The sequence below is a fragment of the Brienomyrus brachyistius genome, chromosome 22 (genome assembly GCF_023856365.1).
Source record: "Brienomyrus brachyistius isolate T26 chromosome 22, BBRACH_0.4, whole genome shotgun sequence".
Classification (NCBI taxonomy): Eukaryota; Metazoa; Chordata; class Actinopteri; order Osteoglossiformes; family Mormyridae; genus Brienomyrus; species Brienomyrus brachyistius.
In genome coordinates this window covers 6,785,498-6,856,243 of record NC_064554.1, presented here as the reverse complement: position 1 = coordinate 6,856,243, position 70,746 = coordinate 6,785,498, and the positions used below count along the sequence as shown (strand labels likewise).

At 43.1% G+C, this 70,746-nt stretch overlaps 5 protein-coding genes across 10 annotated transcripts in view; 2 read left to right on the top strand and 3 right to left on the bottom strand.

The window, feature by feature from the left end:
* galr2b (galanin receptor 2b) overlaps window positions 1–621 on the top strand; it is a 9,637-nt gene extending 9,016 nt beyond the window's left edge. For both annotated transcript variants that reach the window (XM_048990290.1, XM_048990289.1), the window contains one exon: window positions 1–621. This exon is cut by the window's left edge and continues 764 nt beyond it. The gene's annotated coding sequence lies outside the window, so the exon portion shown is untranslated.
* Window positions 622–24,688: 24,067 nt separating this feature from the next.
* smim22 (small integral membrane protein 22) lies at window positions 24,689–29,681 on the top strand. The gene is made up of 5 exons (XM_048992286.1): window positions 24,689–24,736; window positions 25,929–25,934; window positions 26,578–26,716; window positions 28,237–28,310; window positions 28,633–29,681. Exons 1-5 carry the CDS (start codon window positions 24,689–24,691, stop codon window positions 28,678–28,680), a joined length of 315 nt encoding a protein of 104 aa, XP_048848243.1. The 3' UTR covers window positions 28,681–29,681.
* Window positions 29,682–30,721: 1,040 nt separating this feature from the next.
* Window positions 30,722–42,490, bottom strand: rogdi (rogdi atypical leucine zipper). 2 transcript variants are annotated; one of them, XM_048990295.1, is made up of 11 exons: window positions 41,755–42,490; window positions 40,915–40,986; window positions 40,432–40,514; window positions 39,376–39,430; window positions 39,203–39,283; window positions 38,851–38,946; window positions 35,834–35,932; window positions 35,632–35,745; window positions 32,287–32,336; window positions 31,948–32,074; window positions 30,722–31,550 (listed from the first exon to the last, which is right to left on the bottom strand). In XM_048990295.1, exons 1-11 carry the CDS (start codon window positions 41,836–41,838, stop codon window positions 31,380–31,382), a joined length of 1,032 nt encoding a protein of 343 aa, XP_048846252.1. In that variant the 5' UTR covers window positions 41,839–42,490; the 3' UTR covers window positions 30,722–31,379. The 2 variants fall into 2 exon arrangements, with proteins under 2 accessions (XP_048846252.1, XP_048846253.1); XM_048990296.1 differs by having other exon boundaries at window positions 31,382–31,567.
* Window positions 42,491–42,625: 135 nt separating this feature from the next.
* Window positions 42,626–53,300, bottom strand: glyr1 (glyoxylate reductase 1 homolog (Arabidopsis)). Of its 4 annotated transcripts, XM_048990280.1 has the most exons (17): window positions 53,208–53,300; window positions 52,674–52,856; window positions 51,837–51,873; window positions 51,628–51,707; window positions 51,406–51,544; window positions 51,118–51,270; window positions 50,717–50,797; window positions 50,309–50,362; window positions 49,612–49,662; window positions 48,668–48,741; window positions 47,703–47,802; window positions 47,385–47,495; window positions 46,802–46,903; window positions 45,001–45,163; window positions 44,731–44,910; window positions 44,519–44,643; window positions 42,626–44,426 (listed from the first exon to the last, which is right to left on the bottom strand). In XM_048990280.1, the coding sequence occupies exons 2-17, from the start codon at window positions 52,709–52,711 to the stop codon at window positions 44,352–44,354; spliced, it is 1,563 nt and encodes a 520-aa protein (XP_048846237.1). In that variant the 5' UTR covers window positions 52,712–52,856; window positions 53,208–53,300; the 3' UTR covers window positions 42,626–44,351. The 4 variants fall into 4 exon arrangements, with proteins under 4 accessions (XP_048846237.1, XP_048846239.1, XP_048846238.1 ...); XM_048990282.1 differs by lacking the exon at window positions 50,309–50,362 and having other exon boundaries at window positions 53,208–53,299; XM_048990281.1 differs by lacking the exon at window positions 53,208–53,300 and having other exon boundaries at window positions 52,674–53,075.
* Window positions 53,301–55,310: 2,010 nt separating this feature from the next.
* Window positions 55,311–70,323, bottom strand: ppl (periplakin). The gene is made up of 22 exons (XM_048990259.1): window positions 70,117–70,323; window positions 66,322–66,421; window positions 66,069–66,223; window positions 65,242–65,362; window positions 65,009–65,134; window positions 64,813–64,854; window positions 64,385–64,546; window positions 64,188–64,295; window positions 64,016–64,111; window positions 63,070–63,192; window positions 62,838–62,984; window positions 62,496–62,647; window positions 62,298–62,401; window positions 61,360–61,517; window positions 60,502–60,680; window positions 60,278–60,416; window positions 60,002–60,195; window positions 59,374–59,524; window positions 59,200–59,283; window positions 58,922–59,038; window positions 58,574–58,666; window positions 55,311–58,481 (listed from the first exon to the last, which is right to left on the bottom strand). Exons 1-22 carry the CDS (start codon window positions 70,164–70,166, stop codon window positions 55,815–55,817), a joined length of 5,268 nt encoding a protein of 1,755 aa, XP_048846216.1. The 5' UTR covers window positions 70,167–70,323; the 3' UTR covers window positions 55,311–55,814.
* Window positions 70,324–70,746: the final 423 nt, after the last annotated feature.

Genomic DNA, 70,746 nt, shown 5'->3' with positions numbered 1-70,746 from the left:
TAAACCAAACAAGTGAGCCCTCTCAGAACATCCCATTCAGACTCTGAAAAGCCGTCCTTATTACTAAACCCACGGCAGAGACTTTAAGATCTCTGGAAGGGCTTTGAAAACATTCTAATAAAAAAATCAATTAAGTTACACAAAAACGTATCTCTCTCTCTCTCTCTCTCTCTCTCTGCAGGGATATGATTTAATTTATCAGGCAGACTGGGGACAGTTTCACTTGCTGAAACAAGTTCATAGCAGAGTAACGAAAAAAATATTCCTGGAATTAAAGGGCTGCCTTCAATGAATAGTTCTGCCTTTTTGGTTTTTGGCAAAGCTAAGGATGGATTATTACAATTCAAGCGTCGACAAACAAAAGCAGAAAGCTGTTTCATTTCACCCTTAAGTTTCCATTTGAGTCTGTGCTCTCCTCTGTCATTCAGTTTGCCTTTTATCTGTGTGAATTTCGCTTTCTGTAATTAAAATAGGCGAACTTGTTGGATTCCAACTAAAGACACATCAGCCAACACTAAAGCAGGTGAATGTACTGGTTCTCTGTCCTTGTATTAGACATCTGCGAAGGTCTCTCTGTAATCGGTGTGGCTTAGTGTTCCTTAGCAGTTTTGACCAACCAAATTTCTGTCTAGTTATGTAAAAAATGACTAAGTCTAATTATTTATTAAATAAAAAGTAAGTTTATTGCTTATTTTCTTAATGTTGTATGTTTATACACCGTATATAATGTCTCATTTACTGGACATGATTAAAGGTTTTTACAACATGACCTTCAAAACATCCATAAATTGTCCTGTGACCCTAACTAGAAGTTGGAGGGTGTATGTATGTATGCATGTATGGATGTATGGATGTATGGATGGGTGGATTTTGTGTGTTTCATAGAATTTAGAAAGAGCAATATAAGTTCAATAAAGTTTTTTTTTCTGTTGAAAGGGCCAACAAAACATATTAATACAAAGATTATTAGGAATTGTATTATTTACAGATTTTAAAAATGCTTCCCAAGATATTCCAAATTAATATCATTTACCTCGGGAGAATAAACATCTTAACACAAGGTTCATGTATAGTAAACAAAACAAATGGTTTAAGACATATTTAGCCCAATTCATTATGACGTCCATGCTGAGTCACCTAGCAACTATCCTATACAAGGAACAATTTAGTTAAAAGCGTATGAGCAGAGGCGGAAGAGATTATGAGGAAACTGAATTTGAATTTAGTCCCATTTTTTGTGGGTTATTGTATTAATATCTGTGATTGGCATGCTTTTCAAATAATATTGTCTAGTAAGTTGACTTTCGTGGTCTCAGCATGGACTATAATCATCCGACTGTTTCCTTCGCTTTGGGGACCCTGGAGCCTGTTCCGTAGAGCATAGGGTTAGGGGCACACTGATGCATAGGCACAACGATGCACTATGGGCAATTTAGAGACGACTAACTGCATGTCTTAGGACTACAGGAGTGACCTGGAGTACAGTATGCAGAGGCTGCAGACACACGAAGTGAGGCTGGGATTTGAAGCTCCACTCTGAATATGTGTCTCATGAGGCAGAAACCGTTTCACTAGTTACCAGCCACAGGTGTGTCATCTTCCACGGCCACGCCCACCCATGGCTTCATAGTTATCCATAGTGTTTCAGTTTCGTGTCGAGAATTTACCGCCCACGGTCTTTGGGAGGGTACAGAAAGTACTCAAATTTTGTGAAATTCTATTAGGCCATATAAAGAGCTCAGGCAGTGGGTTTACAGGACTGTCAGCACAAAAACAGCCCAGAACTCAAGCCCAGAAGAGGTGAGAGGTCACAACTCCACCCCCTGAGTCACCATGATACAATTCATGTCCCAGCAAACCTTCTGACAAATGTCCAACCGCAGGTTCCGAATATCATTGTGATGAATTTGTTTACTGTTCAATCACTGCAATATATATGTTTGTTCTTCAATCATTTTGTTTCTGAAACATGTGGAAAATATTTTCACATATTACAACGTTTCTGACGCAAAGTCACTGTCTCCAGGCCAGGACTATAGTTTTCCTATTTTGATTTTATTCACATGTCACATGGTGGGTAATTTAAATCTCAGCTAGAGGCATATATTCTCTCGACAGTGCTGAAATTCTGACGTTTGTTTCGGCTCTTTGTCACGAGCCGGGGAGAATGCAGAGGCAGAATTAAGGGGGAAGGTAGGGACTTTGATTTCAATAAAGGAATCAGGGCAAGAAACGAAAGGGTTCACCTGGGATCAAAAAGGTAAAAATTGCAGAACAGGTCCGACCATACACAAAGAAGGGAGCGACATCAATGACAGAACAGGGGAGGACAAGCCCGGCAGGCACTTATAAACTTAGTTAACGAGGGGATGAACAGGAGGCAGCTGGAGTAAGTTAACAAAGAGGCTGGAACGAGAAGAGAGACAAACACAGAACAGGTGCGGCTCGTTAGAGCCCTGCTAGGGAGAACGGGGAGGGGCGGGTAAGCAGGATGTGACACTCTTTTTAGGTTTCAGATGTTATGGTTCTAGGTTAAGGTTCTAGATGTTTTCAGCATTATTTTCACAGCTGTAACGTAAACCACACAGCCGGATTACTCGTATAGTTTTCAAATACATCACAATAATTACCAAGACTGTAGCCTAGGTTTGCTTGAGCGGCGCAATTGGTTATTTCAGTCACGTATTATGCAGAAACGGTAGCCTCTTTTGTCATCCTCCACAAAAGCAGCACGCGGTCAAGGTTTGAGTAGCTCGCAGCTTTGGAGACTCTCACTCAACGCCCAGCACACATGAATAGCATGAGGCCAAACAGGAACCTGTAAAGCAAACACATTACGGCACATAGACACATTTACGCTAATTAGCCTAATTAGTCTGTATTTGCACTGTGGCAGAAAAACAGAGAACATGGAGGGAAACACACAAACTCCATGCGGAGAGCATACTGTAGGCAGGACTTGAACCGTCATGCCTGGCTATTTGAGGTAGCAACGTTAGACACTGAGATACCTAAGAGTCGAATCTGAAGATGCTTAGTATTCAACGGGAGTGTAATGCAACGACGCAACTAACCGATGCCGACGTCTCCTAATCGATTAGATACATATCTTCTCTTTAATATGTTCGCCCCCAAACTAAATAAATCAATGGCTGCTAACTCCTTACTTTTCAAAAAACCCTTAATTATGCTGCAGTTACTTTGGAGGATCTGAGGTGCTGTGAGTTCAAAGAATAAAGGAGAGAAGATGGATTTCATCGTCTCGCAGGTACAACACGATCTGTAACTTGGTGGCTTTCAGACTGACCTGAAACTCTCTGTGCGAGTACATGTGGCTGTACTCCCTATAGTTTTGTCAGTACGTGTTGCTACCTGTGTAATACTTGTGTTTATTAATTTGTCAATGGAATCAATAACTGCTTGTTCAATGTTTGCTCTTCCGTTTGACTTTAGATCTTCATTCCTTGCTATTTCAATCCTTGAACCTATTTTCTCTCTATTTAAGTTACACTCTAATGTAACAGCTGCCATAAATGTAACCCATTTTTAGGAAAATCGAAAGTGGTACTCACGTACAACATAATCATAATTATATTTACTTTAACCCTACAATTAATTTTTTTGTACTTCTGTTATAAAATTTATAATGTATCCATATGTTGTACAAGTTTATGTACAGTGTGAGGGCTGAGGTGAGTCAGCTCACAATTGAAGGGAAATCCTAACCATTTGAGATTAAGATTACGATTGACCTTATTGATCATTTGGGGTTGTAGCTGGATGTAGCTATTCAGGAAACGCAACCCCACCCCCCTTGAAAAGAGCACCGAGTTGTGCCATTCCACATCATTTAAGCTTCCTTTCGTTAGTATAATTGGCTCCACTCCCTGTTCGCCCCGAACTCGACGCTCCTGCTCCAGTAGCCGAGGCTGCCTGCGACCCCCCCCCCCCCCCATGTTGAGCAGGGAACCAGCCCCAATCGGTCCCTGGCCCCAAACAGAACTCATGCCGAGAGCTTTCACAGTAACGTCATTTGCCTAGTGAATGACTCGCTTTAATTGAGAGGGTAAAATGAACCGTGTAAGAGATAAGATGAAAGGGCAGACTTTACGGTTTCAGCAGAATAGGAAAGCAGTGAGAAAACAAGACTGGTCTGAGTGTATGACCTCGGGGGGGAGGGGGGGGGCGTATAACAGATGCCTTTTGGGTAATTATGCAAAGGTGACTGCATAGCCTTGTCATGGGGCTTCGTCCTTCACAGAATGTCCACCCGCCGCCCCCATATTACACCTAAAAGCAGCTCTGTGCTAGAAGCCGACCTCCTCTCTTACACCTGAAGATACAGACACAGAAATCTATGCTTTAAATGACAGAAATGGCCCGGTCAGTGCTTACCTTTCAAAATTCCCGATGGAGGAAAAAAGGCACATTTGATGCCTTATATATGCTGGCATAAACAACTTTATTTTTGTCACACCCCCAGGATTACTCAAGGGCATGCTGCAATCCATTATGCATCCACAAAGGAGAAACTATTCCGAGATATGTTTTTTGCGTTATCGTACAAAGAATCTGTATCTTAAGTCATACAGATATATCTATATTGTTCTTGCTGGGTACATATGCTAGTCTTTATAGCTATATAATTTCAGCAGACATTAATCGCACAGAACAGAAGGGAGACGTTTGTTTAGTCTGACCCTTTTTTGACATTCCCGTCATTTACTTGAACATGACGTCGTGTTTTTCCATACTCCAAAAAGACACTTAGCTTAACGCCTCTCGTAATTCAGTCGTTCGGCTTGATAAGGTCTATGAAAACGCACTGTTAACCCGATGAAAGAGCACATTCTAAGCTAATGATCATGTTTCACTACAGCGTGTCACCACTAATGGACTCAGTTGCATAACAATGTGAATAAAAAATTTAAAAGCAGTACTTAATTTCGACATTTGAATTTGTGTGATGAGCAGAAAAGCTCATCTTCAGATATTCAGCATGGACAAATAGTAGTAGGGAAACGTAGGATACCGGCAATGTTTCCAGGTAAAATAGCTAATTCATAATCTCATGACACACATACGGTCATTGAACAGGAGTGTTGATTTAATTTGATCCGCCAGTGAGCCGCGCACTGTGAGTGTGTCCCTGGGCCGATGATGTCCAGGCTGGGTGAGTAGGCCGGGGGTGGCTCTTCGGCTCTCACTGTTCTTTTCAACGTTATTAAAGACCCCAATATAGCAGCAGCAGCCTCATTGCCAGGACCCCCCCCCCCCCCCCCCCCAGAAAGCAACTCTGCCCTTTGTTTTTGTCTTAATTGCGAGGTTCCGCTCCACTCAGCCGCCTCACTGCAGGAAAGCAGTTAAGGAAACTCCTTTAGCAGATATATGAGCATGAGTGGATATTACATCCTCTTCTGTCCTCTTTTCCGAAAAAGCTACTCTCATTCCTGGGAAGTAGGATCAGGTAATCTTTGAAATGTGCCCGTCTAATTTACAAATGGACTTTGGAGACTCACCATAGACAGGGTTAAATCACTGCTGACATTTTACCCTTTCATATTTCAGACGTAGCTATTAAATATAATTAGAATTGGCATGTCCTGCTGCTGGTAAGGGGTCTCATTTAATGCCAGAGCTCCAAAGGATGGGACTGTACGTCTGCATTAAAGAGCCTGTGTGTGTGTGTGTGCTAATGCATGATGCATGAATGTGTGAAGTAACCAGAATCTGATCATACTTTACCTTTAAACTAAAATTTTTCATAAATTCTGCCCGAACAGACGTCCACCCTTTTCTGAAGCCTAGACACCAGACAGCCAGGCATGATTTAAAGAGATGGCTGAAAGGAGCAGGAGTACTACATCGGTCTGCAGGGTACTGTCTCGGAGGGAAGACACTGGAAGGCTTGCTCAAGGCAACAGTAGCAAACAGAACCACGAGGGATGCGGATGGAAAGGGGGAATAAGCACGTTATTTAGCAGTGGGAGTGGAGAACTCAGTCCTAAATAAGCTCAGGTTCGGGAGCGTCGGCGCACCCACCACATGATGAAACATCAGCAATCCGCAAGGCCGACACGTCCAGTCTCGACCCTCGAGAAGTGCCCATTTATCTGCTGCAGCCAGGTGTTGTTTGGGCGTCCCCTTTGCCTGGTCCAGCTTCTCAGGTCCTCAGCAATGAGGATCCTGCGAGCCGGATCACGCTCAGGGAAACGTGTCACATGGCCGTAGTGCCGTAACTGACGCTACCTCACAATACAGGTAATGTGCCTCATTTGGGACTCCTCTAGGAACCCCTCATTGGACACAAATTCTCCGAAGAGACACAGCACCGAAGGAGTCCAGTCTTCGTCTCAGGTCACTGAATAGCGTCCACATCCATACAACAAGACAGGGAGCACCAGGATTCTAAAGACCTGGACCTTCGTCCTCTTGCAAAGATATCGGGAATCTTCAATAATGAGAGGTACTAAGGCACAGGTGATGACGATGACAACCATTGTCACCTGACTTGTCCCATCTATTCACCCTCTTTACATACGTGTGTAAGTACAGTAAAGAAGAGAAGCTGTTGCCATTGGCTGTGGCTTCCTGTCTGACCCTCCACTGCTCTTCCTATTGATCTGATGTGTTGATCCACAGGTCAGGACTCTATGCCTGTGATCGAAAGGTTATGGTTCAAATCCCAGTGTCAGCAAAATAGTCACATTGCTCTTGGACCTGTGGGAACAGCCCTTAAACCCCCAAAATGCTCCAGGGGCACCAGATAAATGGCTGCATTCGGACCCAAAACTTCACTCTCACCTGTATATATGTGTGTATGTCACATAGGAAAGCAAGATGGAATATGTGAAAAATGACTAAGTCCTATGTACTTGTACAAATGGCAAATAAAGGTTAATTTCCATAAGAATACCATTGTGTGGGCAGGTTCCATTAATGTAACTCTGATTAAAAGACATTTTCCTTGCACCAACTCATGAATTCACAAGGCAACATGCGCTAAAATATACCCTTACTAAAAGATGTACACAGCAGGGAATCAACGGCATGTAACTTCTTTTAAAGAGAGATTCTAAGAAAAATGAATAATATTTTAAAACATGGAATAAAAATCCATCCATCCATTCTCCACCGCCCATTTTGGTTCCAGGGCACAAGGACAACAGTCTAAGCCGGGATGTCCAGATCTCTTACCAGCCACATCCTCCAGCTCCACTGGGGGAATCCCAAGGCCTTCCCAGGCTAGCTGAGGGACATAAATCTGTTCAGAGATTCCTGGGTCTATCCCAGAGCCTGCCCCCAGTTGAACATGCCTGAAACACCTCCCCAGCGAGCCATCTAGGAGGCCTCCTACATAGATGCATGACCCGCCTCAACTGGCGTCATCTTGTGTGGGTGAAGAGCTGATCCAGTGTTTGTGAACAGGACAGAATCGGCATTGCTCCAAAGTTCAACCAACAGACAGACCTTCCTCTCTAGTACCCTCCCAAGAGAGTTTGTGGAGTGTGATCCCCCTGAAGGTGGAATACATCATCTGGTCCCCTTTCTTAAAGATTGGGACCACCGCCCTAAGTCTGCCAATCCAAAGGCACTGCCCTGATCTCCACCCAACATGCCAACACTCTGACAGTCCAACAACATCCAGAGGTGAAGTCTCATCCACTCCCGGAGTCATACCACTCAAGAGTATTTCTAACTATTTCAGTAACCTCAGCCCTAGTGATGGGCAAGTTCTCCTCCAAGTCCTCTGAAGGAGTTCAGGAGATCCTCAAAGTGCTCCTTCCAGCGTTCAACTATATTCCCAGTTGAGGTTAGCTTGGTTAGCTTGTGGGAGGCAGCTGACGGGTTCCGCCAGACCAAATGGAGTGTTGCATTGGCAGGTGCAACTCAAGTGTGGGAGGAATTCAGTGAGGTCATGGAAAGTGACTTTCGGACAGCCTCAAAGAGATTCTGGCAAAGTGTCAGGCAACTCAGGAGAAGAAAGCAAGGCCTTGCCCATACTGTTTACAGCGGGGATGGAGTGCTAGTGTTGAAGCAAATTAAACAGGACAAAATTAATGAATTTGTTGTGCCGTGGGACAGGGAATAAGAGAGCATCTCACACTGAGTCAGTTACCCTGTCAGAAGTGTTTATTGTGCGGTTAATTAAAATGTGGTGGAAAGTCCCAGAATAAGCGGTGGGGGGGGGAGGGTCTGGTGCTGAGTCCAGGAGGGAGCAGGTGGAGCTCTTTAGAGCCAGGTCCTTGCTTTGGCAGAGTGATGCTCATGGATAGGGTTGGGGCCAAATCTTCTCCTCAGTTTCTGAGTCTAGAAAACAAGCTCTTGGGTATGAGTCAGTCTCCTCTCTCTCCTTTCCTCTGAACCAGGCCATCATTTAAACATGGTCTCTGTGCCCCCTGGGAGCGGCTGGGAGAGTCTGACAAGCCTCCGGTGATGGCTCATTGGTGAGTCTCACATGGTCGATTGTTCTCCTTAATTGTACAGCAGCAGTCGTTGTCCTGCCACGTGGCACTGAGCCTCTCCAGAGTGTCGGCGCCTCGAGCCGTGACCAGTGGTCTGTCACGAAGTCTAAAAGCCCTTAACTTATGCGGGACGCGATTAACACCGTCCATGATTAATATGCATATTAAATTAAGTGGATATTTAATGTGCCTTTGGTAGTCTTGATTTTTCGCAGTGACTTGCGAAAATATTCTTCCGCTTCGCAAATTTTCCACTACTGCATTTGAGCATATAAAGAGAAAGAAAACAGCGATTTATTAAAAGGCCGGTGAGCAGAGAAGAGGACCGGAAGGGCAGCAGAGTTCAGTGAGGGTGTCCTCGTGCGGCAGAGACGTACCAGACATGGACTGTAAGTGCACTTACTGGTTCGCCAACCTGCCCCTTGCTGACAGTTGGCTTTATGTGACTGCTGACCCTTTCCTGCATGGCACGCCCTGCCTTCATCACTGCATGGTTAAGGGTGGAGCCTATCGGTGGGACCGGTGCTGAATTCTGACAGGGGGCTGCTGTTTCTGGTTTAGGGCCACTTGTCAAACGGGCAAAGTGACAACCAAGCAGGTGTCCCAGAGGTGTGTCACTAGCTAAGTCTACAGTGAATTTAGTAGGTACAACTTTTCACTTAGTTCACACAGTACAACTTCAAGCATGAGAAATATATTTATCATATAAGAGCACTTATATAAGAGCAGTGTAATTTAATTTAATTTAATTTAAACAAAAATGATAACTTGAAATATTACGATATTGTGATGTTTTTACCTTGGCAATTAACAGCAAATAAGGGCTTGAAGTACCGATTCTTTGTAGCGGTACTCAAAATTGTAATTCCTACAGAGTTTTTGGTACTACCATGAGAGAAAGAGAAACCTAGAGTGGTATGATTGTGAAGTATGATCACCCTAAGCAGTTATCGGGCTTCTCTGTCTGTAATCGTCTTTGTAGATGTGGCTTCTGATTGTGATTGTTAGACGTTGAGCCTTAATGGACCACAATCAAGGCCCCAGTGATTGAGCTATTGCAGTAACCTATAGGAGCAGCTGGTAGAGACCTGGGCTGATGAGAGCTGTCAAGCGGAGGAAGGAGAACGTCAGAGCAATGCTTGCACTGAGACCTCCTGGGACAGCTGACTGGCACCGACAAGCAAGAGGGGCTGCAGTGAAGAAAGTCACTGAGGCCAATGGTATTTACGGGAGGACTTTAAAGAGACTAAACGTTTAAAGTGGAAAAATGAGATTCCAGCACTCTTGGATCTTCAAAGGTGCTGAATTCTATTTGACGCCACACTAAACAATCACCCAGCAGTGCTCACTCTGCCCCAGAGCTACTCTGCTCTCCTGCACGTGTCTAGTTGCTACTTTTCAACACTCATCTTGAAACCCGAGGGAAGCATTACAATTCAGGACCTGTGCAGATATGACCTGATTTTACGCATAAGCCTGCGATGAATCACATTCATACTGTTTGTAAGCACAGTAACACGAGATTTTTTTTTTAAAAAAAGCTGTACGTTATATGAAATACTGTATATTTTATGAAATGACTCAATATTGGGATTTTTACCTTTATTCCAAATATGTATTATTACAAATTTACTAGACACAAATATAATTCAACAAAAAACATGCATCAGCATGCAAACATGTAATTTAAAACATAATTAAATTTATGTTAAAACATTTATGGCGAACAATAAAAGGAGCGAATTCTTGAAACTAACACCAAATGTGTAACATGCAGGAAAAATAGGATAGTTTGTACATTTTTTCACTCTGCTGTAATGTGAGCCAATCCACCCATTCCCTGCAGCCCACACAACTGCTGATCGAGTACGAGGTCACGGCAAATCTGGAGCCAATCCCAGGAAGCAGGGAGTACAAGCTAGGGGCTGCTTCAGCTGGTAAGCTGGATCAGCTAGTACGATTCTACATGATAATTTTACTGAGGTTCCTAAGCTATCTGTGAGCCCAATGACTCTTATATAACACGGATGTTTAGCACTCACACCACTGGATAATTATATGCAGCACAGAGGCGAACTTCCAAAATGGGTGAGAGATATCTTTCATGTAGTGAAAGGTGCAGCCATTATTGAATTGTGATAAACAATGTTGCCGGAAGACAGACAGATTTCTGCAGAGACTTTCCAGATATCGTATACCAAAAACCAAATAACTTCATTTCATTTCAAACAATGTGAGCAATAATGAAAGTCTACGTGATCGAGAGACCAGGGCGATGCACTGCGTCTCATCTGGGTCACCAAACACATTTATCACAGGTGTAAAGTACCTGTGGAGCCATTGTTAAGTAAGAAACGGAATGCATTATGCTGAAGTTGCTATGGTGATTTTTAAGGAAAACACTGAGTGAATTCCAGGAGTAATTCACGTAATATAGCTTTGAGCAATTGGCAACGGTCAATAAAATCTATTTCTGGTTAGCTATTATTTTACAAACATTATTTACAAACACCACTGTGACACTAATTCACACAATAAAAAAACCCTCATATTCCTATGATACTCAATTCTGAAACGTGGTCACAGATGTAATTTGATTTTACTGAACATTTAAATTGATATTATTACAGACATATCTACGCATTTTTTGGCATTTTCAGACAGCTATTTCGCCTATAAACACGTTTCATCTTCGGCAATTGAATGAGCGGCTGGACACAGGCCTTCTCAGTCTGTAGGGTGTGCATGTGATTCTTGCATCAAAGCCTCACATCTAAGACCAGAGATCTCAGACATGAGAGGTTCTCGTTTTCACGAATGCGGTTTTAAGCCGGAACGAGATGCTTTTTAAGAGAGAGAGAGGGAGGGGGGTGGCGGTGAGTTAAGCCAAACTACAGCACCCGCTCTGGCACCAAAAGGAATCCGGAGGTGGGTTTTTTCATTTCTGATTTGGAACAAATTGCAGTAAAATCCAAGGAATGTAGTTTAGAGGGGGAAAAAACTTTTTAAATTTATCAATAAAATGACCAGAACAGCACAGTGCTGCAGACCCCCAGGGTCTGAGGTTCAAGTCCCTCCCCTATTTTTTTTATTTTTTTTTTATGTGGATTGACATTATCTTACTATGGTCACGTCCTGCAGTCCACAGACATGCAGTAAGGCTAACTGGCGGATGTTTGTGTGAGTGCAGGTATATACAATTTGTGCCCTCTGATGGACTGAAACTCATGTCCTGTACTTTCTGGGATGGGGTCCAAGCCCCCCACAACCCTGCACTAGATTAGCATTTGGAGGGTAGATAGTTGACTAAATTTAAATTAAAACTATATAAATGCAAAGTAGGTCATTGTACTAGAATCTCCTTTGACAAACATGCTTCTGGTGATCCTTGTGCTCAGAAACGGTGTTTGATCAGCCAAGCCTAGAAAAAAACAGTCCATCACAAAAAAAGGTGAAATAACTGAAAACATGTTTTATATTCTAGTTTCTTCAAAATAGCCACCCTTTGCCAAGAGAGTGCAAAGCATTAATCAGAGCAAAGGGTGGCTATTTTGAAGAAACTAGAATATAAAACATGTTTTCAGTTATTTCACCTTTTTTTGTTAAGTACATAACTCCACATGTGTTCATTCATAGTTTTGATGCCTTCAGTGAGAATCTACCAATGGTCATGAAAATAAAGAAAACACATTGAATGAGAACGTGTGTCCAAACTTTTGGCCTGTACTGTATATATATAGTAATAAATGTTGTAAAATCATAAAATACCGCACTTGAATCCTTGCTGGACAAAACAGCTCAATAGAAACACTGGGAATTCAAAATGGACTTTTTTTGTGTTCACAGTCAGTACCGAAGGACATGTTCAATTTTCATTTCAATACCAAAAAGTCTCTGGATTTTTCAGTGTTGCAAACCCAGGGTCAAAGACATTCTTCATATTAGTATGACAGTCACCGGGAAACACAAACACACACAAACTGGAGCCAAAAGGAGAATCCCATCCTTATCCTGAGCCTGTGAAACTAACCACCACGCATAAGCTCTTGTATGTCAATTATACATCCCCATTTCATTCAAAGCTCTGCATAATTTAAACAGAACTTTGTCATATACAAGCTTCTATACTGTGGGGTTTGCCTCACACAGAAAAGGTCCCTGGTTCGGAAGTGGCTGGGAATCGTGTTGTAACCCTCGAGTTATTCCCATGGCTTCTGGGAGCGACTCGGGGCTTTGGTAGCCCTGTACAGGAGGAGCAGTCTACAAAAGCAGCCCAAACTATTCTGACGCCGACCGGGGGAAGGTCCCTTGATATAATTTGTCGCCGATCCTATAATTTGTATACCGACTCTTGGTATATTGTTCTGATATAAGCCAGTGCTGGTGAAGACAAATGACCTCTCAGGAGACCGGATGGCCGGGACAATCGCTGCCTGCGCCTGGGCAGATATGGAAGAAGGGTGGATAATTCTGCCATAAGATATATTTCTTTGTGAGCGTGGATCTCTTAGGGTTAAATATCTTGGCTACTTCACATTTGTACTGGATTTACTAGCAACCAGAACACTTTGTGTTCTCACAAAGTACAAATTTGGACCAAACACAGAGACATAAAAAAATTGGCAAACTGACTCCTGTGAGTGACACTTTCTCACAATCTAACCCTGCAAAATACCGAAAAGTTATACGAATAGAAACCCTCTGGCTTTAAATGTAAAGGTCGTACATCTGGGTTAAGAGTCTCCCTCCCGATGCCGTGAATGACATTTTATTATGAGTTAAATTCTATCTAGATTGTTATGTCCTTCCTGTCATGTCCGCCTGACCCTCCTGTCCCCCCCCCCCCCCAACTTGGCCCTGATGAGTCACACCTGTTGCTTATTACCCCTCGTTAGTCTTCGTATTTAAGTATCTGTTTGTCTCGTCAGCCCCAGTCTGGCCAGTGGCATCGCTCCTCCTGTCTGCCCGTGTCCTTCCCTGTACCACTGCCCCCCATTTTTGACCCCACACGTCCTTGTATGTTTTCCAGCCCCTGTTCAGTTCTGTTCAGTTTTGGTTTCAATAAATCCCCCTTTGTTTGCCTGCCCCTCCCTCCTTTATCCCACGTGTCTGGACAAAGACGTGTACAGTAAGCTTACTGGTATGTCTGCAGCAGTCTTTCCACCTTTTGCGTACACAATAAACTGGAGTAAAAATTACAAACATTTTATGTGTGCAATAAATTGTGCGTCAATGTGAGAGCCAAGAAAAAAGGAACATTTTCTATGCCAATATCTCCATGGCAACATGAACACAAATCAGCTATTATGGATTTTTTCATTTGTTTTTTTTTCCACACACAGATGCTGTAATTTCAATTTATGATTAGTATTTTTACATTCCCTAAAATTTTTTTTGCATGCTTGCAGCAATGTTAGACAACCTTCAAAATAAGTGTTATTTTAACAGTCATCTGTATTTCTATAGTTCAGATCAGTGCATTTATGTCAAATGGGAAAGCCAATATGTGTGTAATATACGCTCCACGGATTAATTGTTCTGTGTCTATCTCTTAGCGCACTGTACGTATGCAGTATAAGGCCTTGCAGAGTTCAAGGGTAAACAGACCTCAGGTGTGAGGAAACACTTATTTGAAATTCTGAAGCGTATCCTATGTTGTCTGCCACCAATCACAATACTTTACGATAGATGCAAATAAAACAATGGCGTTGCCTGACAATATTACTGCAGAAGCATGACTTGGCACAGGACTGACCATGTTGCCAGTTACGCAGTTTAGAGGACACTTCAGCTGAATGAGTACATACTTATTGGCCAAGTAGGGATTACTGCGTATCATTGGTCACCATCCCTGAATGGTGTGGGGAGGGATTTGGCGAAGAGCACAATCAGCAGACAAGTAGGGAATGAAACACTCAGCTTGTATTACACAGCTAACCTTGCATCCTTTCCACAAATGTGCTGTTGGAGTTATGGGTAGGTAGGTATAAAAACAAGTCAAAATATTCATAGGAGAAAAGTCAAACGAATCATACAAACAAACTCAAACAAAACAAACCCTCAGATAAGCAGACGGTCGACCTACATGTATCACCTTCTGTCTCGCTCTGTTCAGCCTCTGCCACACAGGCAAACTATTCACCTCCCCAGTGATAACTGAGTTTCATTCTCTCCGGTCCTGCTTAACGACGGCAGTAAGACAGCTGCGTCTTGTTGCGACAGCTCCGAGTCCCATCTGCCGAACTCAGACAGGACAGTCGCCGCTTTACCTTTCCATCTGGCTCAAACTAGCCCGCCGCACATCACCCCAGTTTCAGGGTGACCTTCATTTTAATGTGTTGCTTTCGCATTACGTTGTCTTTGTCTCCACGCTGTAGCTCTTCTTCTGCTTCGCACTGACAGGCATAGAGTCACAAACCACAGCCTCAGGTGACCCTACCCCACGTTACCGAGCAGGCATGTGATGACGGCTATCATGCCAGGCAGTGTTTTCATTTTATAATTGGCCAACAACAGCACAGCTTGTCAAGTATATGAGCGCTTGTTACTTTACAGAGGGCTGAGTCTTTCGCTAAATGCTTCTACATGTCTTGTCCCTGTCATTGTAGCCTTTTGTACTTCTGGCCTGCATAACACAAAAATGTGCTCCTCATTTTTGGCTGCCTTGAATCTATGAACACCTCTTGGAGTATCATGTATATAGTATATTTGCATATTAGTATAATTGCAGTAAAGTGGCTGTAATTACAGTGAAGACAGAGCAGCCATAATTCCAGTGAAGACAGTGATCATAATTACAGTGAAGACAGAGCAGCCATAATTGCAGTGAAGACAGACGGCCATATTTCCAGTGAAAACCAAGCGTCCGTAATTGAGGTGAAGAGAGAGTAGCCATAATTGCAGTGAGTATATGCTCCTGGGACAGCTGAATGGCACCGACAAGCAAGAGGGGCTGCAGTGAAGAAAGTCACTGAGGCCAATGGCTTTTATGGAAGGAAGGAGGTACGAGTGCCATTTGGTAGATGGTCAGTATCCACCACTGTCATGCATGCATAGATTTCTGTTATCACTCCATGTCATATCATTTTGAAATCCAGTTAAAATATTTGCTTTTCAGCGTGGAGTGCAAACAGCCCATCATTGCAATGATGACAGAGTGCTCATAACTACAGTGAAGACAGAGTAGTGATAATTACAATAAAGACAGAACAGCCATAATTCCAGTGAGGACACTGGAAGCCATAATTCCAGCAAAGACCAAGCCACCTTAATTACAGTAAAGGCGAAGCAGGGCATAATTCCAGTGAAGACAGAGCAGCCATAATACTAGTGAATACAGAGTGGCCCCTCACATAAAACATAAAACACAGTACTGACACAAAGGATTACGGTACGCGGAGGGGCACCATGCGACCGGGCACGGACACAGAACCGACACAAAGGATTACAGTGCGCGGAGGGGCACCATGTGGCCAGACACGGACACAGTACTGACACAAAGGATTACGGTACGCGGAGGGGCACCATGCGACCGGGCACGGACACAGAACCGACACAAAGGATTACAGTGCGCGGAGGGGCACCATGTGGCCAGACACGGACACAGTACTGACACAAAGGATTACGGTATGCGGAGGGGCGCCATGCGGTCGGGCACGGACACAGTACGGACACAAAGGATTACGGTACGCGGAGGGGCGCCATGCAGCTGGGCACGGACACAGTACCGACACAAAGGATTACGGTACGCGGAGGGGCGCCATGCGGCCGGGCACGGACACAGTACCGACACAAAGGATTACAGTGCGCGGAGGGGCACCATGTGGCCGGACACGGACACAGTACTGACACAAAGGATTACGGTACGCGGAGGGGCACCATGCGGCCGGGCACGGACACAGAACCGACACAAAGGATTACAGTGCGCGGAGGGGCACCATGTGGCCAGACACGGACACAGTACCGACACAAAGGATTACGGTATGCGGAGGGGCGCCATGCGGTCGGGCACGGACACAGTACGGACACAAAGGATTACGGTACGCGGAGGGGCGCCATGCAGCTGGGCACGGACACAGTACCGACACAAAGGATTGCAGTACACGGAGGGGCACCATGCAGCCGGGCACGGACACAGTACCAAGACAAAGGATTACGGTACGCGGAGGGGCAGCATGCGGCCGGGCACGGACACAGTACCGACACAAAGGATTTCTGTACGCGGAGGGGCAGCATGCGGCCGGGCACGGACACAGTACCGACACAAAGGATTTCTGTACGCGGAGGGGCAGCATGCGGCCGGGCACGGACACAGTACAAAGGATTACGGTACGCGGAGGGGCACCATGCGGCCAGGCACGGACACAGTACCGACACAAAGGATTTCTGTACGCGGAGGGGCACCATGCGGCCGGGCACGGACACAGTACCGACACAAAGGATTTCTGTACGCGGAGGGGCAGCATGCGGCCGGGCACGGACACAGTACAAAGGATTACGGTACGCGGAGGGGCACCATGCAGCCGGGCACGGACACAGTACAAAGGATTACGGTACGCGGAGGGGCACCATGCGGCCGGGCACGGACACAGTACAAAGGATTACGGTACGCGGAGGGGCAGCATGCGGCCGGGCACGGACACAGTACAAAGGATTACGGTACGCGGAGGGGCAGCATGCGGCCGGGCACGGACACAGTACAAAGGATTACGGTACCTAGATTAATTTTAATATGTAATATTTCTAGTCCTGAACCTATAAAGCTTTTTTTATATACAAGTCACAGTCACAGGTGGGAATTTATTCTCTCAGTCCATGTTGAACATGTTGACAGGGTGTCATTTTGCTCTCTGACATTCATATACAAAAAGCAGTCGTGGTTCATCACTCAGCCTGGATAGCCAGCTGCGGTAAAAACTCACCATCTGACAGAAAATCCTGCAAGCAGACAGAGAACATAAAAGCTCCGAAGATAGAGAACTGGGATTTAAGTCAAATCAGGGCATTTAATCCTCCGATATTTAAATTAAAGACGTTTTTTTCTCTACTAATAATCATATTTCAGTCCCCGAAACAAAACCTTCTGTTTTGTTCAAAAACACTTAATAATACAGGCTAGGTTATACAGGTTAATTTACTCACTGTGTCATCAGTGTCAGTAAGATATCAGAGGATGGAAAAAGTTAACTAAACTGATAAATCTTAATGTTCTATGTTTGTGGTCAAAATGACTTTTTTTCTGACAAACTGTAAAGTCAGGTTAATCTCATGCTTTGTGACCCTACAGGTCACATGCATCCTTACATCTACGGTGACACTGATAAAAGTTTATTTTATGCGGTCAAAATACGACAAAGGACTGAACCTGGTTTTATGCAATCGTTCACTAACATTTCAGGCACCATAGACTCAAAAATCCCACTACTTAACTTTGATATGCCTACTATTTTCATTTATATGTGTTTCTCAGACTACACACTGTGCTTTGGGAGACGGGCATTTTTATAATTCATGAATCATATAAATAATTCAGCACCTCAAGACATTCCTGCTCTTATTCTTTGCATCACGGTAGTCCTTCTGACCTCCAATCAGCTTACACCTCAAAATGTCTCAATAATGTACAAATGCAGAGGATCAAACAGCCCACATGCATTACTGTGCCGCTCTATATCCCTTTAAGAAGCGGCCAACTGCTACCTGCATGCTAATCACACTGAGAATGAACAATGCGCTAATTATCCACTGTCCAGAAGATTAAACACAACAACCACAAATATATCAAGCCAGCACGTATTACCATGAGCAGAGGCTCAGAAGAAATTTCCGTTCCCTCAGAGCAAAAATATATATTCAGATACTCGTGGGGATCTTATAAGGTGATTAAATTTACAACAGCAATTGACGGTGAACATCACCTCTTATAAATACTGCAGGTCCCGTATTCACACTCCATGATAAATCAATAGCGCTCATTTTGCTGTGTGAAAAGTGCTTACAAAGCATGATTTTCACTCTTCCTTTGCATATCCTGGGACACGTGACCTTGGTACTGGTGTCAAAACCTGAACTCCCCGTACAGGATACCAGGTGCATTCAACTGGGATTCATCTATGGTGTATTTCTTGGCATGCTAGCAATACATTAGCATAGCAAATGATTCACATGGTCTCCTCTATATAAAATATAAGATCGATACCATACAGTCTCCAGAGCTGCTGACCTTTATAAAATCAGCCATAGCCAAATCAGATCAGCTGTGGGGGGGTGAGAGGGAGGGTTCTCCTACAATTGCACAAAGACAGGCATGCTTATCTGCCTATTAGCTACACTTGTTATGACTTGCCACACAGACAAACACAGTGATGTTAATCATTGCCTCTAAGGAAGGTGGCAGACAAGGAGCGCATATGCTTCCTTATTGGTTTGTCTTGTCCGAACATTTCTGGCATTTTCCCTGTGTCCGAGTCCTGGTTTGCATCCTTTACCTAACATTTCTAAATACATGCAATTAGACTTACTGACATCTCTAAATTGCCCATAGTGTTTGATGTTGTGTCTTATTGTGTCTGGTGATGGACTGGCATCCCGTCCAGGGTGTCCCCCAGTCCTGTGATGCACTGGTATCCCATCCAGAGTGTCCCCAGCCCGGTGTCCTGTGATGCACTGGTATCCCATCCAGAGTGTATCCAGGCCGGTGTCCTGTGATGGACTGATATTCCAATCAGGGTGTCCTCAGCTCTGTGTGCTGTGATGGACTGGTATCCCATCCAGGGTGTCCCCAGCCCCGTGTCCTGTGGTACCTGGAAATGCCACCCCCCACCCCACAACCCTTACCAAAATAAGCGCTTGGAAGGTGGATGACTGTATCATTAACTTATTTAATGTGCTCTGCAAAAATTTTACATGAATAAATTATTACTTCACTATATTTTCAGCAAGGAATGATTTTGCTAATGGAGAATGCATCTGCTGAAGGTGCCTCTCTTCCAGGGTTACTTTGACCACCTGTTAAATGTTTGAAACTAAGAAGTGATAAGATGAGAATGTCTAACAGTAATAAATAATTATTTATCCCCGAGGCCCATCTTTACTAAAAATAACTGTGATGGATGTTCGCCACCAATGCAACAGATGTTTTGTCATCAGAATACCATGTGGGTTTTAACCAATGACATCAGGTGGTTTTCATCCAATTACATCAGGTGGTTTTCAGCCAATCACATGAGCTCTTTAGTGTGTGTATATCTGAGCTCCTCGTTTTTGGGCATTACACTTGAACCGAAACCCTGATTAAAAACCAGTGGCCTGCATCACTCTTTGTCAACATCTGCACCTCCTGCTCTGAACTGCAGACTTATCTACACTCCAACACTAAACTGCTCCCGAGATCCTTCTCATGACAGGGAAATGCGCACAGACTGATTTGCACAAAAATAGAGGATGGTACGCTTTTATATATACAACACTGAGGCATGACGAGAACGAATGGAACAAAATCTCAGTCAAAATAATTGTAGACACACTATTCAGTATCTCCATGCATTTCTTGCAGATTTTAAGGCAGTTTTCTGTCTCATTTCACACTACATGATATGGTGCACATTTCATTAAAAAAAACCTTTAGGACTTTGTTCAGAAGAGCTGTAGACCATATTCACTGCCATCTAGTCAAACATACATTTCACATGTGAACATCACAGATATACTCTAACAGATATACTACGACAGGATACTACTGTTTACATTTATGAAGAATATAATATAATATAATATAATATAATAGAACAGAACAGAACAGAACAGAATAGAATAGAATAGAATAGAATAGAATAGAATAGAATAGAACAGAATAGTCATTAGGTCTTCCAGAGAACAAACAATGGCATTTCATTTAATGGTACATGCTCAGTTATATTTACTTTTACCTGCTGGGCCTTTCACAAAGACCCCTCTAAAATTCAATCATTTTTAAAAATGATTTGATCCCTTCTAATCAAGATAAGTTTGAGTACACCGTACCTGGCAAATTGCTTTAGGTGGTAGGAGCTGTTTCGTGGTACTTTGTACAGAGAAAAACCTCTGAAAGGCATATCAACCGGAATACTCCTCAAGTCCTCCTGTATTCCCAAGGTGCTTCCCATGGGCTGCGCCTGAGAAACTATGAAATCAAGGTCTGAGCCACACATGAACATTCTCTCCCCGCAGCAGCTACCGATTCGATTTTCCGAACTCCAGCAAGACGACGTGCAAACACAACCATCATACACCACCCATTACAGCCAATCAATAAATATGATCAATCTGCCTCCACAGATCAACAACTTTTGCAGATGTTTTGAATTTTTCATATAGTGGTGGAAAACATCTTAAAAAGTCCAAAAGGTATACAAGATCTCATCTGAAAAATGAAGAATAACATGGAGAAGCACGGTGAGAGAGCTGACGAGGAATGAGTGGCAAGCATGTGTCAAAACTGGATTTTAATCTTCAATATGTACATGCTGGCAAACATGGAATCAGGTTGAATTATCACAAGACAAATGACATTTAACTTCAATAGCAGATGCTAGATCTAAAGTTGCACAAATTTTTTGAAAAGGAGGGTCATCCAGTCTCTGGGGTAATTAGGGCTGTGTTGTCCCCTTGTTAGCTCACTCAGAAACTCACTATATAGTGTTCAGTACATTGACCACTCACTAGAGGACAATGGCAGACAGCGGGTGATACATTTCAGGCACTAGCAGGATGTTGTGCTGCTACATGATTATGTGCTGGATATTCGTAATCGTTATCTCTTTCTCTAAAACCAACACCAGAACATGGACACCATCGTTGCTATTTCAGTACATGTTGTGACTGACATATGTTAAAGCAGGGCTATCCCCGTAGCTGATTATTGCCCACGTGCAAATATTTCATAAGCAAGCTACTTAACAACGCTTAAAGTTTACAGTTCAGACTGAGCAAAGTTTCTCAAATACGTTTCCAGCACTCACGCGATGGGCTGCAATGCAAGGTGGTCTAAGTTGACCGACGTACAGTACAACTTCTGTGCATGACATTTTGGTGTGCCTTGTGCCAATTTTGTAGTGCCCATCGTAAATTTACAGATGAGAATTCTGACAGCATGACAAAATGGCCGACTCCCTATGTAGTGGTCTATGTGGTGGGTGAGTGGACATTTCAAACACAGGCTGGGATTGAGGGCCTTGCTCAAGGTTTGGGGAAGAATGGGGTGGAAGGTTTACATAATAGACACAAAAACAAATGTTTTTGAGCAATCCAGCATGGGGACAGGTGACGCATGCAGTTAATGCTGTGTCACCTGCCATGAGAACAGCAGCAGAGGTGAGGAAGAAGTGGTTCAATCTGAAAATGACCACCAAAAACCGTGGTCTATAAAAGATGGTGACACTGACAGTGCAGCTCTATCACCCATGTATGAGACCGGGCTATCAGAAATATGTAATATAGCCTAAAATTTTCCTTCCTACTACTGCGAAAAGAAATGGCGCATAGTAGATGAAGGTTGTCTGTTAGTATTGCGAAGCAGAACATAAATATCACCATAGGACCACTGCAATGCAAATAGACATTCAGGTTTGACGAACTCACTCAAGGTTAGTCATATATCTTCTTGGAGTAGCCTAGCCTGTCTTTGTCATGAATGACTTAAATCATTTTGCTTAATTTACGATTCCTGCAAGTCAAAATAATCATGCTAAAACAAAGGTTAGCCCCTCGCTTAGCCGCATCATCTTACATAACCATATATTATTATTATTTTATGTCAATGTATTATATCTTTTAATTGGGCTGAATTATATTGGAAAGTTCACATTGTGAAATAATATTTCTTGTGATATTTAAGAGTTGAAAATGAATATATAGTCAAATAGAACTTAGAGTCTGTCAAGTAAGTTGGTGGCATGGCCATGAGTTGTACCAACAGACACAAGGCAGTGCTGACAAAACACTTGCTTTTGCTCGATATCGTCTCCATGGAATATAAAATATTTCCATACAGCACAAGATGAATATCTCTTTGTAGCCAGTTCTTGTTTACTTTTCTCATTTTTGCTTAATTTCTCACAAATGTGCCAAACAGTATTTTGCAAAGCAACACTGGTATACTGATATTTTGTAACGTACTAGATAATGTTGAAAAGGAACCATCATTAAAATAGCTAAATTTGCTAAGTTTTGTTTTCTACGACAGATTGAAAATGTTTTAGTGCAACCTATTGATGGGTTGAACCCAGCAGACTATTGCAGTCCTTGCGATGTGACAGTTGCATGTGCATGACATGGCCACGTCGATATTAACATCGCAGTGCATTCGAGGCAGCATGGCGCAGCGGCGCAGTGGGTCCTGCTCTTGCTGCACGCCGCCTCTTTCTGTGTTTGGTGCTGGCACGTGAGCGGCTTTTCGTGGATCCTTCGGCTTCCTTCCATCGCCCAAAAACATGCAACTTAGGTGAATCGGAGAGCCTAAACTGACCGTATGTGTGACCGAGTGTGCACTCTCTGTTGGACGGTTCCTGCATCTCACTATTTGCAATGCTCATATTATATTGTATTATTATAAATAAACAGTTACTTGATGAATTATCAGATCAATTGGTGGATTACTCAATTACTGATAAAGTCGACAGTGACAGCTAGCTCTAACTGAGATATGTACCTTATACGACTTTGGAGCGATTCCTTCTCGTTAGCATATCCTGCCTGCATATACATTCTACATTCTAGATCATTCTATTTGTCTGTCAAAGCTAGTAATTAAATGGAAGCCTGTGTGCATGCTATGGGCCAATCAGTTTGTTTGAGTTACGCTTCTCTCCCGCTAGGGGATTGTGCGCCTCCATGTTTTAGAAAATTTGTAAATATAAGCACTTTTTGCATTCTGAAATAATTTTTTGAATATCATTCCATAAGATAAAATATGTGTATGCATGGTTTATGCACAAAACCATTCATACGCAAGATAAATAAATCCCCAGATGTTTAACTCAACGCCCCACAGTTGAAGTTAGAGACTATAACTGCATATAGCAGAGCTTAACATCACCATACACACAGTGAAGAGAAACCCGTTCAATCAACGTCTAATTCACAATATTGGAAAACCTTACAATAAGGGAGAAGTAGGACCCATAGAAGGTTCACATAGTTCAGTAATGGAGAACCTTGCAAGTAAGCAGTAGATAAATATTCTGTCCATTTTGCCATAATGAGACAAAGTACCAGTACTCTTGAATCACCAAATGTATCAGTTTAAGGATAAAACACAAAGCAACTAGAAAATGTTCCTCGGAATGTTCCGTTTGACTCCCCATGTGTGTTTCACTTCTGCTCTCATCATCCCCAAATTGGAATTGAAAAATGAGCATTTGACTATTCTGAGGCTCTCCTAACGATGTCATCTGAGCGTTGGAGTCACTATCCGGGTCAGGAGACAGCCATCATTACCGGATATGTTACCATGCTATTTCTGACTCTAACGCAGTGTCAGTGATGATTAGCCTAGATTCCGACTTTAAAAACCCTTGAAGGTGCGAGGGAGCCTTAGTCTGCCTGCTGCTGTCTGCAGCCATTATGTGGAGGGTTGGTCTGGCTGAGGAAGCAGAATCGTGTGGCAGCATTTCATAGCACACCGCTCTCTGCAGAGAGCAGCATGTTCTCATAAAAGATGAGAGATGCACTGTCATAAAACTCTACCAAGCACACTTTATAACAAAAGCTCCAGGGTTGAAATTCACACTTGGACTATACTTGCACCCCTTAATGCTGCTTCAAGCTGCGCTCCAGACAGAGTTTATGATAGCAATTCTTTCCCAGCATAAAGCGAAATCTGTTCAATACTATGTAACCATAAAAACGCAAGCAGAAGCCCAGAATCCCTGAGCTGAAGGAAATTGCATTCATCCAGTAATGAACATAAAAGAGATGTATTATTGAAGTGTGATTTTGTTACTGCTGTATTATCATTTTGGCCATTATTGTTACTTTCAGTTTTTGTTATTACACTGCAAAATTTGCTGTATAATAACAATTTGACTCAATTTACTGCCAGCTTAACACTGCTGGTTTTACTCTGTGTACAAGAACTGCAAAATTGTCAGACGCCAAAGGATTCATATAATAATGAAATGAGAGTCATTTTTTATGCAGTGTGTTGTACAGAGTTTTAAGATATATACTCAAAGGCTTCTGGTATCATGGTGGGCAGGTCCCTGCTTCTTGCCTTCAGGATCAGCAGTGAATTGGTGAATTGCCCCACGAAGATATACAACTGAACAGATAGGCAAGTAAAGAAATCCAGTTTGATGAATCCTTGACAGCTTTACTCTTCCATAAGAGGTGCATGTCTATTCACCAATAGCAGCGGAGATGGCATCTAAACCCCACTGATAATCCCCTGGCAGCCAGTGGTCCACCATGAATCCACTGAATTCCACTGAAGCCTAAGAGTCTAACAGTGAAAATATTCTGTAGTCATCAGCTATGCTGGGTGCATCACCTTTACTGTGTTCATTTTGTTACTCGCCTTCCCAGGTCTTTGGTATGCGTTACCCCAGATGGGGCCACAGCTGTCATTAGTGACCTACCTGCAGTGGAGAGTGTCCTCCTGTTTGTTTTTCTAGTCTGCATCACTGTTGAAATGCTGAAGAGGGATAACCACTCACATTCTGTAATTCAGGGCGCTAAAAGCTGGTCTAGTTCTCTGCTTTCCTCTATGTGTATTTTGCTAAGCCAGTACTGCAACTGTACCCACGAAGGATATTTGGTAATGCAGTGCAGGACAGTGGTCTCGAAAGGCGATCTGCGGCAGAATATTCCACAACAGACACCGGATATGTCTTTGAACAAGCTGTCCAAAATCGTCTTTATTTTCGTTAGTAGTATATAAGAATCATGTAAAAAAAAATGCAACTAAGTAGTTATGAATGCATGGGTATACACAGTACCCTGTGTGCTTCAGTGTAGTGCTGGAAGCATTAAAATCCCAAGCACAGTGTACCACTTTATTCAACAGTGTTTCGCATTGCATACTTATTAGATGACTAAAATACTATAAATTAAACTGCACTTGTACGTTCATTTGGGATCCATCACTGACAGCTGATTCACTTTAATCCAATAGTAAATGCGTGTAAATTACAGACAACACAATACCAAAGTAATGACGCCAAACAGACAATAAACAAATAAAAATAAATGCGCATCTAACGTTAGAATACGAAGAGGAAACAGACGAGCGGTGCGATCTAATTTTAAAGCTCGTTCACAATAGCGATTCTTGTTTTTTTTGCGTGTTTTCTTCCCTTTCTAAGCGTACAGGTAGCGTGGCTGCACCTCCCAAACCTTTGAGCTCATGAATAAACACGCGCACCTCCCGCAGCTTGCAAACGCCCCCTGCGCCAGGTACAGTGACGCGCTGCGGAACCTGCGATCGAGACGCAGGTGAGCAAACTGTACCATACAAAACTTATTAAGCTTAAATCAGCTCTGCAACACGACATAAAATAACTAAAAACATATCATATCCAACATTATACTACTTTTGACATGAACGAGAACTTTCAATCGACGCGAGACCTGTCTTACTGAAATCTTCCGTACTTTTACGTAGATTTAGTATTATTATTATTATGTATTGCAAACTAAACTATATAACCGTTTTGTATGTATTTTGTAGCACGTATATTTATTACAAATATAGAAATTGTGTACTGTGCTTCTTAAATCGAGGGAAATCGCACATATCAGGCGTTGTCGCTTTTCCGCCTTCATTGCTGTTTACCCCGGATTTATTTCCTGGATCCAACCTGAACAGGCTTTTATGAGCAGGTGAAGCTTTTAAGATGTTTAAATATTATAATTGACTCAAGATGCATTGTGACTAACTCTACAAACCATGGTTCTAACAACAAACATTTTCTTTTTCATTGAATAAATCGACATTAGGGAGTATACGGTACGTTTACTTTAGGCAGCTGTTGAACAGATAGATATTGGCAGATATTCTGACTCGGTTGTGGAGGACAGCCTTTAAGTTTAAATGGAAAATATTATAATGGCGCTAATCACGGCCTGTATTTCCTAGTCCTTGAACGTAATTACCATGGATCTGAGGAATGACCTGCAGAACCAAGTCAATGATGTTATTTCCCGGCTGAGTTCCAAACAGCTCTTTCAATCAAACTGGGACATTGCTGCTTTTGCCGTGTTTTTCATCTTCATAGGTAAGAAAATGTATACATTCAGCACAGTTAACATGGTCTTATTCAGGGGTCTCCAATTCCAGTCTTGGAAAGCTACTATCGAGAAGGCTTTCCATCCTACCCGGCTGGTGATGAACCACGCCTGTCCCTGACATTTACCTGAGAGTAGGTGTGGCTCATCAGAACCCAGGTAGGATGGAAAACCTACTGGATATTAGCTCTGCAGGACTGGAGTTGGAGATCCTGGGGGACTGTACTACGAAGTGAGGTTACTGGCTTATTGTCGGATTTAAGGTAGTCTGAGCAAAATGTAAGTGAACGAATATCAAGTCCATTTAAACTGTGGTACCTTAAATCTGACGTTACCCCGATAAGTCAGTAACCCTGCGTCGTAGTACAGGCCACTGGTCTAAGTGAAAATATGCCACAGCCCATTTCATCAATAATCAATACAACTATAACCCAGAAACAAATAAACGTTACAAACACATATGGTAGTAGATTGAGGGCAGGTTTGTGGGATAACCTTCGGGTCAGCTGTTCAACCCCAGGTGTGAGGTCCCTTCAGCCAATCAGTCCTCTAATTAGTACTATACTGACGATGACCAGATCCATAAAGGTACACAGCAGGTCAGGTGAGGATGGGGGTTTCTGAAACAGAACTGCCCTGGCCATCATGCTGAGCATTTTCCTGGTAGGCAGATGTAGGGGCTATGTAGGGCGTCTCAAACCATGCCCCCCCGCGCAAAATTTTTCGCTCGGTAAAAGCAATGGGGGCCCCATAGGCCATGGTTGATATTTAATCCCAGTCCAGCCCTGTTTGAAGCCAAAGGTCTGAAGGGCAAATCAGCTTCCTGTATCCTGAAGGGGACTTTACGTAATAAGCAGATGCAAAGTTGGATCGGCGAGTAGCAGTAGGTGTGAGTTGATGCAAAAGGTATCACCCGGGTTACGAGAAGTGAAACGGTTCCTGTAAAATATATTAGGGATCCAGCTAATCAGCCGCGGTGCTGAATCCCTGTTGTGTCTGTTCTGATTGTTTACTGTGTGTGAGGTCGGGGGTATATTCTGCCCATATAACCTTATTATATTATCACGAAATTGCGAATGCAAACTTCTGCAGCCGGTTTCCGCGGAATACGTGCCGCGTGTTAATGAGCGCCATTTCCCGCGGACCGGCTCCCCCTCCCCCGGTTTGTTTGGAGCGCCACCACGGATCACGCTAATGGGCTACCCCTTTCAATTAAAGCCCCTCTCCTCTGATGTGATGTTCCGCTGTTAATTAAAGGTCCAGTATGCGGCAAGCGGCTGCCTTGGCAATTTTATCGAGCGCAGCGACCTGAAAACCAACATACCCCCCTCCCCCCACAGCTAACTTTACTCCCAGATGTGCTTTAAAGTACCTTTAAAAGCATATGCAAATTAGTGATCATCCCCCAGCCCACCCTGGATCCACATTGTCAGAAATTAGAAATGAGAATAGTGTCCTGATTTGAAAGAGAACAGCAATCCCGCACCAATCTATCCGTTTTTTCTGCAAGGTATGGTCCTTCTGCTCGTAATCCTGGTTCTTGTTCGCTTCTGCTGCTGCTGCTGCTGCGACGCGATGGAAAAGGTACGACATTCAGTCCAGTATATAAAGTTTGTACGGTACAGTTGCTACATTTTGCATAGCGATGGAGGTTATTATCCATCTCCCGATTGTACTACTTTAAAAGAAGTAGATGAAAAGCGATTTTTTTTCCCCTGCCATTTTGTAAATACCTCTGTAATCTGAGCTCTCCATTGTTTATAGTCTCTGAGGTGCCTCAAATGACTTCCTGTTGATTGTAAATCAATAAAACAAACGCGAGCTATTCCGTAATTACTTTTTAATTTCAGTTGTGAGGTATTTTTCAGCTGTGAGTCTTTAACATGGTTTCCTCCTTTGTCAACAGCCTCACAGACAAAAGGTGGGCATTGAGAACATGGCACTGGAGCCCTAGGAAGCCGGGGAGCGTCGGAAAATCAGCTTCACCAAAGCTTTGATTCTGCCCATTCCAATGAAGGCAAACTAGTCTGTACATTAGAATATATGCAGCACTATGCACACGTCTCAGGAAGTCAGAGAAAATGTCTGAATGATCTTCATATTGGTGTAAAACTATGATATTATGTTTGTCGGAGTGTGTCAGCTTGACCATTTCAGCCCCCTCCTGAATTCACCCCAGTATTTGCAGCAAACGTGCAGTACAGTCATTTATTTTTTGACTCGACCACTGCACATCTTTAGCTAATCGATACCACACACAATTAATTAAATTAATCGAGCTGGTGGTGAAATTTAACAAATCCAGTGCTGAGGCCGAGTAGAGGTTTGGGAACCAAAGCGGTGTTCATCTAGCCATCCTGCAAGATATCGGTAACTTTTTGGAGAACAGAAGAAATTGTCTTTTTTTATTATGTTACTGTTCATTTCCATATGTTCTAAGGTTGTTGTTTTTTTCCAGAGTAAATATACACTAAAAACGTAGACAAATAACCTTAAAACGTTTCTTTGACTGCCTGAGCCTTCTTCATGGTACTGTAGAAGTGCTAAAAAGGAACCATAATACTCAAATCAGTTTGTTCTAATTTAAGTAGCATTGTAAATATGGAGAAGATTCTACATCTAATCTCGTGTGTCTTTAACGTTAGTGGAACCTCTTTTTACCAGGAATATCAAACATTTGGGCGCTGACATTTAGGAATCAGATATATGCGGTATTGAAGGTCTTACAGTGCTTGTAAACGTCAGTGGAGGGTAATCGGGCAAGGCTGTCCTGCAATGATATGAAGGATAGGGTGTCAGATCCGGTAAGCTCCACTGAAACGCTGGCACTGGAATTTAAGGACGATTCATCAGTCTGTGTAATCAGTCATCAGGCCATAAATGTGTATTTAATGTCTGTAAATTTGTTTCTTTGTACTTATTTGAGCATCTTTGTATTTAAACAAAATAGCACAATCGTGACGTGGTCATGGACTTATTTGTTTGACTAACATCCTTTTTTATCCTCCCTGTAATGGTTTGCAGTAACTTTCATTTTCTTCTTGCCTATTCTCATGTACGTGGCCCATATCCAAGGAACGTGCTCAATATCAATGGTCATAAACTGCACGAAATGTGTAAGGAAAGGTGAGCCGTCCAATCTTTTCGCATAAATCATGCAAGAGGGCGAGATAGCAAGGAAAATGAGTGACCGCTGTTTTTCCCCTCTGTGTTATTTATACATGAGTAAGTATGCCACATATATCACAAGCTGGGTAATTAAAATGAGACCATCCACAGCTTTACAGAACATTGATCCACCCGCATCGGAGATGGTCAGTGTGATAAAATGGACCGAGACTGCCATCCAGTGAAAACGTCCAAAGGAGCAGGCCGTAGAACGTTATTTGGCCATTATTCACAGGAAGACCTCGGCCAGTTTCAGTTTCATTACCATACGAGTGTTTCGGCTTGTATTTTCAAGCACTGTTGTGTAGCGTCCAGTACTGGGGTGATTTTGGCCCTGGGGTGCTATTCAGAAAGGAGTCTGTGCTCTCAGATTAGCCATATAGGCCCAACAGAGCTGATCTGTGGCAATTGGGGGTGGGCAGGTATACAGCCCCTTTAAACAGGCTTTGAAGAGGAGAGCCATAGATCGTATTAATTGCAGAGGATAACAGTGAGTGAGGTAAACCTGGCAGAGCATGCAGTGGTGAGGGAAACCCATATCACACTTAAAAGCTTACAGATTTAAACTCATGCATGTGTATTCAGAGATTAAGTGTAGTGAATCATTTCAGCAAAAAGAAATGTGGATGCTGTAAGACCTCCACACCAGAGGGAGGTGCTATACGTGGGCATAAGCCTTTTTTTTTTTAAGAGGAGCCACAGCTTTTTCTTCTCCTGTTTGTCACCGTGTTAAGATGAGTGAAAATTTCTGGGATAAGCATTAGGTATCCTCTGACCATCACTGCCCAACACACAAGAAAAGCAGAGGACCACAGAGTGGTCTGAGATTGTGTGTTTTAGAAAATTCACTTTATTACATATGTATTGGTTGATATAGTGCACAGTATATAGTTAAATTTATAGAGAGGTTAGCTTAACTCCAACTGTAGTTAAACTCACCATTACAAATTAGACAACATGCGTATCACAAAGCAGAAATATTCAGTTCAATAAATAAATACGGTGACTATTACACATGTACACGAAACGCCACACCGATCGATTACTGGCGATTATCAATCAGCCAAATTTCCCCTGCGCTGATATTTGGTCCCTCATTTAATGTTTTGCCCTCAGGCGCTGTTATACGTCATGCATGCACTCCTCAGGAAAACGTGTGCGTTACCACGAGAACCATTTCTGGCTTTTAGATGGTCTGGGGAGCCGATCTAAACTGTGGTCAGGATATATACACAAGCAGACGCTAATCCAAGAAGTATTACCATACCATGTGTTATTCATCAAAAAGTAGTGTTTGAATCGTCTTGCCCAAACATTGCCAGAACTACCAATCAATTGCCTAGGAAAAAATAAAATTCCCAAGGGGAGACGAGACTGAACTCAACACCCACCATGCAAATGAATATGTACAGGGTGCTAAAACTAACAAAAATACGTGTTTTTAAAACCAGGTAGCCTTCAGGAGTCTTGAAAACATTGGTCCTGTCAAAAGCCAGCACCTGCAGAGAACTGAGCCGGAACGGGAACAGTGTGGGTCAATGCAGGATGGTGCTGGGAGCGGGATCCGCCCGGATACCCAGGAGCCCGGAACCCCGTGCCCTCCTTCGACCTCTGGTTGGACGCTGAGGCGGCTAGAATGGTCTGTAGTTCCAGTAGCTGGAGAAGACGGAAATCTGAGAGCACCACATGATGAGGGAAGGAGGTCCACTTGCTACAGGCAGACTGCAGTTTCATGATTTAAGGGTACTTGCTGAATCAGAAGCGCAGCGATTTAAGCATTTATTTACAAAAAAAAGTGCTGTGCAAAAAAAGTGCTGTGCAAGCCTGTGCGTTTTACACGAACACAGGTAATTTAAGTCGCAGGTATTTTGAAATATGCAGCAAAGTCCAAATTTGAATTTGGAATATTTTTCCCCATCTGTATAATTTTTTGAAACAGCCCACGGGTAACAAGTGTGTTAGCAAAAGGCAGCCATGCTCAAAATCTTCAGAGAGGGAGAGAGCGAGCAAGAGAGCAACAAAGCTGTCAATCAAAGGGTTAGGCCACACCCACCTTGTCTTTCAGCTGCTGGCAGAGCTGCAGGGAGATGGTGAGGAAGACCAGGGTGTCGTTAAGCCAGGGGACGACGCATTCCACCGTGTGCACGTGGCTGACCTCAAACTTAGTGTTGCCGATCTCGCTGATGGGGGGAATGTTTAGGTGTTATGAGTGTTTCTGTATCCCCGACAACTTCATGAGAAGCTTCGTGGCCGTCTCTGGGCCTCGCTAACGATGATACATCTGATGATTATGCATAACACTTGCGTGTCGTGTAATATTTTCGTGAATACGCGCAAAATTCCAAATGCAACGTTGCACACACAAACGCTCACTGAAAACGGGGGTACTTACAACATCGCCCCTGGGTTATGCAAAACAGAGCTTCCAGAAGGCTTAAAATTCTATTAAAATGGGGGGAAAAAGTTAATTAAAACCCAGAGCAATAGAAAACAGCTTGTTCCTAATTCAAGTTACCCGTTTTAAATCATCCACTTTACAACAGAGGAGCTGAATTAAGAAATTAAAAATCTCCAGCCTGCTCTCATATCGAAAAATGCATTTGCACAGAAAATGTGAGTTATTTCCTTTAAATGATTATTATATTGTGTTTTCTGAGGTGTTTAAACATTTAAGATGCTGACCCCTGTTAAATAATCCAACTGGATTTCTGTGCTAAAGCAGCTGACATTTTGCAGAGCGCACAGTAACATAATTACAGCATTTCACTTAATGCGAAGGTTAATACTGTATGCAGTCTTTCTGCTACAATAGCAACTCGAAAATTCTGCCTTAAGCTTTAAACCGATGCTTATTTCTGTTCCTCTTGACTATCTCTCGCTTTTCTGCTTTACTTGTGGCTTTGTCGTCTGCAGGTCTGCATAATTGCATTTGTACCTCCCAGCTCTTTCCAGTCCTTTATGACTTTCAAGGAATATCTCTTCTGGGCTGTTTGATCCCTAAAGTAACCTCATCCCCCCACCAGTGACCCTTACCGGCTCACTGTTGACTTCCATCCAGTTGAAGTAACAGTAGAATACAGTAATAATAGGGCCTGATTGTACTTGCTACCTGTACAATGACAATCGTGTCGCTTAACTGATACCTGGCAGATGAAATTTAACATAGATAAATGTAAGGTAATCCATGCTGGGAGCAGAAATATAATGTACAGATATTTTATGGGTTCCACTGAAATAAAGGTAGCTGATTATGAGAAAGACCTCGGTGTGTATGTTGATGCTTCCATGTCGCCAGTGAGGGGAAGCAATTAAAAAGGTCAATAGGATGTTGGGTTACATCTCTAGGTGTGTGGAGTTTAAGTCAAGGGAGGTGGTGCTACGATTATAAAATTCCTTGGTAAGACCCCACCTAGAATATTGTGTGCAGGTTTGGTCACCATACCTTAAAAAGGACATTGCTGCCTTGGAAAGGGTGCAACGTAGAGTTACAGGAATGATTCCTGGTCTTAGAGGAATGTCTTATGAGGAGAGGTTAGCTGAGCTGAATCTGTTTAGCCTCGAGCAAAGGAGACTAAGGGGGGACATGATCCATGTATATAAGATTCTAACAGGTCTGGATGCTGTTCAGCCAAATGGCTACTTTAATATTAGTTTAAATACTAGAACTTGTGGCCATAAGCGGAAATTAGCGGGAGAACATTTTAAAATGAATTTGAGAAAACACTTCTTTACACAGCGTGTAGTTAGAGTATGGAATAGTCTTCCTGTTAGTGTAGCACAAGCTAAAACCCTGGGTTCCTTTAAATCAAAGCTAGATTTGAACAACTCTGAGCTGTTAGTTAAGTTTTCCCCAAACGACGCTGATGGGCCGAATGGCCTCCTCTCGGTTGTCAATTTCTTATGTTCTTATGCGTACTTATACAAACCTAGATGGTGTAGCCTACTACACTCCTAGGCTAAATGGTGTAGCCTAAATAACAGTAAAAAGTACGGTATAGTAAATGCATAAACCAGTAACAGTCATTGTCATTATCTAGTATTATGTACTGTAGATAATTGTATGTGCTACACTTTTATAGGACTGGCAGTGCAGTAGGTTTGTTTACAGCAGTATCACTCCAAACACATGAGTAATGCGTTGCGCTACGACTTAACGACGGTTAGATGTCACTAGGCAATTATAATCGCAGGGACCACCGTCACATACGCAGTCCGGTCACCAAAATATCGTTACGTGGTGCGTCACTGTATAATGAAGTTCAATCTGTGTATAACCTATGACACAGAGAGAGGGACGCTGGGGGCTCAGCATGCAGGATCAGCCATTTTTCCAGCACCCCCGCAGTCATTTTTTGGGGGTTAATGTCCTAGCCGAGGAACCAGGTAGCGATTAGCCACGAGATTCGAGTCGGTAGCCTTCCGGAGATTCCCGACACAAGTGGATCTCAAGGGGGTTAGCCTCAGCACCTACAATTTGCTGACCGGGGGCTTAGCTTGACCCCTGGGAGGCCACCACACACTCCAAAACCCACTGATGATGGTGCCGCCACCTACCAGCCGAGAAGCACCAATTAGACCAAGACAAGTTTTATATTCATTTATGGCACACACTTTGGTGATGCCTGTGTCTACAGGGTTTCTGATATTAGTTTTTATGTCATATATAACACTTATTATACATTATCTGCATAAATAAGCATCTGTTAAATGAATGTAAATGTCAATGAAGCTTTCAGCTTGATCTGAGGACACACGGAGGGGTGTCACAACTGAATACAGCCAAAAAATGCAATAAACTGATTGTTTAAATCGTTTAAATACAGCCAACCACAACTGAACAGCCAAATAAATAAATCAATCATTTAAATTGCTGTTATTTAGCTAGCATACGCAACAAAACTCAGAACTCAATAAGCAGTTATGGAAGACAGCTGGAAGGAGTGTCAAAAACCCTCTCACATGACATCCCTGACTCTTAATGTTCCTTTTTAATAATACTCATTTTTATAAGTGAGCTACTCAACCTATTACTCACCTTCTTGTTATGACCTTGTCTGAAATTAGCACATTTTATTGCAGGCTTCTATGCCACGCATGGGCTGTGCTTAGTAAGAGGAGAGCGGTAAGGAGTGTGCTCTGTGTGAGTTTTTTTTTCCAGTGGCTGGAGTGCCAAAAGGAGAGGATCGATTTTCCTAATAAATTCGCCAGAGCGCAAGAGCCTCGTCATGGCAGTACATCCACAGAATATATTTCTTTTCTGCGCAAATGCATTCTTCTTCTATTTACTGGGAGGTACCGGGAGTGCATTTTCAAATTTCATAGTGCTGTGCCATCACCGTGACCCTCAACAGGAAAAGCCGATTAAGGATGGAGGCAAGGATGGATGGACGGATGCGCCGATTGTGTAAATGAAGCTTAGCATTAATAGATTAGGCCAATAGATTAGGCTTGGTGAGCCTCTATCGGGCAAATTAAAGCCAGTGAGGCTCGAAGAAGGAACTACTGACTGTTTTCAGTCCTGCTACATTTAAATATATCATCACATTACTGTACATTCGTTCCCCACTCTGCTATATACTGTGTATCTATGTTGTATCATTTTGTTTATGATATGTAGCATTGGTGCAAAAACACACAGAGTTCAGGGTACATATGCAATGACGATAAAGATATTCTATTATTCTATGCTCTTATACATCAGACGTTATTGGGGTGCGAACTGCCCAGCGCTGCCTACCTTGGTGGTGTTGGGCTGCAGGACATGCAGCTGGTACACAGTGAGACACAGCTTGCTGAGGTTGATGTAGAAGTTCACCATCACGTCTCCAGGCATCGGAGGGGAGAACATTTTCTGCAGTACGGGGAGGAGCGAGGAGACTGTTTGCGGTGCCCTGATACAGGCAGATCTCTGTAAGTTTGCGAGGAGGGGGGGTCGTTACCATGAGGCCGCTGCATGCGAGCTCTGGGAGCGTCATTGTGGCGGGGGTCGTCAGCCGATTGCGAGCCCTGGTTAACTGCAGCATTACGGCGTCCATCAGCTGCAACAGATTAGCAAGAGGCTTTAGGAGAGCAGTCAGGGATAATTAACACAGAGTCATTATAGATGAAAGGGAAAGTAGAGAGTTAAGAAGACCTGACATGACATTCCTCACAAAAAAAAAAAAAAAAAAGATTTTTTTTTCCTTTTAGGAAATGTGGCTTAAGTGAGTTTGAACACCATGCCTGCGGACGGATAGTCGCTGGTTCAAATCCCAGGGCCAGCAGACTGATTTCATTCTTGGGCATCGTCCCTTGACCTCCAGTCAGGGTTGTGCACCATTCAGAATTGGATTGAGAACAGCCCTGAGATTACAATTCAATTTATGCATTTCAATTGAATTTGCATTGTGGCGATTCAATGTTGACTTTAAGGACGTAGAATTAACATGGAATTGAAGTCAAATAAATTCATACAACAGAGCTTAATATGTTATTACTTTGTATTAAAATGTTAACATACACAGCATATACTGCATCATTGTCATAAAAATGTCATATTATTCCAAATGAAAGAATGCAACATTTTAAGTGTCGCCTGCAAGATAATTTAGCTGTCAGTTAGTGTACTGTGGTGGAATCATAGGACAGGTTGAGTGTCTCCCCCCATACTCAATGCTGGCTATAATGAAAGTTAAACTAGTCCCTCACCTGTCACTATTTACCAGAGTCAACAATGTTTAGCAAAGGATGCCGACCCTTTGGCTGACTGGAAAGGAAACCAAATCAGCTGTCCTGGGCTTTGCACAGCCTGCCTGCAAATATCTCGCTATACCAGTTGTCCCTCTATCTGGAGAGTGAGTCTTCAGCGCAGCAGGAAAAAATTTTCCGGCCAGAACATTCCAATCTAAATGATAAAACCTTTGAAGATCTTTTGCCGATTAAACACAACAATGCTGAACAATGAGTCATGTGTAGCGCGATAATATTTTACTTATTGCTATAACAACAAAACATTGTTCTACGCATCAAAAGCAGGAGCAGCTACACAAAATAAAGTAATTCTTTTTGACATGTTTCCTTTGATTTGCTTTTAATGTTAAAAAAAGAAGCAGATTATCATCATTTAACAACAATATGTGTTCATTATTTAATAACAAAATGTGATTCATTTGACACTGGACTCAAACCTTACACAGGTGCTACTGCAAACTGGGTCATTCCATTTTAGTTCAACAAACAGACTTTGCATCACCATTTCCGATTTTGACTAAATTTGGCATGTGAAATACACATAGCTTCAACACATACCTTCCACAGCTGAGAAATCACTGACATTTGGCTCCTTTTATACACAAGTAATTAAAAAAATCATAATTCATAGTCTCATGAGCTGCAACATATTTTTAGTATTAAAGCTACATCGCTCAACAATAGCTCGATGGAAAGCTGCAAAAGAACTTTTCATAGTGAAATGTACATGCATGTGTACTACTTCTATCAAACATTGACCAGTTACTTTGTCCCCTTGGGATAACTATGCCAGAGGTGCGCAGTTTAAAAAACAAGTTATCAAAAAGTTATCAGAAATCGTGTGCGGGGGGAGAATTCATTTTTCTTTATTGGCAAGAAATGTCTCTACCTGCTTTCACAAAACAACAAAAAAAATGTTTTTACATTTTTTTAAAAAATATAGTAATGTACGAATTTCAAGACTTTGAACATAGAAAATAAATACTGAAACGACAGTACATTAATCTCACTCTTTTATTTCATAAAGTGCTCTTTCTGTGCTCTCCAACAACCCATAGTTGAGCCAAGTAATAGTCAAAAAGCACTGCATTGTGATTTTTGCTACTAGCAGTATAGAAATGCTAAAAGGGAAAAACATTCTGATCTCTGTAAGGTGTGTGTGTCATTCACATACTAAATGCCGTCAAAATCACAAATGATCGTGCAAAATTTTTTTACATTTTTCTTTTTAACCAATATGGTTTAAAATATGCACAAACAGTTCAATATGCAAAAAAACAAATGTTAAATTGTAGGAGAAAAACATTGTATTACTTTTAGTCCTATTTTATCCATCATGCAAACATAAAACACACTTTACCCACTCACATATACAAGCGCAATCTACACCATAAAGTAAATTATATAATTACTTATCGTTTGCTAGGTGTAACGACATTCCTTTGTTGTGCGTTTGCATCTCATTAATTTAAAGTCAAAGAAATTAAATTCCTCTCCCTGTCATTCCAATTCAACATTCTATAGGACGCTGCCAATTCAAATCCCAATTCATGGGCACAATTCATTAATTCTGAATTTTGCATGACCCTGTGCCCAATTGCTCAAGGAATTGCTTTGTTACTTGCTTTGGATAAAAAAGTCTAATAAATGCTTTGGGGTGTCGGGCTACGACCACACTGCTACATTTTTGTTTAAAAACACGAGTTTCCAAACTAAATCAATCTCCATCCACACAGATGTTTTCACATTTATGAAAGTAATTCCATACAGGATGAAATAATCGAAAACGTCAATGACGTAGCCCACATTAGGTATGTGCGCATCGACACGGTGATCAGTGAATTTGTTTCTTTTTCTGTAAATATGCAGCAGTCACACTGTGATTCACACTAACTGCATACATATCAGCAACAGGGAAAACACTACTGAACCCAGCTCTTCCATATTCACCATGTTGGAATATCGTTTTTAAATGAAAATGCAGCCTCAGTGTCAGAGGAAAAACACTGACAGGTTACCAAGCAGAAGATAGCCTCTCCGTTTGCATGGAAAGCCGAATACCACTATTGCCAACGTAAATATAAAAAATAACACACACCATGGTGAAATGACCACCAGGCGAATGAATATATGAACGAACGAATGAATGAACAGATGCAGGGACGAATGACATAGGTTTATTGGCCGTGTGAATCCACACTTACGAGGTTCCTCACGACACACTAACCTTGTTAACTTCAGCTCCACTTTTGAAGTAGTAGTTTTCATCACGGCTGTGGACGAGCTGCAGGGCCTGCCCGACGTGGTTCCTCGCGTCCTGAATCTGGGATGTTATGGCAGGGATGTTAGTTAAATGAAGAGTCGGCCGGACCACTTCCCAGATAGCCTTCCAGTAAGAGGACACAGCCTCCATTTCCCTAGTTTTCCGAAAGAGCTGCGGTTTCCATTGCGCAATTCCCATAATGCCTCGGGCCTTCGATTTTGGCGGGACGTTTTAGCTTTAGAGAGCAGTGCAGAACGAAGGCAACTTCGACAGAAACATTTCAAACGTCACCAGTCTGAAAACACAAATCTCATACCTGCTGCATTTTCCACTGCTTGTCGTCCCGAAATGCAAAATGGAAGACTTGGTTGCTCCTCACCATTTTTAGATGGATATCCTATAAGAATAGAGTAGGACAGAGGCGATGCCAGAGATCTGGGGAGCTGTGTGAGGCGGGGCTCATGACTTAAAGAGACGGCACACACTTACAGCTTGTGTCAGAGTGTCACCCTGCAGTGTGAGGACTCCTTTCACCTGGTCCATCCTGGAAACACACACCACGAGAGAAACAGTACTCCTCCATTATAACACTGGTGGCACACAGAGTAATGCTAAAGCTCGACCTTGGGCCGACACCACTAGCCCTTACAAAGTCTGCCAGTTTGCTCAATGTTTGGCCAAACTGATAACATTTGTTTTGGGAGTTATGTGGCTCAGGACCAGTGATATATCTGGTTAGGCCAGAGTTTCCCAATCCGGTCCAGCATAAACGTCTGCATTTGGATCCCAGGCTTCACTATCACCTGAGTTTCATAAGAGAGCATAGGAGCATAAATTTACAAACAAGAGGCCATTCAGCCCATCAAGCTCATTTGGGGAGAACTCAGTTAATAGCTCAGACTTGTTAACATCTTACCTAACTCTGACTTAAAGGAACCCAGGGTTTTAATTGCAGTACACTAAAAGGAAGACTATTCCATACTCTTAACTGCACGTTGTGCAAAGAAGTGCTTTCTAAGAACCAGTTTAAAATGTTTAATTTCCACTTATGGCCACAAGTTCTTGTATTGAACTAATATTGAAGTAACTATTTGGTTGAACAGCATCCAGACCTGTTAGAATCTTATATACCTGGATCATGTCCCCCCTTAGTCTCCTTTGCTCAAGGCTGAACAGATTCAGCTCAGCTAACCTCTCCTCATAAGACATTCCTCTAAGACCAGGAATCATTCTTGTAGCCGTACGTTGAACCTTTTCCAAGGCAGCAATGTCCTTCTTAAGGTATGGTGACCAAACCTGCACACAATACGCTAGGTGGGGTCTTACCAAGGAATTGTATAATCGTAGCATCACCTCCCTTGACGTAAACTCCACACACTTAGAGATGTAACCCAACATCCTATTGGCCTTTTTAATTGCTTCCCCACACTGGCGAGAGTGGGACATGGAAGCATCAACATACACACCGAGATCTTTCTCATGACCAGCTTCCTTTATTTCAGTGGAGACACTTTCGATTCAGGCGTACGGCTGGACTCCACCTACGTTGAGCTTCCCAGGATGAAATTCTCTTGCTTCAGTTGGCTCTCCAGACCGGCCACGGACATTGAAAAACGCCGCGATGCTTCCTAGGGATGGACAGAATAATTGTTTATTCTGTTCATTCCAGGATGAATATGGATTTCATTAAAATATAGATTTTCAAAGAATTTCTGGAATTTTTATTACATAGCACATGTCCAGTTATATACTGATATTCCAGTACCACTTTACAATAAGGCTACCCTTTGCCACTTATAAATCATTAATATGAAGAAAACTGTGGCATAACTTATTTAAAATGTCTAATAATGATTTACAAAGTGTTACAACCTAAGTAATAACCTCCTTATAAACCACTCATAATCCCTTTATAAGGGTAGCCGTATTGTGGCACCAATATTCCTATCACACAATATATTGAAATCTATATCACATCTACTAAAGCAATAAAATAAGACATACTCTGGTACAGATATTGAAGCTTACCTTCAGAATATCTTGCAGCTGTTTCAGTACAGCATGCACCTCCTCCTTCAGCAGCCATTTAAATTCTTCCTCCTGAGAATGATAGGTAATTATAGCACAAACTTCGGATAAATTAAGGGGCCTCCACTACCCTTTGTGCATGACTCTCTCGGTCATGGTGTCATGTGATGGACCGATTCACAGTCTTCTTCCTGGAAGAGAGTCTGGACCTTTGCAACCCTGATTAGGTAATAAGTTACCAAAAAATGGATGCGTGTGTTTACAGCGTCTGGGTCAAGGCAGGAGAAGTAACAGCAAATTGCGTTATAGGGCTTTTAAATACTTAGCTTGTTGTTTTAATGAAGTTATTTCATTAGACGGTGGAATGACGTTCTTGAATCGTTTAATCAAGCTATGCAACTGATGGTTGGCCTTCTGGAATGCATGCAGCCACACCGGTCAGAATTTTAACAGATAATATCAATTGTATTAAACAGACGGTTAATGCATGCCAAAAGACAATTCACGACCTAAAGGAGCAGAATACAGAAGAGGGCCTCGGGAATAAGGAATTCGTGATAATTCGCGGAATGAATAGTAAATAACGGGCTTGTATCCAACACAAGCGCCCTTGTAAAAATACACAAACACCATTTTCAAATTAATTTTGCATTTAGCGACACACACCAGTACGTATAATTCAAGGATCGGTTAAAAGGCCACCGTTTGGCGATTGCACGGTAGCTGCTGTATAGCGGCTCGCATCCGCGACTCTGCTGCACGGTCCTCCCGTTACCGGGCACCCTCAGACGCCTCACGCTGTTTCCCCGGTACACCACAAAAGGAAACGGAAAACCATACCAGAACACTTCTCTCGGCCTGACTTGCCGCTGACATTTTGGACAGATCGGACAGCATGGACCTCTGAGCATGAAGCAATGCCATAAAGCACGATTGGCCGACCCCCTCGGCTGCTTCGCCTGCCTGTCCGACCCGATCGTACCAGCTCCGCTCCTCCAGACCCGCCCCTCTCTGAAGCCACTTCCGGTTTAGGTGGCGAATCGCGGCTTAGGGGGGGTTACATAGTTACCGTCACCATTAAAGGAAACGGCGCAGAAACATCTACAGCTCTACGTGCTCGGCAAGAAACCCTCATTTCCTAAAGCAGTTCGTAGATGGATCCATTAGTATTCAGTAAAAGTACAGAAAATGGCTCGCACATAACTACTGAACTTCAAATAGAAAAGTCCAGGAACAATAGTATGCACCTTAATCGACTTGACCTCCCCCTTGGAATATGTTAGAAGGAAAACAATCGTAAGGGGATTGGCGTGTTTTGTTTGCGAACCAGGAGAAATGTCCCCGACTATTGGAAAGGTTATGAGTTTCTCAGCATCGTGAGAATCCCTGAACCAAAAGACAGGTGGAGATTGAGATATAGGGTAAACCAAACTTTTTTTTAAAATGTACATTTTGGCCGCATTGCTTTATGGATATAAAGTTGGATGACATCAGGCTTTGTCGGAAGAGGCAAGTTACTAGATTTCAGGACACAGAGGGAAGCTTTCAGTCATATTATACGGATAGGACTGTTAAACCGCCAATTCTTTGCGATCTGGTAAAACTGGGGGAAAAAAAAAAACAGGAAGAACTTTACAAAATTCGGATATTACAAAATAGTTACGGAGGGCACTTCTGCTAGCACGGTTATCACACAGGGAAGCGACACAGAAGGGCTTCAGTTTCTTTAATCAAGAGAGGCTTCAGTTAACTGCACAAAAAATCCTTGACATGTTCACCTCTATACCAAATTATAAATATACCCAAACACACCAACAGCTTCCTCACACACCATGGATCTTCTGTTAACTGTTCAGATTTTTTTTAGCAACATAAACCATTTACAACAAACTCGAGGGGAAACAAAAGAGACACTTTAACAGCAATACATAACAGAACAACCTACAGACAAAATTAACCTCAGTCTAGTCATTATTCCATATTATACCCATGTAGCATGTAATCCCACACAACTCCAAATGGGCTATTTACAATTTTTTTTTCCTATCCTAAAAACTGTTTTATACACAGTGCTGTGTATAAACTGCCCTTAAGCAGTTTGCATTTATATTTGGTAAAAGAAAACATTTGTTAAAATAGATAAAAGACCTTAGCCACTTGATTGACATGCAAATTGAATAAATTAAACCAAAAGGAATTAAACATACAGGCCGCATGTTGTTTAAAATACTTAAATTATATTATGGTCCAGCTAATTATTAAGAAATGTGCTACAAACAGGGTTGAAATAAAATTTGTTCACACTTTTTTTCTCGTTTTGTAAGGAAGGGGGAAACACAGAGGCTTGTGCTTCTATTGCCGAGTGAGTAATGCAATTTGAGTTTGTTATACTGTTCTTGGCCACTTTTACCCACTGCCTCAAAACAACTAAAAAAAAAAAGTAAGGCAAGGAAGTCTGCATTCCTGCATGCATGTTTGGCCCTGATTAACGATAACAGTGTGGTAACCTACAGTCAGATAGAGGGTGTACACTGGACCGGACAGCGAGGGCAGGGCTGCAAGGCGTTAAACAATGAACCCTCCCACCACCCTAATACAAAAAAAAAAATTTACCAAATGAAAGTCCGGATAGTTCGTTACAAAACGACAGCTGTAGTTACAGCAGGCAATAACAAAGTAAGCCACAGGCATCGGAAAGGACCCTTTCCCCATAAAGAATTATACTGGTGACCTTTCAATACACTTATGATTCATTGTTTCAACAATTGCTGCAAGGTAACCAATAACAGTCATGTGTGACAAACCATGTACATCTTTCCTGGGGTAATTGCAGCGAAGCGGTTATTTTAAGGCTTTGAAATTTCAGAGACGGAAATGAAATCTGAGCAAACTACTCTGGCTCCTGTAACGTGAGGACAGCGGCCAGAAAGTAATTGAAAACGAAATATGTTCGCGCCTGTGGAAATTAAAAAAAAAATAAAATTTGTGGGTCACGTTAAGGCATTGCTACGGTATTTCCTAGGTGCATCTTTATCCTTTTTTTTTTTTACAACAGGCTTATAATTTAAGGAAATTCAGGATACTTATTAAAAAATAATAATTAAATAATGTAAAATGAGGATATGCAAGAAATTTAACTCAAGCCAGACCATCTTGGAATCCGATTTCTGCCGGGACGTCAGACTTAACACCCTGCATTATTCTCCCCCCTTTTTTTCAACCCAAAATGCCAAGCGGAGCCCCAATGCCACCACAGGAAAGTCAGTGCAACGCTCACATCTGGCTAGTTCCCATATCCTACGGGGAAGAAGAAAAAATCTCACCAATGCCACACAGGCATGATCTGAGCGAATTCATACAAAAGGAAACTTGGGAGAAGGTTGGCTGGAGGTTGGAAGGGGTGACGTGGTCCAGTGGTCGAAATACATCTTACAGGTTCAGTGAATATAGGCTCTGTAGACTGCAGACATATCATTGTCTGACTGGTCCAATGCTTTCGCTCTCTTGTATACCTGCAGGGTGAAAAAGGGTCAATAAGAGGGACTTCCTGTTAAGCCGAGCATCGTCATAGGCCACATGACACGATCAAAGAGGTACGGCTTACCTCATTGGCAGCGGCTGCCATTGGGGTCGGATGATTGACTGAATCGCCCATCGCGATCGCTAACCTAAGGTCTTTCTGAATGTGTTTCAAATAGTAATCTGGTTTGAAGTTTCCCTGCAAGATATCTGAAAGGAATAATCACAGGTCAGATAGCCGAAACGACTTAATTATGCTCATAACTAAACGGCAAGTACGACAACAGAATTACTAACTTTGGCATTTCTGGTCCAAAAAGGTGCTTGCCATCTGCCCCTGACAAAGAATATCCAAGAATGTCTGCTGTGATTGGCCCGTGGCTTGAGCCAGAGTAAGTCCTTCCGCTATTGTAGCCATAAAACTGCCCTGTACCATATTCAGGATGAGCATCATCTTCGCCGCATTGCCCGGTTCACCTGTTAGAAGACAGTGATCGCTGCCATTCATTACACACAACGTACATTCAACAGGAATCAACCACAGGTCGGCACCGCTTGTCTCCTTACCCAAGAAGAAGGACGTCTTTCCCATAGCCTGGAAGCAACTGCTGCAGTCTTCGTACACCGTTCGGTCTCCAGCTGCCAAGATGACTAGCATGCCGTCGTTGGACAGCTGCTGGCTTCCGGAGACGGGGGCCTCGAGGAAACGACCCCCCCTCGAGGTGATGACCTAGGGAGGACGCCGGCGTTTACGAAAGACAGCACTGCGGCCTCACTTGGGAGAACACTCATCCAACAATTAAAGCCATGCCTGGGGTTAGCACATTTCCTAGATCACGTAAAACTACTATTAATAGTGTGACGCCGCTATGGAAGCTGCCAAGAACGCCATGCCCAGGGCCGTGCCACTTCTACGGCAGGCTGCCAAACGCACAGCACGTTTACATGCACACTAAGAAAATCAAATTATTGTGTTAGTCCGACAAACTGTATTTCTGAAGTACATGTAAACATGCTAGTCTGGCTGAAATTGTACCAACTCAAATTTCTCAAAGTCAGACTAAGACACCCAGATAATGCGACTGGGAGTCGATTTACTCCTGCAAGTATACATCGAGATCGGACTCTAACTGGCCTAAGTGCTCTGCACATGCTCCACAGGTACCACGCCCCCCCGAGGCTTTGACCTGGAAGTAACAGAAGCCGCTGTAGGTGCCCAATGCGTGCCGGCTGCATGATCAGTTCCATGCATGCGCGCACTTGGAAAGCTGCCATGTTGATATATATATTATATTTAAAAAAATCATAGGGCAGCATTTGGCTCAGTGGCACACATCAGGCACCTACAGCCGGTACACAGAAGTAGCCCGGATCATAGCAGAGGTCACGTTGTTGGCACATGGCAGCACCAAGTGGCAGTGTCTGCCTTCGGATGACATCAAAGCCCTCAAGGAATAGCATGCATCTCGTTTGTAAAAAAAAAAAAATCAAGCAAACAGCACGCACAAAATGTACAGCGCTGTAAAGCCGTCCGATTCACCGTTCTACTAAAGTGCACTTTTCCACTGCACCAGGTACCACACCTGTTACTTGAAAGTACCAAAAGTACAGTACTTCCTTGTTTGTTTTATTCTGCTGCAAAAACTGATGAATGACATCACAACGCAATTTTGTACTGAATTTGAAAAATGCAGAAGAAAAACCTTACCAAGTTTTACAATTTTAATAGATTATTCCTTTTCAAGATGATCTAGTATGCGTTTAAAAATCAATTTAAAGGTTTACCTCCGCTACCTATGCCTGAGTGCTGCATGTGTTTGAGACACTCAGTCATTTTCATCCTTGCTTTTTAAATCACTCCTAGACAGGTTGATGAGAAATTTATGTTGAACTCCTTTTGTTTCATAATTACCCCAATATTTATTACAACAAAATCAGATTGCAATATCTGAAAAATTTCCAATACCGTGCTGTCACAGTATATTATATAAAATACTTCTTGTTATGCTATCCTGATCTAGTTGTACCCACCCCTCTGACCAGATTGCAATTAAGAGTTTGTCTCATTTCATTTATCCACACACCCACTATTATTAATTTTATTATTTTTGTACGTGTGACGTAATGGGTAAACCAGAAAAAGCCCAGTATTAACAGATTGAAATGAGCCACATCACCACCTACTGTAGCCGAGTCGGACATATTTCAGTCAATAAACCGATTCCCCTCATGTGCATCTATACTGGGACATCAGACAGCAGTCCGATTAAATGGCGGAGTGGAGCTATAATCTTCGCTCGACTTGCATGTAAATGTTCTGAGCAATGGGCCATGGTCGTCGGCTTCGAGCAATGGGCCGCTCGCATACCTGTGCCAGCTCCGTGATCGTCTCTGGGTCTACGGTGGACATCTCCACATAGCACTTTCCTGGCCGGATTCCCTGGAGCACGCCACTGGGGCCCAGTACGAGCTGGAAACAGGGGCGAGTCTCAGAAGGGAGCTCGTCTCACGGCCCGGCGCCCCCCACGCCTCACCCACCCTCTGTAGGTCCAGCTGAGCTTTTTATTAGGCCTCAGCTAGCTGATTAAAATCGGCTAAATTACTTCAAAAGATTTATTCAAATGAGTTAGCCACAGGCTGCCTTCACCGTTTCGATTAAGAATGCTTTTAGGAATTTACATGTAGAGTGGATGTTAGATGTTTTTGGTTTTCAACAACTTAATGGCTACTCATCTGAAGCTGGTGAACAATTAATCAGAGGGATGGCAAGTTTAAAAATAAAATAACTACTCTGTTAGCTTCACTGATGAGAACGTCAAGACTCTGAATCAAGCCTGATTACGAGACCTCAGCCGGGAAACGCCATCATGCCTTTGACAGGATACATTCAAACACACCAACATCCAGCACCATTGTCTAGGTATCCAACAGGAAAGAAGCCTGATACTTACATCCCTGGCTGCCTTTGGGTCCGAGACGCAGGAGAAAGTGATGTCACACATGGACACAACTTCAGCCGGCGTTCGGCCTAACCTGGCGCCCTCCTGGATGAACAGGTCGCACTGCGAGGACAACGACATGCTCTCCATTAACTAGCTACGGCCCCACTTTACGACATACACAATTACCAAATTTAGATTCTTATGGACTCCAGAAAACAAGAAATAAAACATTCTTGCACCAAGATGGTGGCAGCAATACGTTTTAAAACCTCCACGCATGAAATTGTGCAAAATAACACTAAACAAATAACCCAGCCCAGTTCTTACCTTTTCTGCTGTGCGGTTCCACACCGTGACCACATGACCCATCTTCAAGAGGTTGGACACTATTCCACTCCCCATAAGTCCAAGCCCAAGGAATCCTATGCTGCAGGGTGTGAAAATGTGTGCATCTCAGAAGGGGGAGCAGGCACCAAGGACTGTCAAGGCACTGACATCGATTTTAATAGTTCCAGTGAAACATCTTAAGGCTGATGAAAGTTATCCACTAGAAGTGAGAACTTACAGTGATCTCCCCATTCCCTGTCACACTGATATTTGTTAGTGGATTCGATATGCATCATGATTAAAAAAAATTGCTGAAGAGCATCTGAGGTCTACATCTCAAGAAAAGGCAAGTACTGTTGTTCATATGTACCGATATGTGACCATATTGGGCAGTAGTGAAAACAGGATTTAGTTCATATGATGTTGCAGTCTTATTATACATAAATATTTTTGGTGTGCAAATGAGTGTTAGGTTTTATCATCCAGACACTCCAACATTGCCTTAAGTTTAGTTTACAAAAGTTCCTCATATTTGAAGTCTTAATAAATTTCAAAACAAGTTGTTTCCCTGGTGTACCAAAAACTGTGAATCTACACAGATAGCTGTACTTGTGTCTCGGTGTCCATTTGCTTTATAGAAACCAAACTACGCTCAAACTTTGGAATTAAATTTGAGACAGTGCTAGAAAAGTCTGTTCACGCTTGCTCGTTCATGATTGCATTGTGCGAGACTCGCACATGTCAGTCCCTTAAAATGAGTGCGCAACTGGGTGAACATTAGCAACGACAAACATGAGCGACAAATTACAGCAGCCTACATTTACTTATATTTCAAAAATCGACGTTAAATCTCACGGCGATCTAAAAAATCACCACCTTAAAGGATCATGTTCTGTAACTGAATCAGTCCACACACCACCACTTATCTACAGCCATCCAAATTCCCATTAGTTGCCAATTCATACCGTTTGTCAGTGGGAATGATGCTTCCGTTAATAGCTGTACTGTCAGCTGCCTGTATCGATGTTGACCCTGTATCCTACACAAGAGAAGGACAGCATTAGTGAAATGCTCGAGCGCTGGGGAGGATACCGCAACAACCCCAAAAACACAAAACCAGTGAGCAGCAGGTCTTAGCCTGACACTGAACTGAGATCTGTCCTGAAAATACATCCATAATCCTAAGGAGCTGGATAGGCAACGTTTATTTTTAGAACGGGAAATATTTCGCACACTAATTAATGGGGCATTTATAGTTCTTGACTGAACAGGACAATTCCTCCAACGTGGCCCCATTATAACAGTGGTTCAATGTGAATTAATGCTAGAATTTTAATCTATGTATTTCTCAGTCACCTAAACCATATAAGCATGTGTTTACTAAAGAGGGCAAAACAGTAAATTTAAGCACACAGCATGAATAGAGTATTCGTATTTTCTCACTACATAACTGGTTGCTTTTCCAGGCAATTTGGAGATGTCATTTTGCCTAAACCCACACGTTCTGGACCACAGGCAGAAAACAGAGAACTCAGAGGAAATCTGCACGTAAACCAGGAAAGACTCCTTACACAGGGCTGCGGGCAGGAGTCCTGAATTAAATACTAAGCCCCAATAAGAAAGACTTCCAACAATTACTGCACGACTTCAGCTAAGAGACCAGGAGGAATGGAAAGCATTCAGTGAAAAGGAGATGCAGAGCATTTTCTCTTCTCACCTTCCATTTTCTAAGAGCTCCCATTGAACCCCAATATACAAACCAGCACCTCACTGACATAATAGGGACAATGTTATACCCCATGGCTCGAACGCATCAATATATATATACACGTCATCAAGCTGACGCAAGTGTAGACCTTTTCTAATAGAGGCACTTCCAGTGAACATGCAGGGTTAATTAGGAGCTTACCTCCTCAATGATCTTCAGCCTTTTGCTTATCGGTTCCAGCGAAGAACCCGGCTGTAGAGACAGAAATCAGATTTGAACGGTTCCCCCAAAAGCTGAGTCAGGAACAGCCCTAGTGCTGGAGAGCGGCAGGCTATCCTGGGTTTGGGTCCAGGCGACCTTATTATCCAAGCGATCTTTTCCCTAAAACTTTAAAAAGGAAATTATGCTAATCACAGTTTAGAAAGCACCAACTCATCTTTCCCACACTAATACCAGAAATCTAGGAGAATCATCTATTATTTTTCTCGAACACCCAGCTTGATCCAGTGCATTTCAAACTTTCTCACATGCTTGATGAGCACGTTAAGACTCAGGCACAGCTGGAAAGAAGCAGCTCTCCAGGACCGGGATAAAAGCCGTCCTTTTGAGAAAACCATGTTTACCAAAGCACTTTGCGGCATGAGCTGATCGACATTAGGAACACATGCCCACAGAAGTACAACTGTTACATCAGTAAAAGAGGCAGCAAAAAAGCTGGGGGTGGGGGTGGACTTAGGGTGTTTACACTTAAATCTGGACTGAGGGGGGAAGTACAGGAACAGGCCGCAATCATTCTGAACACGCGGTTTTTGGAAGCGACCAGATCTGCGTGCTGGCGGGGTCTGGGGCGTGCGCGATCAGGATAGCAAGGCGCAGACAGCCCCTGGCATCTGCTTACCTTCTCAGACTGGCTGAGCAGAAAATGATGGAAATGTGGATCATCCTTTACCGGCTACAACGGGAAGAGAATTCAATTGAAAACGATTCTCTTAAAAAAAGGTCTTGCTGACGCAATGGGGGGGGGGGGGGGGGGGGGGCCCAACAGTGAGACTGAAGCTTGAAGGGAACTAGAGATATTATGTATAAAAATGTCATTGATCAAGCACCCTCACCAAAAACCTAAAAGGTTAGGCAAAAGCAAGTCGCCCTGAGAGGTAAAGAGAGACACTGGAAGAGGTTCTCCATGTTGATAGGGGAGAAGGGAAAAAAAGAATTATGCTTCCTGTGTCTACAAAGTTTCTCTCGCACTCACACACACACACAAATCACTGCTTATAAAGCAATGATAAACTGAATTAAAACCTACACTGCTCTCCCATTTGAATCCTGTCACTGTTCCAGCGCCCAGCCGCACAGAGGACGGTTCAGGGTCAGAATCAGTTAAATCCTTAAGGGAGAAGGGAGAAAAAAAAAGGACCTTGTAATCACTGACAAAGTCTTTGTGTCACGTACCCACATACTTGTGCAGCAGGTAGCACATAATTAATGCCAGCAAACAGCAAGCAAAGGCATTCAGATGATCAAAGTGGCAACAGAGAATGGGCAGTCTAGGGCACCAACAAATGGTTGACTGCAACTTGATTCTGACACCACTGGTGGACAAATGGCACACGAAACTATTTTACGAACCTTCGGCGAGGGATTTTAAGAGGGCTCCGGCCACTAAGCGCTAGCAGCGGGACCCGAGGACACGACCCGATCACAAACCTTGTCTTTCTGTAAGCAGACCCCCCTGTGTGAATTTAGGTCATCTTCGTCTTCGTCTATGATCAATTTCACGGGTCTGCCGGGATTTTTTCTGCCCTTTACGTCAGCCGTTATCGATTTCTTTTCTTCAGAGCTGTTGGAGCTGTGCGATGCCTAAACAGAATGTTGGGAAATCAGAGAAAATGCAGTAAATGTACAGGCACTACACGGGTAGATTGTATGAACCAGTCAGACCACACGCACACAGTTAGCACACTGGAGAACATTCCAGCAAGATGACCACCATACCTGATCCTTGCCCTTGGCTTTCTTCAGGAACTCCTCGACTGCGTCGACAGCCTGCTGAAACCTCTTCCCCTTGTTTATCTTGATCATCTCCTCCTTGTGGGGGTGATAGGGCTTCAGCTGTTCCACCTTTATCCACGCGCTTGAAAAGACATGGGGGCGTCAGGGGGGGGCGGTGGCACACACCAGGACACGGCCGTCGAAGCAACTTATTATGATACTCACTGATCTTCAGTGCCAAAGAACTTCACAAAGAAACATTTCTTGCCTCGTGGCTTCTTCAGATCCTTAGGAGGACTTACGATCTGCAAGGAGGCGACGTTGTTAGTCTGTCCCCATGTACAGGCATAGTGAATACGGGGCTCCAAGCTCTGTCAGGATCAGTCCACGTTGGTATTAACTAGTCCACCCAGTTATAACAGTTAAAGACTTACCTTACCAGGCCAGGGTGGATACCGTCCCAGCTTTCCCCTAAAAAAGGGGGGTTAGGTAGTTAACATGTAATCAAACGGCTCAGTACCCAGATAAACAACCCCCACCACTCAGTGATACTAGTAAACTAGGACTGGTCTTAGTTAACAAGCTACCATACCCGAACGCTACTGCCTCGTTTACTTTAAGCTTTATCCAGAAAAAAATACACATTATTTTATAAACCTTTACTTAACCCCCAACCCCTTCGCAGGCTGGTTACCGATATTATCTAATTTAGCTGACTATCTAGCCTCCTCAATACGCGAGGGCCCGTGTGAAATCAGCGTTTTCACTCCGCTATCACCTTGTCACTAATAAGTTATTTTCATTTAGCGACACACAGCCGGTTTAACCCATGAAGTGACTGAATTTATTACGCGCAGATGTACATTTCCAGCCCCCGAAAGTGAACGCAGCGGCGCGTCCAGGTCCCCGAGACGCAGTAGCGGATTAGCACGCTAAGCTAAGTGTCCATAACCGGCTCCCGAAGCTGCCGAGGCCGGTAACCGAAGCGACACGGGGATAAGCACCTCGGCCGGGTCCGCCGCAAGGCAGCTAAGCGACCAACGGGCCGTCAGGTCCGCTCCTCCGTGAGGGAGCTTAACCGGCTAGCCTGCACGGCTATACGCGTTCCTACCAGCCATTAAAGCGGCGCTCGACACCACAAAGCCCCGGGTCTGCGGAGTAAGCGGGGTAAAACGCTGCCGCGACCGCGCATAGGCGTCGTTCCGGGCGCCGGATCGACTCCGCAACGGCCGGCCGATCTAGCGTTGGGAGGATCGGAAGCCATATCTCACCAAACCAGATCTCCGATCCTCAGATGTGCAGTCGCCATCTTAGGTCTTCGCTGAATCGGCGCACAGGATCCCGGGAAAGGAGAACACACCCACTCGGAGGGCGCCCGGGGAGCCTTGGGTCTGGCGGTGTTGGTCGGGCGTGAGAGTCCCGGCGCCTCCTGATAAGCGGCGGCCTCCCCTCCCCTAAACGATCAGCGCACCCAGAAAAGACACCTCCGAATTACCCCCGCGCCTCGGAAACACATGAGTCGCAATCCACTAATCCACGCATTTTTTGTATCTTTGATAATCAAATATAAATTGCATATCGATAAAAAAAACTTTTTTTTTCTTTTTCCAAGACGAAGAATTGAGTTTTGTTTGCTTTTCATGCACTTTTAAGTACGTGGAGACACACTGGGACACTTCCATAGGCGCGTCATGCAAGCACTTCCGGCATACCAGTAAAACGTCCTCATCTACACCTCGGGGAATAGTTCTCCCTATCATCATATCATGTTTTATTATAATGAAAATGTTTACAAGCTCGTTTACCTTAGAAGAGTGGTCAGATTCGGGTTCAGGATAAGTTTGTACGCGTACTGACCGCCATAGACTCAATACTGCCATCTAGGCACCTTTCTGGATTAAAGTAGTTATAGGAGCTTTCACCTTTAGTAATGATTACAAATATTATTTTGTAATTTATTCTGGTTAATTGGTTATCACTGTACATTCACACTTATGTGGTTTGAATCTTGCTCTAGGTTTTCTGGTTTCCTCCGTAGTGGTCTGTGTGCGCGTGTGGGGACCAGATGTCCCCTCGATGTGATAAAAAAAATCTGTTATTTTTACGTTGTGGGGACGATTTTTATAAAAATAAATAAATAAAAATCTGTGATTGCAATCAAAGAACTTCAAAATGTCAAAAGATTTGTGTTTTGTTTGGTTACTTATAGTTGAGATTAGGACTGGGTAGGGGTTAAAATCGACATTGTTGGGATTAGGTTTTTGCCCATACAAATGAATAGACGGTTCCCACAAAGATATGAGTACAGGTGTCTGTGTTGTGTGGGCGGTTCTTCCAATTATCTAAGAACATCCTCTTCAGTTTATCATTGGCGTTGAATAATCTTACTATTTTTTGAGTGGTATGTGTGTTTGCCCTAATTGAGACCTAGTCCTTAGTTTGGGATGACTCCTTGGTATACACACTGATTCCCATTATTTTTAAATGAACATAATCCTGCTCAGAAGTTATACTAAAGTACAATCACTGAGCATTTTATTAGGAACACTATACTAACTATACCCATTTGTTCTCAAAACAGCCTCAATTCTTCATGACATGAATTCCACAAGAGGTTGGAGACATTCCTCTGAGACTATTGGACATGCTGACATGATTGCATCATGTATTTTCTGCAGATTTGTCAGCTGCACATCCATGTGAATCTCTTGTTCTACCACATCCCAAAGGTGATGTACTTGATTCAGATCCGGTGACCCGGTGTCCACTGAAGAACGAAATGCTCATTACCACGTTCATGAAGCCAACTTGAGATGCCTTTTGCTTTGTGACTTGGTGCATCATCATGCTAGGAGTAGCCAGCAGAAGATGGGTAAATTGGCTATGGAGCGATGCACATGGTCAAAAACAGATATGCTGTGGCATTCAAGTGATTGATTGGTATTAATGGGCCGAATGTGTGCCAGGAGAACATTATGACCTTACCATCCGTGTGCCTTAACAGAAACTGAAATTCATCAGACCTGCCTATATTTTTTTTCCAGTCTTCATCGGTCCAGTCTTGGTGAGCCTGTGCCCACTGTAGCCTCAGCTTTTGTGTTTTTGGCTGACAGCAGTGGAGCCCAAATGGTCTTCTGCTGTTGTAGCCCATCCGCCTCAAGGTCTGACATGTTGCTTCTCTGCTCACCACAGTTGTACAGACGGTTATCTGAGTTATGTCAGCTCAAACCAGCCTGGCCATGTTCCTCTGACCTCTTGCATCAACATGGCACTTCCATCCGCTTACTAGATATTTATTTATTTTTTTGTACCATTCTGAGTAAATTCTACAGACTGTTTTCCGTGAAAATCCCAGTAGATCAACAGTTACAGAAATATTCAAACCAGCCTGTCTGGCTCCAACAGTCATTCCACGGTCAGAAATCTCAGAGATCACATTTTTACCCCATTCTAGTGTTTGATGTGAATATTATTTGAAGCTCCTGAGCAGTATCTGCATGATGTTATGCATTGTCAGCTGCCACACAATAAGCTGATTAGTTAATTGCATGAATGAGGTAGGTGTTCCTAATGAAGTGCTCAGTCAGTGTATATTCAGGTCCCTCGTCTGCTGTGTGTTTGTTTGCGTGTTCTCCTTGTGTTATGTTGGTTTTCTTCCAAAACAGATGCTTTTGGGTTAACTTGTGTCTCTAAATTACCCATAATGCCTGACAGTGACTGTGAGTGTTATGTGCCCTGCATATGTACTGATATTTTATCTACTGTGCTGCCCAGCCTTGTGCCCAATGCTGGCGGACCGACCAAGATAAATTAGAAGAAGGATGGATATATTGATAATACTTGCTATATACAGTTTTATTAATCTGTAAAAAGTGTTTCCTATCAGAATTTAAAACAAAAACAAGACATTTTTCCCCAAAATGACTAGTTTATTATTCTCATATGCAAAATATACTTCATAATGATATATCTGTTAATCCATGAGGTTTATAAATCGTGCCATGCATATAATTAATATTCATCCAGGAAGTTAATACATCAATATAGTACAGGTATCAGAGACTGGTTGTGCAGAGTTTCCCAATAAAAGACACAGAAGAAACAATTAAGAACCAATATCGGCTTCATTTGTTAGCAAAGCAAAAAAAAAAAACTGCCCAGTCCATTATGTTTAGTTTTGAGAATATATCTCAATTATCACATTAACAGGCCTTAACTGTATTTTGTATATTCATAATTTATGTCCTTAATTTAACCCAGAAGAGTTATGCCCCATAGAATAACAAGACATAAGAAAAGACACCCTTTTATGTATTTATGATTTTTTTCCCACTGTCAGCTCTTGCAATAAAATGGTATAATCCATGTGTTGAGACACTCTTAAAGGTACAGAATGTTCTTTCCTGTGTTGTTTACTTGTTTTTGCCTGCAAGCATTAAGCCAAACTCTTGGATGGTGATTTCTTTGTTTTGGTACTGCTGTAGCTGTTTGCTAGTGATGTTGCCAGACTTCAGGGCGTCGTCAATGGAGAACTTCTTCCCCGACTTTCTGTCGTGCAGCACCATGGACTCACCCTTTGGACCCTTGACGGAAATCTCCTCCCAATCACACTCCTGGCTCTGAAGGTTCACAAACATCTTCCACTCAATGAGGCCAGCACGATAGGCTTCTTCTGGCTTCATTTCTTTGCCTGTGTCTGGGTCGATGATGACTATAGAGCGTCTAAGGTGGCTTTCCCTCTGTTCTCTCTTGACTGCCATAGAAGAAAGATTTTTCTGGAGATTTTCAATTTCTCTGTCTTTTTCATTGGTGATGCTCTTCAGGTCTGCTAGCTCCTTCTGAAGTGAGGATATCCTCAGCTCAAGGTTCCTCCCACTCTCTAATGGAGCAAACTCTGTGATTTGCTTAGTCTCCTTGACTGTGATCTGGATTTCTGAATGCAGCCTTCGGATTTCATTCTGCAGTCGCTGGTTCTCCTGCTGCAGCCTGGCACTTTCATCCCGTATGTATTCTAGTTCCTTGGAGGATTTGGTGTTAGTGAACTCCATGTCAGATAATTTGGTTCTAATATCAATGAGCTGCTGGTCCAACTCGCGTCGCCTCTTTGTTTCATCGTCTAGAGTCCTGCGGAGCCTCTCGATCTCTAATTCAGCCTCAGGATCTCTCTCGACCTGGACCTTTTCTGTACGGACCACTTGTTCTTTGACTTCGGTTCTCTCCAAGGTTATCTGTTTTTGTTGCAAGACCTCAACCTCCTTCTCAAGCAGCATACGTTTGTGTTTCTCCTCCTCTAGCTGTACGTTGAGGATGGAATGTTCCTTTTCCTGTTGGGGATCTTGTTGAAGCACCACCTTCTGCTTCACTGTTACCTTCTCTCTCGTCTCCTTGTCTCTAAGTTCCAGCTCATTGAGACGGACCTTCAGCCTCTGGATCTCAAGCTCCGCCTCCCTCCGAACTCTTCGCTCACGCTCCAGCTCCTCCAGCTGAGCTTCTAGGTCAGACTTTTGATACTGGAGTTTTGTGAGCTCATCCTTAAGGTTGATCTTCTGCTTCTGTTCATTCAGGATATTTTGACTGAATGATTGACATTCAGCCTTCAGGTGTGGGTCTTCCTCCACTTTCACAACTTCCTGCTGGACATATTTTTCCCTGACCTGGGAAAGGTCTATCTTTTTAAGTCGGATCTTTTCTTCATTGCTGGCCCGCTCACTCTCCAATTCCAAACGCTTTTTCTGTTCCTCTGCAAGTTTCTTCTTGAGGGTCTCCACCTCCTCTTTGGTTTTGGGATCCTCACGATACTGAAGGACCTCATTCATGACCTCCTTCACTTGCACCTTGGGCTTAGTGTCCTTCCACATCTGAATCTCATCTTTCAGCTGTCGGATTTCTAATTCACTCTTTTCAATTTGGTGGGTTTTATCTACAATGGAATTCCTGAGTCTTTCCAGCTCCCTCTCAGTTTCTGGGTCTGTCTTGTATTTAATGACCTCTTTAATCATTTCCTGATACTCTATTTGTGGCCCTCTGTTTTGCAGCATAGCTAGTTCATCCTGAAGGCGCTTCAGCTGCAGTTCTGCATCCTTGTAGCGTCTCTGTTGTTCGATCAGTTCAAGACGCAGATTAGCCACCTCGTTCTCAGCCTTCGGATCAGGCCGGACAATCTCCCGCATTTTCTCCTGTACAATCACCTTCGACTTCTCTTCCTCCAGGCTTGTGATCTTCCTCTGAAAATCTGCTCTCTCTCTCTGCGAGGACCTGTTTTTCGCCTTTTCATCTTCATACTGGCGTCTTAGATTTTCAACCTCCCGTTCAAATGTGATGTCCTTTTCGACCTTCAGAACTTCTTTGATGGAGATCTTTTCCTCAGCCATGGACTTCTCCTTCTCCAGCCGCTTCAGCTTCTCTTGCAGGAAGCGCAGTTCATCCTCCAGGTGCTTTCGACTCTCAGTTTCCTTTTGCTTCCTCTCTAGAAGCAGCCGATACTCCGCCTCAAGCTGCGGGTCATTTTGCACCTTGATTATTTCCTCCTCCTTGATCACCTCCTGCTCTTTGGATTTCTGCTGTGCCAGCAGAGTGACTTCTTTCTGAATGTGTGTTATCTCACTTTCTCTGACTATCTTTTGCCTCCTGACGTCATCTAGTTCATCCCTCAGCTTTCGGACCTCCTCTTCCTGTGCCTTGTCCTTCTCAATGCGGAGAACCTCTTTTACGACATACTGTTGTGCGTCTTCGCTTTTCTCTCTCTCTACCCCACGCAGCTTCAGTCGAAGAGCGTCTAGCTCACTCTCCAGGGTCCTGGTTGTCCTTTGCTCATCATACAGTTTCTGCTGGACTTTATGCACTTCTTCGTTCAACTGTGGATCAGGGACCTTTTTAATCACTTCCGTCTTGACAATTGTGTCTTGGGGCTTTTGGCCCTCCAGCACATAAATGTCCGTTTGCATGGCCTGGATCTCCTTTTCAAGTTGCTCCCGTCTGTGAATCTCCTCTTCCAGCTGTTTCTTGATCCTCCAAGGTTCCTCTCCTGGGACTGATCTCACACTCTGGACATTCTGCTGAACTATGCACATTTCTGGTTGCTGTAACATAGCATCGAGGAAAGTGCCCTTTTAGCATTGTTACAGAGCTGCAGTTTTTCATTAGAGAGATGTAATTGAACAAATGAACTTACCTGGTTCATGATACCTTGCGCATATTCAAGGTTCTGGAGTCTTTGCTTGTTCACAGCATTTACCTCAGCGAATTTTGCTTCAATAGCAGATTCCTGTTAAAAAAAAAAATCCCACAATGTTGAATTTAAATGGTTTCTTGAAAGCTATGTGGCAGAACATATACAATAATATCTACAATGTATCTATCGACATACATATATGTGTGTCTGTACAAGCTATGGTACTGATGTTTATACTGTGATAAAAAGCTGAATGGTGAATTATACTTTATAATACTTTATAAAATGAATGCTGAGTCAGACTATTTTAAATTGAATGGTACGAAATTCATCGAGCGTTCCACAAACCTCGTGCTTTACTTTCAAGGCAGGTGACTCGAGTCTGCTCCTCTTATATGTCTGTGGGACTAAGCCATCTTCAAGGTCAAGAATAGACTTAAATTTCTCAGTTTCGGTTTCATAGTCCTGAAAGTCAAAGCCAAATTTATTTGTATAGCGCATTCTCATACACAAAGGTCACTCAAAAGCTTTACAGAAAATGCAATAAGAAATAACGTGCACGAAATAAAAACAGTCATGAGTAAAAGGAGTGGAATGAAGGAGTGGAATGAAAATGATTTAATTACCTTAATGGCTTGCTGGTACTGCTGTGCATTTCTTGAGATGTTGTTTAGGTCAGATTCTTTCCTCGCGATATCAGACAGCAGGTTCTGCAAAATTACACATATGAAGTTGTACCTACACTGGAGATACAGATGTGGTTCATAGCCAGAACACCACACTTTTGCTAAAGCACTTACTCTTTGGTTTTTCAGTTTTGCCTCCACTTGCTTGACGTCGTCAGTCTCCCTCGGCTCATAGTTTGGCACCCGCGAGAGCCAGCTGTTTAGGTTATCGTATTCCGTGCGGTAATTTCCATAAGAAGTCTTGGCTCTCTGCAGGTTCTGAGACCTACAAACATGCAAATTACAAAATGACTTAGGTTGCATATATTCACCCAAACACCCATCCATCCATCCACCTATTCACCCATCCATTTATCCATCCGTTCATTCATCTGTCTATCCAACCATCCATCCATCTGCCTATTCACCCATCCATTTATTCATCCGTTCATTCATCTATCTATCCAACCATCCATCATCTGCCTATTCACCCATCAATTTATCCATCCTTTCATTCATCTATCTATCCAACCACCCATCCATCCATCCGCCTATTCACCCATCCATTTATCCATCCTTTCATTCATCTATCTATCCAACCACCCATCCATCCAACCATCCACCTATTCACCCATCCATTTATCCATCCTTTCATTCATCCATCTATCCAACCACCCATGCATCCATCTTCCATGTAACCTATCACTAACTCTTCTTGGGTTAGAGCTACACATCTATTAAAACATTTCCAGTGTCCTGTCACCTGGCATCGATCTGTTGGCTCAGGTTGTCGTAACGCTTGCTGAGCTTGTTGACCTCGCTCTCCTGCCTCTCGATATCCGGAGAATGCTCCTGCACTTTGCTGGCCATGTCCACACAGCTGGCCTTGGCCGCCCTCAGGTTCTGCTCTGCCTCGGAGATCGTGGCTTTCTTCGCCTTCAGGTCGGAAGACATAGCCTGCGAAGGTGTTGGGATAATGGTGAGTGGAAGCAGAAGGGCATAGTTGTACAGACTCTTCCATGATGGAGGTCAAGCATACAAAGAGATCTTGCTGGGTCCTTTCCAGGGAGCTGGGATCCGATGGGGCCACTTCCTCCCTGGCCAGTTTGTTCTCATAATTGGCCAGGAGGGTCTTTCCATTCTGCAGAGAGTTCTCCAGAAGGTTGGATTTCTGAAGTCTTCAATGATTAAAAAAAAAAAGGAAGATCTTAGCGCCAGCAGTCTCCTAACTTAGATATCTGACACATTAAAAAACAAACATACCTATCCTCTGAGAGCCTGAGCAACACGTTGACCTTGTCGTTCTTGTTCTTCGCCTCGTCAATTTTGGTGTAGAGCTGTGGAGCACTGTTGCATTTGGGGTTGGAGGATAGGAACACCTCAGCCTCACGGACTTTAGAGGATTTCTCAGGCTCAATGTTTCGAACGGCAGCCTTAATGTCCTACAAAGCAAATATGGCATGTAACTGGCCCATTGGAATACATTTTATACATTCTAACACTGGAATATTACATGGACAAAAGTTGGGTGTTTATAATACAGAATAAAAGACTGAGCAACAATCATAGGAATGAACTGATGTTCATGAAATATTCAGAATCAGTAGAAATGCACTGGCTACTCTGGATTTATGGTGTATCAGTGCTCATAGGAGTTTTGCTTACACAAAAATATTCTGAGGGCAGAACAAAAAAAATTATTGATTCAGAGAGATAACCAATCAGATGTCTTGGTCCCACCTCCCTTAGTTGCTTGAGCCCATCTACTCTAGAAGTTGATTGGTTATCTCTATGAACCAATTATTTTTCGTTCTGCCCTCAGAACATATTTGTGTAAGTAAAACTCCCACAAGTTGTGAGCTTTCTTTATCGCCTCCCAGTGGCAGACACTGGTAGGTTGTCATCTTTCAGAGAAAGCTTTTTGACAGTTTTTGTTTGTCAATTTTTAAATGGAGTGGAGGACAAAGCAACTACCTTGGTGGGACTCTGATTACTGTTGAAAGGCAGCTAAAGGTGGATGTGAATGAGGAAGTAAATATTAATGCCACTTACTAAATAATGAATTAGAGTGTGGGGGAGGGGAGGGGAAGCGAGGGGAGGGGAGGGGAGGGGGGTATTTACCTTCAGATCTTGTAGTCGATCTGCACTGTCCTGTAATGGCCGGTTTTGCTCCAGTGGGGGGCGGACACGAGAGTAAAGGGCCTTCTCCTGTTTGTCCAGATCATTAACTACTTTATCCAGATTGGCCATCAGCTGGCGACACTGTTGTTCCTGTTTATCTGAAATGACCAATAGTACAACAGTTCACAATCCATGTTTTGGCACTGAAGTTTAAGATCCTCTACAAGCCTTTGATCAGACTTTAAGGGTATGGCTTAAAGTGGCAAGGAGTTTCACTGCTATGTCAACTCCACACCTCAACCAACTGGTCTCCACCTCTGTTTGCTGCTGTGCTGTGGTAACTCCCATCAAAAGATGTACTTATAAACAAGTACTCTGGCACTGCGACAAACAAGACCACATAGACAACGATCCCATTTGCTGAACTCGAGCTTTCATTTTTATTTCAGTAACACTTTACTAGTGGGGGCAAAAGCAACTTAGTAACTCAGTTACTACTCAACTACAAATCGTGAACAAATATAGTAACTGCATGAAATGCACAGACTGTTATGATTGATCAATGATGAACGAATATAGGATCATTACATAACTAACTTAGTTTCTGGTTAATTGATACATTAAGTAGGAGTGTACTAATACATTTGTACCCCCTTAAATAAAGTGCTAGCTTTATTTATTTTCATTTATTTAGCAGATGCTTTAGTCCAAAGCAAGAAAAGTGAAGATTGGAGATGAGGGTCAGCCGGTCCATGGAGCAAGTAGGATTAAGGGTCCTGTTCAAAGGACCAACAGAGACATCATTCTGCCAACCAGGGGATTTGAGCCCACAGCGTACTGATCACGGTCAGAGCCACATGCCCCCCCTTATTTATCTGTGTGTCTGTGTATCATTCCCTTGGAAGTACAGGTTGCGCGCAGAGCGCTTTAGGACATACCAGTGCCAGCTGAGCTATCCTTCCTGACGTCAGCAAGCCGCCTCTGGAGGGCACCCTTGCTGGACACAATGTTCTGCTTAACGGCCGCCTGCTGACTGGCAAGCCTGAAACCCAAAGTCGAGCATTAGCATTAGTAGCATCCAACAGAAGGCCGGAAGGCCCAAGCACCAACAACAGATGGAGGGCAGGAAGACCCACTTGTCAGAAACGCCGATGGCATCCGGATCGGTTGGAGGAATTACGAAGCACACTGCCGGACCAAACAGCTTATTGCCACCTTGGTCTTTGATATCCCACTTGCTGCCATTATTCCGGAGAAGGGTGTACTTCTCCCCGCGGGCAATCTGTCCCTGTGTAGATTATAAGTGTGAGACATGAGCACTCCGCTCGCAGGAAGACATCACCATGGAAACAAGCGAAGACACTCGCTACGGTGTTTGGAAAAAAAAAAAAGATAAATGTTTCAAAACAAAAAAGAAGCGGTAAGAATTCCATAGGGATGTAGGAGCCAGAAGGGGGGGGCGATGACAAATGCCTTACCCCCTCAGACTCGAAATCACAAAGAGCCTCCACTGGGAGGAGTTTCTGGGGGGTCTCCCTGCGGAACTTCAGAGGAAGAACCTGCTGACTCCTCTTCTGCAGGGCCTTCACACGGTCATCATAGTAGTCCATCGCTTTCGCCTGATCCTGCATGTACACATACAGTATTAGAAAGGCATCCACTGTGGAAGAATAGCCTTCTGGGAGCTGTCAGAGCCAGAGGTCAACTCACATCCAGACCCGAGATCAGACCCTCCAACTGGTACATGTCTTTGAAATCCGGGCTGTATTTCTGATTGACATCGGTGTCCATTCTCTTCAGCAGGTCCTGGGTGTCCCTGGCATCTTTTTGGAACTGCAAAAAAATGTTTCATAATTAAAACGAAATAATTTAAAAACGCTACCATGATGTTTTATATCACCATAGAAATATATTAGTGAAGATTACTGCAAGACCTCGGTGTGTTTGAAAAGGTTACGTATCACCTAATATGTGAAACAAGCTATCAAAATCTTTCCCCACCCTTAATAATTGAAATAGTGTCACAAATAACCCACATAGGCTGGTCTGGTAATGTTCACAACATCAAAAGACCGTTTTTCAAATCACTGAGTGCCAATTAATCTGTGAAGCATGAGAGCTCATTCCCTCATAATTAAAAAATCAGGTCCCATTTTCAGCAATAATTCCTCAGTGTTAAAAATGTTTCCAAATTTTTTTTTTTAAAGTTCATAATACATTATTGTTCTCCCTACATTCATATCCCTGCAGAAAATAAGAAAAGCAGCAGTGATCCTTGCCTCTATATGTGTACTTTCTTTCTTTATCATTTCTGATGTCAAAAGTGTTCATTTCTAGGCTGATGATTTAAGCAGCCTGGTATGATTTACACAGCAAGGAATGTTAGTATCCTACTCCATGAAATACACCACACGGTCTAAGGACATAATAGTAGCATTTGTTTCAACAGTAACCAGTGCCGAAATTTTGGAGGTAGCGTGTGCCAGTTCAAATGCCATGGCTGGTAGAGTGATGTCACCGTTTGGTCTTTGTGCAAGGCCCTTAACCCCAGCTGCTCCAAGGACCATGATGACCATGACTGCATGTTGCCTTGGATAATGTACATGCAGTATGGTAACCTAATTCCTGTGAAAAACAATGATGTTGCCGCACTCACTTTGTGGTAGTTGTCCATGTTCTTCAGGTGGGTTTCCTCGCAGATCAGCAGGTTGAGATACTGTTTCCAGTCGGCATTGACCGCCTCCATATGGGCCTTAAAGGGGGGGATTTCCACACATGTCACCTCTGAAGCCATCGAAAGCGAAACCGGCGCCCCACGGGGCATCTACCTCGATGACGTTCTTCCCAGGGTGGTTTGAGGCGATGAGTTTCTCTCCATCTTCATTCAGCTTGGAGACAGATGCTTCCTTAGACTCCAGGCTCTTGCTGATCAGGTTCTGTTGGGGATGTAAATGATGCATAACGGATCTTTTCAGGCAGACACGCCGAAGGATATCAGGGGCGAGGCTCCGGATGCGCGACTCGCCTCGTACTGCCTCTGGCGTGACGGGTAGTCTAGGTTGGCATCGCTCCAGTCATAGTTGATGCGCTCCTCAGTCTGCTGGTCCAGCCAGTAGAGTTCGTTGGTACAGCGTTGCATGTAGTCCCTCAGACTCAGGAGGTCCTGCTGCCGCTGCAGAGAAGTGTCCTGGGGGGGGGGGGGGGGGGGGTCATTAGCCCTTTTATTACCACTTTCCCACTTCAATGGCATCTGTCATATTACCAGTTTGCCCAGACTGATTTTCAAATACTAATTTAACAGCGGACTGATTTAATGACTCTGCCCCCAAGATGACGTCAGCCATCTAGTCTGCACTGCACTGCCCGCCCCCTTCCCCAGCACTTCCTGTTCACTGCAGTGTTCAGGTAAATCTGTGTTTGCATATGAAAACGTGCAGAGGATTCAGCTCATACCAGCAGCTTTTTATACTTCGGTATCAGGACGCTGTTATACCCCTGAAAAAAGAAAAGAGTACAGACAGGAAGTTATGGTAGAATTAAATCCTGCACTGTGAAGAAATATGCGAGTCTTTTGCTTCCTGGTAACATTTGTGTCATTGCAGAGTGCCTAAGTACAAGCCACTCGTAACCTCGCGCACCATCCACTTACCTTGTCGTTGCCATCGGTTATGTGTGGACCAAGGGCTTCCACTTCGCTGTGGAAGATGTTGTGCTCCTCAACTTCATCCTCGACCGAGGGCAGGTCATTTCCGAATCCCTTGTTGTTCAGGTTCCTCTGTTGAGCGGAACGGACACGTTGAGGTCCCGGGTGTCTGAGCAGCAGGTACCGTGCTTTCCGAGAGAAGGCTGCTGACAGGTGGGTAACCGAGAAAAGGTCCTGACCTGCTTCTCGTCGATAACCTGCCCCCAGTCCACAGTGGGCAGACCCTCTGAGCGGGTGAGTTGGTAGATCCTCGAATGTTCTTCACGCAGTTTATTCACTCTGGCCCGGAGCTGTTTCACACTTTAAGAAAAGACCAAGGTTGGCACATTAAGATCCTTGCCACTGGTTCTTCAGGTTGGTGAACTTAATCAAACAGCAGACACTCCTACTCTTTCCACAGCCTATTTCTGACCCTTAGTAATCCAGACAAATAGTAAATATAATCTTAAAACTGACAACGTTCAATTATCATCATGTAAAAATGGTTTAATCTAGACCAGGGGTGTCAAACTCCAGTCCTGGGGGGCCAGAGCCCCATGTATTTTTGGAATTCCCCTCATTTAACGCTCCTGATTCGGCTCCTTGTGCTAATTACCATACAGCTCCTGAGCTGAATCATTTGTGGTGGAACAGGGAAAGAGCTAAATTACACAGGGCTCCAGCCCCCCAGGACTGGAGTCTGACACCCCTGATGTAGATGTTGCTTACATTAAGGCTACACTAATAATTTTCAACCGATAATAATGACACAGCGATAAATGTATTGGGGTCATATTTTTTGGTAAAACAGCAGCCAATCAATGCATTCCTTTTATGAATCACATTAATTTAAATAATATAAACACTTAATATTTGTAATTACAACACTTCCTGTTCTTATCTGCAGAATCCCCCTTCTGAGCGTCTGGAAGCACACAATAACTTGTAAGCATAAAGAGTTTTGCTGGTGTGTTTCCCTTCTCCGTGCACAGTGCACAGCTCCCTCGGGAGAATCCGGCTCACGTACTCCTGCTGGATCATCTCAGCCTGCGGATGCTGGAGACGCCCGGCGTTGGAGGCGTCATCGTCCAGCGAGTCCAGCAGGTCCAGGGAGTTCTGGATCTTCTTGTTGGTCTCATCCTGATACAGAAACGTCTTGCCCTCGTTGATCTTGTTGACATCCTGCCGGACAGAAACGCCCCAGAAGTGATGCAAGGGAGATAAAGGGACCCCCCGAGGACAGGAAGGACACAGAGAGCGCCCTGGACCCACGTACGTACCTTTTTCAGGTTCTGGTCAACATCATAGATGTTCTTCTCCACTTTGTCAGCATTTCTCTGCAGTCTCTCAATTAGTGCAGACAACTCAGTGTTGGGCACCCTATAGAGAAAGAGGTTAATCATTAAATGTATCAGGGTTAGCGACTTCGGTTAGCTGGCTGGAGTGAGATTTTCAATTCGAGACAAGTCTGCACACACATGCACACGCATTATGGTCTGTAGGGTTTGCAATCTACCCCAAAGGTTTTGATGTAGCTCATTATAGGTTTATAATGGATTAATATAGATTTGCTATAAGATGCCTGGCGTGAGCGTGAGAGTCTGAAAGCGTGACTGTCACGCCAAATGTGTGAGAGTTGGCAAACCTGCTGCGTGTGCATGTGTGTACCTGCTGGGCGATTCACAGTGATCTGGCCGGTGGCTTACAGTACACACTGTAAGGCTATCACGCACTTTATACGGCAGGTGTTAATTTGTTTCGACCTCACAATACAGCGTGCTTTGTCATGTCAATAGTGATTAGGCTGGACTTCGTTACTTCTATGCAGAGACCATACCTCGGGACAATAAGTGTAACAGACTTTGTCTTTTACAGTATTAGCAGGCTCGGTCACATAAGCATACGATCGCATAGATCGCTACACACAGACATTTTGATAACTATAACATTTTTGGAATGATTAAGTAAGTTAAATATGTATATAAATCACGATAGAGAAATGTATTTCTTTTATCGCTGACTGTGTTTATAAGTATAAATATAGTTGCATTACATATTAGAGAATTTCACCAGCAGCTTGCGAACACGCTGATTAGACGTAAGTTACCCAGTGTGGGAAATAGCTAGTATTAGCCGAGATGCGAGCAAGACAAGACATGATCAGAATGTCTGTGACACTCTGATTTATTTTCAGGGTTTTTTTCACAGGTGCATACCTGTCCCTAAGACTCAGGCTGTGTCATATTTGTAATCCTGAACTGGTGTGTTACATAACTGTGCCACGAATACACAGTGAGCTGCGATTACAGCGTTTTATTTTTGTATTTAGTCTATTTATATTAATTAGTCATCTCCATTCACATAATTTAATGTTATATTTCTGGCTAACTAAAATATCACCAATATAAACCACGTTAGTTCGTTCAATCGGCAAAGTTAAGGCAATGGCTAGACCCTTATTCTAAGTTAATATAAAGTTTTCTCTCGAACGGGGTGGCGGCTTCTTGCGTCCCAAATAAAAGAACTAGAGACGGGACGTGTGAACAGGTTTGTCTAGTTAGCTGTTATCTGCACGGCCAGCCTGGCCTTACAACAATAGCTAAAGCATAAAAGACAAGTGGGAACAAACGAGAGTTTGTGGAAGCCACTCGGTTACAGAAACCAGTCGAGTCAAGCCGACTTAAAGGGACAGCAGCGGCGCACAAACATATTATTTTCAGAGGTGGAAATTTCAGGTCCAGAAAATAAAAATCCTGACCAGGATTTTGTTTCAACCAACCAGTTCAGTATGAAGAGTCACTGTCACAGAATACTGAGCTGGTTGGTCAAAACAAAATCACGGTCTGGATTTATACTTTCTGGACCTGAAATTTCGACCTCTGGTCATTTTTTTCTCGTACAACTTTATATTTTGAAGAAGTAATTCCCAGGTTTAATAGCTTTGGCATAATGTGCAATAGTGAGGCTCCTCTAGGGACCTTTTGATCTGAAGTACAGTTTCGTAAAACTAGTATATTGTCGGTCGATGATGTAGATCATAACAGCAATTTTTAAAAGTGTATTAAAGTAAACAGCTGTCAGCCTCATAGTGAGAAATTGTGTTGCTAGCGCTGTCTGCCTGGGGGGAGGGGGGTCCATGTAGCACTGCCTTTTAGCATTTCACATATTCACTTGATTATTCACAAAACCTCAGAAACGATGTCAGCGTCGCTGTCCGGACGGTGTTTTTAACCACTAACAGCAGCGAAAACTACACTTTGCCCATTTTGACATAAGTAGACACCCCTATTCAGGTCAGTATACTCCCTCACGATCTTTGCATTGGGTTTGTGCCAATATTTGGACACGATTTAATAATATCAATAGTCATGCTTAAAGCTACAGATAGAGACGCGTGTCCCCATCTGCTCAGTATGAACATTTTGTCATTTTTACAAATTGCCAGCATTCCAAACGTGTTCATGAATGGCTAGACAGCAGTGCAGAATATTCAGGCGTGAGTACAGTCTTGCAAAACATTTCAATGATGTCGTCAGTAGGTGGCCTTATATTCAAATATAAGTTTAAAGTTAAGAGAAAAAAGTGACATGCCAACCTACACTGGTAATAATTTGGAAGCGATATAACCATTTTATTTGTTCATTTTAACAAACGATACAAATAACACTAATACATGTATTTATCGTTGTTCACCTCATCTTTACGTAATGCAAAGAAAAACACAGTATATTTTGATTGCGTTTAACTGTAATTAAACACTCCATCGTTCTATACCAGTGGTTTTCAAACATCACATAAAAAAATTTTCAAACGCACTGCTAAAATTTATCTGGGGGGGGAGGGGGGCATATTCTTGCGATCATGTACATCTGTGATTCTTGCTGAAATAGTAAGAGCTACATTAAATCAACCAACGTATTTTTGAATTAAAGTTCCCTTTACAACAAAAGTTACTAGGCCTACTTTTAGCTAAGCCTATAATTTCATTTATCTAAGTGGAATACATCGTGGTTTGCATACTGTCATCGTTGGCTGTTTTCTGCTTAATAATTGTTGTAAATTTGAAACCTAGTTAAAATCGAAATTAAAAGTTTCAGTTCAGGTAACGGTCGCGTTTTTATGGGCATAAACATGTCTGTATATTACACAATTACCCATATATGTAATATTAGCGCAGGTGAGATTCTACACTCGTTTCATCTCGAGTCCTTTGAGACTTTCGTGACTGAAACAAAAAGAGTGTTTTGTATTGGTGCAGATGTAAAGGCGGGGTGGAGAACATCTTCATTGCTAAGATTCCCTGGAAGCTCTCGCCCGTCAAAAAAAAAAATAAAAAAAAAATACTGGCCATTGCGCAAAACCCGATCATTCAGTTAAACTTAAACAACTATACTGTATGCAATGTAAGATACAATGCCTGATGTCTAAAACGCCAAAGTGAGATATGTGGATTAGCTTAAATATAATTTACAAGGTCTGGAAAAAAGTGCATTAGTTGTTCATTGCTATTTCCATGACTTTAGCGCCCCTGTTTATTCTTAGGTGTAAATTCTTTCGCGATAGTTCACTCTTAAGTAATAATGCACCTCCCGGAACCACAATTTCACCACTGTTTGAAATAGACCCAACTAGTTTTGCTGGGTAGTTTAATTTAGCACAAAAATCAAGGAAAGTGGCATCTTTATTTCTTAACAATTTAATGCGTATGGTCAGACAATTTCTAATATGACCTAGGCGTGTCGCTCGTCCCATGAAAAACAAAAAGGTGAAGTGTCCCTTAAGGCAAAACGGCATTTGAGCTGGGTGGGTGCAATAAACATCGCATCTTCTTGTTTGCTGAGCGGTCTACTGTGAGTGTATGTGTGAGTGTACGTGTGTGTGTTTTATTAGCCTACTAATTATTATTCATTAAGACACACCCATCAGGTGAAACATACATGTTTACCGCAATAACAAATGTCAAAAGCAAGAGTATCCCGAAGTCGGTTTACATTTAGAAATACACGTCTGCGAGCATACCAAGACTCCGAGATCAAGTGAAACCACATAAGAATGTAACCAAGCAGCGCACTTACTTTTTGGACGTGATTGTCACGCTCTTCTTGCCGCTCTTCTTCGAGAACATCGCGGCTGCTTCACTTTCTCTGCAGCGCTTGTCCTTTTGGCGGAGGGTGGAACAATCCCGTACAGTTCCTCTAATGTCCCGACAGGGTGTTTGGGGACTTTTTTTCCAAGTCTTGTAAGATCTCACGGTAAATGCAACCAGCGCGATTCACCAGCCGACTGATCTCCTGCGCTGTCTCCTGCGTGGATTCTCTAATATAATACGAGCCCTATTCCACCCTTAAGGGTGGTGCCCATCTGTAGCCTATCATCTCCTGGGCGTGGATCATAGCTGGGACTGACAACTTTCTGCTCTCCTCTGCTGACAGCCCAGCCGTGGAAAAAGTTTCTAGGCAGTAGTTACGGGGCCGTAAACTGAAGTGTAACAGGATTATGTGAATAGGATTGGAAAAAATATTTGTTTATTTATATAAAAATAATATATATATATATATTTTTTTTTTTTTTTACCGTTAGTCATATGAAGAATAGGCCTACAACATCACAGAATATCACAGGTCTCTGATGTATCTGATTTAAAAATATTTTAAATAAACCATTCTTGTGGTGATAGACACTCTACCGTGTTCGCTAATAGAAAA

What these genes read in the sequence shown, in the direction of transcription:
- rogdi (XM_048990295.1), bottom strand. Translation starts at nt 41,838, where the DNA reads ATGGCATTGCTTCATGCTCAGAGGTCCATGCTGTCCGATCTGTCCAAA. An exon ending in GTGGAGCTGAAGTTAACAAG is followed by an intron (nt 35,933 to 38,850) that starts GTTAGTGTGTCG and finishes AATCTGTTGCAG; the next exon opens with CTGATGGACGCCGTAATGCT. An exon ending in TGCAGCCCAACACCACCAAG is followed by an intron (nt 32,337 to 35,631) that starts GTAGGCAGCGCT and finishes CCATTTTAATAG; the next exon opens with AATTTTAAGCCTTCTGGAAG.
- ppl (XM_048990259.1), bottom strand. Translation starts at nt 70,166, where the DNA reads ATGTTCTCGAAGAAGAGCGGCAAGAAGAGCGTGACAATCACGTCCAAA. An exon ending in GCCATCGGCGTTTCTGACAA is followed by an intron (nt 62,402 to 62,495) that starts GTGGGTCTTCCT and finishes TTTGGGTTTCAG; the next exon opens with GCTTGCCAGTCAGCAGGCGG. An exon ending in GGACCCAGCAAGATCTCTTT is followed by an intron (nt 60,196 to 60,277) that starts GTATGCTTGACC and finishes ACACCTTCGCAG; the next exon opens with GCTATGTCTTCCGACCTGAA.
- smim22 (XM_048992286.1), top strand. Translation starts at nt 24,689, where the DNA reads ATGGTGGGCAGGTCCCTGCTTCTTGCCTTCAGGATCAGCAGTGAATTG. An exon ending in CGTGTTTTTCATCTTCATAG is followed by an intron (nt 26,717 to 28,236) that starts GTAAGAAAATGT and finishes TTTTTCTGCAAG; the next exon opens with GTATGGTCCTTCTGCTCGTA. An exon ending in GCTGCGACGCGATGGAAAAG is followed by an intron (nt 28,311 to 28,632) that starts GTACGACATTCA and finishes CTTTGTCAACAG; the next exon opens with CCTCACAGACAAAAGGTGGG.
- glyr1 (XM_048990280.1), bottom strand. Translation starts at nt 52,711, where the DNA reads ATGGCGACTGCACATCTGAGGATCGGAGATCTGGTTTG. An exon ending in ATCCACCCTGGCCTGGTAAG is followed by an intron (nt 51,708 to 51,836) that starts GTAAGTCTTTAA and finishes GCCTCCTTGCAG; the next exon opens with ATCGTAAGTCCTCCTAAGGA. An exon ending in GGCTGAAGATCATTGAGGAG is followed by an intron (nt 48,742 to 49,611) that starts GTAAGCTCCTAA and finishes TCTCTTGTGTAG; the next exon opens with GATACAGGGTCAACATCGAT.